The sequence below is a fragment of the Miscanthus floridulus genome, chromosome 6, assembly GCF_019320115.1.
Source record: "Miscanthus floridulus cultivar M001 chromosome 6, ASM1932011v1, whole genome shotgun sequence".
Taxonomy (NCBI): Eukaryota; Viridiplantae; Streptophyta; class Magnoliopsida; order Poales; family Poaceae; genus Miscanthus; species Miscanthus floridulus.
Genome location: NC_089585.1, coordinates 105,728,099 through 105,798,055, shown reverse-complemented (window position 1 = coordinate 105,798,055; position 69,957 = coordinate 105,728,099). Strand labels below are relative to the sequence as shown.

The 69,957-nt window shown below is 47.7% G+C and overlaps 5 protein-coding genes and 2 pseudogenes across 8 annotated transcripts in view; 4 read left to right on the top strand and 3 right to left on the bottom strand.

Moving 5' to 3' along the window:
• Positions 1-3,888, bottom strand: part of LOC136456492 (probable alpha,alpha-trehalose-phosphate synthase [UDP-forming] 7) — a 5,018-nt gene extending 1,130 nt beyond the window's left edge. Inside the window, exons 1-2 of the mRNA XM_066456397.1 lie at positions 1,600-3,888; positions 1-259 (exon numbers count right to left, since the gene is read on the bottom strand). The exon at positions 1-259 is cut by the window's left edge and continues 15 nt beyond it. Of these exons, the coding sequence (XP_066312494.1) occupies positions 1-259; positions 1,600-3,665 (2,325 nt within the window). The 5' untranslated portion in view covers positions 3,666-3,888. The remainder of the gene's footprint in view (positions 260-1,599) is intronic.
• Positions 3,889-4,336: 448 nt separating this feature from the next.
• On the top strand, positions 4,337-7,246 carry LOC136460970 (homeobox-leucine zipper protein ROC8-like; annotated as a pseudogene).
• A 2,612-nt stretch (positions 7,247-9,858) lies between these two features.
• LOC136458924 (putative FBD-associated F-box protein At5g56700) lies at positions 9,859-11,892 on the top strand. Its single transcript, XM_066458829.1, has 3 exons — positions 9,859-11,008; positions 11,100-11,240; positions 11,343-11,892. The coding sequence occupies exons 1-3, from the start codon at positions 9,920-9,922 to the stop codon at positions 11,703-11,705; spliced, it is 1,593 nt and encodes a 530-aa protein (XP_066314926.1). The 5' UTR covers positions 9,859-9,919; the 3' UTR covers positions 11,706-11,892.
• Positions 11,893-16,574: 4,682 nt separating this feature from the next.
• Positions 16,575-28,472, top strand: LOC136456491 (mediator of RNA polymerase II transcription subunit 22a-like). 3 transcript variants are annotated; one of them, XR_010759442.1, is made up of 5 exons: positions 16,575-17,167; positions 17,254-17,319; positions 23,239-23,473; positions 23,999-25,376; positions 28,307-28,472. XR_010759442.1 is itself a non-coding variant. In XM_066456396.1 (4 exons), the coding sequence occupies exons 1-3, from the start codon at positions 17,012-17,014 to the stop codon at positions 23,470-23,472; spliced, it is 456 nt and encodes a 151-aa protein (XP_066312493.1). In that variant the 5' UTR covers positions 16,575-17,011; the 3' UTR covers position 23,473; positions 28,307-28,472. The 3 variants fall into 3 exon arrangements, 2 of the variants coding, with proteins under 2 accessions (XP_066312493.1, XP_066312492.1); XM_066456396.1 differs by lacking the exon at positions 23,999-25,376; XM_066456395.1 differs by lacking the exon at positions 28,307-28,472 and having other exon boundaries at positions 23,999-26,519.
• On the bottom strand, positions 17,784-23,381 carry LOC136456490 (uncharacterized). 2 transcript variants are annotated; one of them, XM_066456394.1, is made up of 4 exons: positions 21,318-23,381; positions 20,689-20,721; positions 19,917-20,306; positions 17,784-18,613 (listed from the first exon to the last, which is right to left on the bottom strand). In XM_066456394.1, the coding sequence occupies exons 1-2, from the start codon at positions 21,629-21,631 to the stop codon at positions 20,712-20,714; spliced, it is 324 nt and encodes a 107-aa protein (XP_066312491.1). In that variant the 5' UTR covers positions 21,632-23,381; the 3' UTR covers positions 17,784-18,613; positions 19,917-20,306; positions 20,689-20,711. The 2 variants fall into 2 exon arrangements, with proteins under 2 accessions (XP_066312491.1, XP_066312489.1); XM_066456392.1 differs by lacking the exon at positions 20,689-20,721.
• An 8,763-nt stretch (positions 28,473-37,235) lies between the features above and the next one.
• On the top strand, positions 37,236-41,611 carry LOC136458923 (uncharacterized; annotated as a pseudogene).
• Positions 41,612-42,574: 963 nt separating this feature from the next.
• On the bottom strand, positions 42,575-43,522 carry LOC136458922 (uncharacterized). Its single transcript, XM_066458828.1, has one exon. It carries the CDS (start codon positions 43,433-43,435, stop codon positions 42,806-42,808), a length of 630 nt encoding a protein of 209 aa, XP_066314925.1. The 5' UTR covers positions 43,436-43,522; the 3' UTR covers positions 42,575-42,805.
• Between the last annotated feature and the right edge of the window lie 26,435 nt (positions 43,523-69,957).

The following is a 69,957-nucleotide window of genomic DNA, read 5'->3' as shown; positions in this document are numbered from 1 at the left end:
TACAATATGCTGGCCACTCTTTACAGAGACTGGCTCATTGGCCAGGACACTTTCCAAATGATCTAGCATTTCTTTCGCTTGTGCAGATCCAAAACCAGGGTCAGCATCTTGGTGATGCCAGACCAAAGCACTCTCTTTGGTTTCAATATATGATCCATCAGTTGCCTCTGTGTACAGTTTCATTACCGGCTCAGCCATATGCATCCATCCAAAATCTGATGTCTGATGCTGTAATTGCCACTGTTCGTCTCTGGTCCACCTGCAGACATAAGCAACTGTTGAGATATGTCCCAAACTTCCTAGGAAATCCCAATGTTTAACATCACTTCAAACTCACAAATATTCAAAAGAATCCTATAAAACCATCAAAGAACACAGAAGTTTAAAAGTTTATCCGACTGTTTACATGCAAGCACTTTCGATATGCAAGTTGCAGAGTTGGAAGTGTTAAGCCATTCACAGCCTATTTTATCACCCAGATGAGAACAATGAATCTGCGCATATTGCCAGTAGCCCAGCTATCAATCAGACCTTTTACTGTGCTGTGTGCTCATTCTTGATTGAGCAATAAACACATATTGACACTAAAATAATCATACCAAATGACAGGACAAGATTTTTCGGTTATATTGAACTATCAAAGTGTTGTGTGGATGCAAAGATAAAGTATTGATGCATGGGGATAAACATTTCATTGATGATCAGCGTATTCATATGTCATGCATAAGTCCAAAGCTGTCAGCCAATAATAATTACAGTCTTTAATACTTACTATCAGTCCTAAACATATAGCTATCCTGAGCAGGTTGCCTTGCTGAAACATTTACATATCTGATGCGTGATTGTCACTAAAAGGCGTGATTGTCACTGCCTTTATAGTTTTTAAAATAGGAATGACGCATCGCCAACATGACAATATCAGAGTAGGTAATGGGGTTGCACTGAATGCATCAAAAGCACGGCAGCTATCAGAATCATACAGATAAAATGCAAAGCATATTTCTTGTCTGCACTGCACTAGAATGCATCAAAAGCACGACAGCTATCGGATACAGATAAAATGCAAAGCACATTTCTTGTCTTTCTAGCACTTTTAGGTATATGTTTTGGTGATGTTTTGGACAAACATGACATGACAACAGGTTCACCAAATCAATGTTGAGCTTGAGCCATCTTAATCAACAACAAAGATAATGAAATCTTTGGTTGGTGATTTTCTGTAATACAGAGTTTACTAAGCATAAACAGATCATGAATGAGCTGTTCATGTAAGAAGCTTTGGCTGATCTTCTAATCAAAAGAATAAGTTAGGATACGGAAATTGTAATAGTGGCATGCTGCAATGGGAGGAAATCTAAAGTTTTGTGACAGATTAATCACAAAAATAGGAAAATCTTCTCTTTACTTTCTTTTGAGAGAGTCAAGTCAGGAAAGCAAGCAACCTCTCAACATGTGACATTAAACTTCAATATAATTTTGCATTCATTTATATTAGCAGCTAAGATGAATATCAGTTGCATTTAAGGCAAAGAGGCAATGAAAGACACTAAAGAACTGCAATAAACTAAATAGTCATGAAAACTATGGAAAGACTTATACCTCATAAAGTAGCCATGTTCAGCAGCAATGCCAAGCTCTGGGCAAGGGTAAAACCATTTTTCAAGGCTATCCCTTCCTCTTCCACTTACAATAAAAACAACATTCTTCTTATCAGCACACAGGGTATTCATCATGTTAACAACAGTTTCACTTGGAGTCTTGTTCATTGTAGTTTGTGGTACTAGGGTTCCATCGTAGTCCAGTAGTATGATCCTGCTCTTTGACCTCTTGTAATCCGCAACAATAGAATCTACAGTAAGCTTTTTGAAATTGCGGTCAAGAGCAACCACTCTAAATCCAAATCCTAGTCCAACACCCCAGCATCTTCTCCTAAAATGGTCCCTACAGCTTCTCTCGAAATCATGAATATAGCTCTTAGACCAATAGGCAACATCATGTGAGCTGACATACCGATAGTGCTTCTCATGTCGCAGTTGCTTCTCATTGTCTGATAAAGCGATGGACTCATTCATTGCCTCTGCTGTTGACTCAAGGTTCCACGGGTTTACCCGAATTGCTGCACTCAATGATGGTGAGCAGCCAATGAATTCTGACACAACTAGCATACTTTTCCCCCGCGGTCTATCATCCACAGAACCATCCAAACCTGGAATTCCCTGCCTACACACAATGTATTCATATGGTGTAAGGTTCATTCCATCCCTGACTGCAGTGACAACGACACACTCTGCAATGGTGTAATAAGCCATCCTCTCAACACTTGACAGTGTCCTATTGACAAGCACGACAGGGCTATATCCAGACCGTCCAAACTGCTCATTGATCCTCCTGCAACTGTCTTCAATCTCAGTCTGTAGCCCCTCCAGGTCTTTCCCGCTGCCGCCTTTTGGGTTTGCAATCTGCACCAACACTGCCCGGCCCTGCCATTTTGGATGTGTCTTCAGCATCTGTTCAAACGCAAGAATCTTCAGATCAATCCCCTTAAAAATGTCCATATCATCCACACCGAGCAAGACAGTCTTCCGATTGAATTGGTTCCGGAGCTCCGCGACCTGCCGCTCCAGATCAGGCTGCTGGAGCAGTGACCGCAGCTGCACCATGTTAATCCCAACAGGCATGATCTTTATCCCCACCGTGCGTCCAAAGTAATCGAGCCCAATGTATCCCCTCTTGGATTGGTACTCGATCCCGAGCATGCGGCTGCAGCAGGACAGGAAATGCCGGGCGTAATCGAAGGTGTGGAACCCAATCAGATCGCAGTTGAGCAGCGATTTGAGGATCTCATCACGGACGGGGAGGGAACGGTAGAGCTCCGACGAAGGGAAGGAGCTGTGCAGGAAGAAGCCGATGCGGAGGCGGTTGAATCGGCGGCGCAGGAAGGACGGGAGGGCTAGGAGGTGGTAGTCGTGGATCCAGACGTAGTCGTCCTCCGGGTTGAGGACCTCGATGACGCGCTGGGAGAAGAGCTTGTTGGCGAGGACGTAGGCCTCCCACTGGGAGCGGTCGAAGCGTCCGCCGTGGTCTGGGGAGAAGGGGAGCATGTAGTGGAAGAGCGGCCAGAGCGTCTGCTTACAGAAGCCGTGGTAGAATCGGTCGCAGAGGTCCTTGGGGAGGAAGGCCGGGACGCAGCGGAACCTGTCGAGGAGCGCCTGCGCGACCTCGTCCTGCTCGACGGCCGGCACGTCGGCGAGGAGGGAGCCGACGTAGAGGACCTCCATGTCTTCGGGGAGGCCGTCGCGGAGGTGGAAGAGGAGCGAGTCCTCATCCCAGGAGAAGCTCCACCCGCGGCCGTCGGGCCCGCGCTCGCCGCGCACGGGGAGCGTGTTGGCGACGACGATGAGGCGGTCGCTGGCGAACGACGACGGCACGTCGGAGGCGACGCTGCCCGCTTGGTCCTCGTCGAGCTCCACGAGCGTCCCGGGCGTCGTCATCGTCCGCTGCATCTGCCTCGCCCGCGGCGGGCGGCCCCCGCCTCCGCCTCCAACTCCAACTCCACCCCCGCCGCCGCCGCCGCCCTCACCCCCGCCGCCGCCGCCTCCGTAGTCGAGGGCGGAGAGGTTGCCATTGGCGAGATCGACCAGATTGGTGTAGGATCGCGAGAACATGGCGGACGACCCGACGAAACGCGCCCCAGATTGATCCCCCGATTCTACTTCTGCCTCGATTGGATTGCTCGATCGATTGGTTTATCGCGACAGAGAACACCGCGCAACGGGGGAAGGGAGGGGGGCGCTACACGCCAAGTCGCCAACACACCATCACCAGGTGCGGTGCGGCGTGGCGTGGGGCGTGGGGCGTGGGGGCGAAAGATTAGCGGCTTTGTGCGCGCCCCGCGTAGGTCGACTACGAGATGTGCATGGGGCACTGGGGTGTGCGTTGGATTTGGAAAGCGGCAGTGGTGCCGCACTGCCGCGGGGATAAGCTCGGCGCCACGCACGCAGACGCCCTACGCCCACCGGGACACGGGACATCCCCGAAGCCAAGCCAGGGGTCGACGACGTGTAGCCGCTGCGACGCAGGAGGACGCACGGCTCTGGCCTGTACCGCTCGCCGCTCAGGCCGCTCGTCACGTTGCTCTCGTCGCTGCTGCTCTGGCAGGGCCGCGGCGCCTGACGAGGACAAAATAAAACTGATGTTGCTGCGGCGCCAGCTGTTGAAGCAGAGCCGCACACGGGGAGCCCAGTGTGCGCCGGTGGGCTACGCCTAGTTGGCACTAGGCGCTGTGCGGCGCTCGGTCGCATCTAGAATGCGGGTACGGGTAGCAGATCGAGGAGCGATGGGGTTTAGGGACTAAAGTTTAGTTCGTGTCATATTGAACGTTCGGATGTTAATTAAGAGGACTAAATATAAGTTAATTAAAAAACTAATTACACAGGAGTAGACTAATTTATGAGATGAATCTATTAAATCTAATTAAGCCATCATTAGCATATATTTACTATAGCACAACATTATCAAATCATGAACTAAATAGGCTTAAAAAATCGTCTCGCAAATTAGTCACAATCTATGTAATTAGTTATTTTTTAATTTATATTTAATACTCCATGCATGTGTTAAACATTCGATGGGACTGGGACTAAAATCTGGACTACGAACCCATGTTTGGCCCTTTTGAGGACGAAATCACCAGCGGAACTGGAAATCCGGTCAGTCCAATCATGTACTCCGTATACTAGTGTAGCACATGTTTTTCTGTGTTAATATGCTATTTTTGCACGATGATCATTTGTTGCTTTTATATATTTGATGATCGCGTATGGCACGCGAGGCATACCGAAGAAGACGTGTTCCAGGAGAACAATGATATAACGGATGACAATTGACAAGAGCCATCTCAGTCAGTGGCACCGCTGGACCGTCCCTTTCCTACCGGTTTGTTAAGACTAGCTGTTGACGCGTGCCCCTACGCGAGTAGTGAATATATGGTTCTTATAACATGTAAAAAAAATGAGATTGATTTGCAAAGGCGGTTAAGACCCTCCATAATGTTGCTGTTGAGTGATGCCTAAAAGAGGAGAGAGAAAATTCTAGCATCACTTTCTCCATTGGATGGTTGTGTTCGACTGGTCATTATAAATCGGCTTATCAGTCATTGTACAGTATTGCTTATAATGCCAGCCGAACATAGCCGCAACCGGTGAAGCCAGTTTTAAGCGATGCCAGCAAAACCGGGAGATCGATAAAATATTGTTGGGAGAATTATTTATTTGGCACTGAAACAAATCAGTGTTTCGTATTTGGCACTCGAAAATTTAAACTTTCTTATCTGGCATCAAGTTGAAATTTTCTTTCGTAAATGGCACTGCCATCCATTTAGGACAGTAACGGTGTCAAGTGACTGGTAAAAAGACATAAATACCCTCATTTGCAGCAGAAATCCACGGTGCCAAATAGGGAAGTTCAAGTATTTTCGTATGGACGATATTGCCGGAGCTCTTGCGCAGCCCCGCGCCAGATTCAGCAGCTCGAAGCGTACGATTCTCTCTTGTTTCGTTTTGTTTCCATTTCTTTTGCTGTTTCTTCATCGTGTCCGGCCGTCGTTGTCGTCGTGATGGTTGACGGAGAGGAATGTAATGGTGCGTGTTCACCGGTGACTGCAGGATGTTCAAGGAGTGCCCGCACCCCGACGAGAACCAGCGCGCCACGCTCAGCCGGGAGCTCGGCCTGGAGCCGCACCAGACCAAGTTCTGGTTCCAGAACCGCCGCACCCAGATGAAGGTAAAGTGTCCCAGTTCCTTTTTTTCTTCTTCCATTCACGAGTTCGCCGTGTTTCATCTCGACCTTCTGTCGGCTTGTTTTCCACATGTTCTTGATGAATGACAACGCTCCTGTGTGCTTGTGCGAGTTGCAGGCGCAGCACGAGCGCGTGGACAACTGCTTCCTCCGCGCGGAGAACGACAAGATCCGGTGCGAGAACATCACCATGCGTGAGGCGCTCAAGAACATCGTCTGCCCCAACTGCGGCGGCCCGCCCGTTGCTGAGGACTACTTCGACGAGCAGAAGCTGCGCGTGGAGAACGCCCGCCTGAAAGAAGAGGTAAATCATGAGTTGACCAACCACGCACTGTTTCTGGCGACGTCCTCGTCGGTCTGTCCGTCCCCGTGTATTTCTGTACTGTACGTCTATCTCTGAATGATGCCTGCCTACCGACCTGCAGTTGGACCGGGTGTCGAGCATGACGTCCAAGTACCTCGGCCGGCCATTCACGCAGATGCCGCCGGTGCCGACCATGTCCGTGTCGTCGCTGGACCTGTCCATGGGCGGGATGCCCGAGCAACAGGGCCCCCTCGGCGGGCCGTCGCTGGACCTGGACCTCCTCAGCGGCTGCTCGTCCGGGATGCCGTACCAGATGCCGGCGCCCATGATGGAAATGGAGCACCCCATGATGGTGGACATGGCGACGCGCGCCATGGACGAGCTCATCCGACTCGCCCAGGCCGGCGACCAAATCTGGGTCAAGGGCATGCCCGGGGACGCCAAGGAGCCTCTTCGCCAAGCCCGGCGGCGCGTTTTGCTCGTCGGACATGAACGTCGAGGGGTCTAGGGACTCGGGCCTCGTGTTCATGAGCGCCGTCGCGCTCGTCGACGTCTTCATGGACACGGTACACTTGCACATTCCTTCCTTTCCCTTCGTCTTCCAGCGCCTCGCGCCCATGGCGATGGCTGATCGATGTCGTTGTTGTTGTTGCAGAACAAGTGGATGGAGTTCTTCCCCGGCATCGTGTCCAAGGCGCAGATCGTTGATGTTCTCGTGAACGGCTTGGGCGGGAGGAGCGACTCCTTGATCATGGTAATGTCGTCGAATCTCTGCATTGGAAACAATGCTGTGCCTTCTCGTCGTGTGAATATGTGATCACTGGAAGGAAAACTAATGGCTAGCGCCGTGTCGTCGCGCAGATGTACGAGGAGCTGCACATCATGACGCCGGTCGTCCCGACTCACGAGCTGAGCTTCCTCCGCTACTGCAAGCAGATCGAGCAAGGGCTATGGGCCGTCGCCGACATCTCCATGGACGGGCAGCGCGACGCCCACAACGGCATGCCGTCCCGCTCCCGTCGCATGCCGTCGGGGTGCCTCATCGCCGACATGTCAAATGGCTACTCCAAGGTGATCGACGCGACGCGAGCAGCTCATGCCCTGTGCAGGCTGTGCTCCACGTGCATGTGCATTGCTGTGTGCTAGTGCTACACTACAATGGTTGGTGCCCCTGCCCTGGCCTGACCTGACACACATTCATGTCATGTGTGCCACAGCGCCGCCACCTCGGGAGAGAGAGGGTGAGGGAGAGAGGAAGGGGAGGCGATGGGAGCAACTGCAAGGGCAGCGGCGGCTGCATGGGCGACGTGGAGGTTGGTAGAGGTGTAGCGGCGTGGGAGTCTTATGTGTACAGGGGTACATCGGACACACGAAAAAAAACTGACATGGTCAAACAGTCAACTAACAGATTGATCTATGAAAATGGACGGCAGTGCCATTTACGAAAGAAAATTTCAACTTGATGTCAGATAAGAAAGTTCATATTTTTGAGTGCCAAATACGAAATACTGATTTATTTCAATGCCAAATAAATAATTCTCTCAATATTGTTTTCTTCGTACCCATTGAGATGAAGACGACAAAACTTGTGCAGTGTTGCAGCCTCTCCCGGTGGCTGGCTGAGTACGGCATCTACTTTTTCATTTACTTTTAACTGGATTGGCGGGTCCCACAAGTGATGCTTGGTATTGTCCACCACTGTAAGCTAACTCGAGTGGTGCTACAATTCATACGTGGAGGCTAGTGATTTCTGGCACCACTGGGACATTGTGGAAGGCCTAAGCAGCCATTTATAAAAAAAAGCATTTAAATAATAAACATTCTTATGATAGTTCTGATCATTGTTAATGTGGGCATGCAAATATAGTGGTTTTAGGACATGTTCAAGCACTAAGATGGTGTCTTGATCTGCTTGTAGTAGCATAAGTAGACATGAGTTTTTTTTAGGCGCTAAAAAAGTTTTGTTTCCGTTCTTGGTCTCTTTGTTTTTGAGGTTACTTCTTTGGCCCAAAATACAACTTTGCTTAGAGCATCTTCAGTAGTACTACCTAAAACGGACTAACTATTTATCTGTTTGAGTAGCCACCCAATTTCATACCTAAAACAGGCTACCCAAACCTATCTTAGTAGAGACTGACAGATTGGTCCCACGTGTCATTCTCTCTCATGTTCTTCTCCCATAGATGAACGAAGCAGGGTGGGAGGTGGCACGTTGGGGCAGGCTCGCAACGTCGGGGATGGCCACCGCGCCGGCAGTCGCGCCACACCGTGCACATGCCACGGCAACCCGTTGCGCCGGTGGCCGCATGTCGTGCCAAGGTAGCTTGCCACACGCTAGAGGTGCCCCGTGGAGGACGATCGGCGGAGGAGGGCCATGTCCAGATCTGGCGGAGAAGGGCTGGCGGCCGCGGCGTCTACCCTGTGGGGCGTCAGACTTCCGTGCGTCAACGTCGAGGCTCCCCAGCGGTGGCATCGGACTCGGGCGAACAGAAGACTCTCGTGGGGAGGAGATAACCAACCAAAAAATAGGTATTCAATTGTGGCCCAACAGAAGTAGGTAGTGGGAAGAGAAATTTATTGGGCCAACAAATTTGAATAGTCTGATAGGTAGCTTGATGGAGTGCATTTTTCATTTTTTTTGACCACAACCCAAATGTCGGATAGGCAGTGTGTTTAAATAGCATGCTTGAGTTGCTCTTACGTGGCCTTTGTTAGATTTGGCCACCAACGATGTTAAGTTAGGCGTGAATTGGCATTTTATCCTTGGGCGGATTCTTACTTATTCTCAGAGGAAGAAGATAAACGAACACTTAGATAGCACCGAGCGATCCTCTACCAATCTCTCGATCTCCACCATTATAACCCCCAATTGGGCATCCCTAACACGAAGATCACTATACTATTGAACGTAGGGCGAATTCTGAACCAGGATAAATCGAGTTGTGTCCCTTCCGTGTTTTGAGTGTCCGAGGCACTGGAGACTCACGCATCGACTTCCGACGAACAACCATGATGCTCGCCGCGATTACGAACCCGCGACACTCGACGTCCCTGGCTCCGATGTATGCTCGGCGGTGGCGAACGAGCAGCCCGACGGTGGCGGCTATGATGTGGCCTCCCTCGCATCCTCGTGGCTCCCTTCTCTGTCGGCGAACGCCCGCGCCTCTCCTCCGCCCCCTCCTCTCATCCTCGACCACAGTCCTCCTCCGCCACCCGATTGTCGCCGCTCGTTTTCCCGATCTAGTGAAGGGGCTAAGGATAAGGGGCTAACTGTAAAGGTATAAGAGAATTAAATATCAAATAGAAGTAAAAATATTTCTTAATTTGTAACTCTAAAAGTAACTACAAGTCGCAACAACTCCTCGCAGCTCCTCCACGATAGTTCCACGAAACGGCCAGCTTTACCACAGCTCACGACCGTTTTTCTCGTAGCTCAGCAGCCTTTCACACAACCACCACTCAGAACAGGGCCTCCTCATCAGGCGAAAATTGGGTGGGCGATGGGTGCATGGAACCACCGATGCGCCCCTAGATAGATTGTCGACGCGTGGCCAGCAAACAAATATCAAGCGAGTTGTGGACTTGTGGTGCTGCACTTAGAGCCGAGAGGCTGACCGAGCCTGCACGTCGCTACGCGTCACGGAGGCTGCACGACGCACGTTGATTTGTTTTCGCTGGCCACGCGTCGACGATCTAGCCAGGGGGCGCACGGTGGTTCGACCCATCACCCACCCCATTTTTTTCCCATCATTCAACTTCTTTCCTTCCGTCTGTACTACGCAGTACGCGAGGAAACCGACTGGCGGCCACGGGCAGACAATGAGAGGTTGGGTGAGCCCTTCCTCTTCCTCCTCGTCGATCTCGTCGCGGCAGGGTCAGATCGTGGCCTGGGATTGGCCGCCGGGTTCGTCGAGCTGCTCGAACCCGCACTCCGACGGCCCGCCGCCTGCGTTAGCCCCGCCTTCGCGGGCCGTGGACAGCGATGAGGAGGAATTCGGCGGCAGTCCACGGGCGGCTAAATGCGCTTGCCTGGAGTCCGGCTGCGGGGATAGGGTTTGCACCGCAGATCGGCCGGCCGGGGACGGCAGGGATCGAATCAGCGATCTCCCAGACGCCGTCCTTCTGTCCGTCCTCTCCTTGCTCCCCCTCCGCGACGCCGGGCGCACGGCAGTTCTCTCGTCGAGATGGCGCGGCCTGTTCGACCAATCCCTCTTGGACTTCAACGCGTGCCAGCCGTTCCCACCGGAGGGAGGCCGCGGCGGCGGCTGGTTCATCCGCGCGATCACCGACATCCTCGCCGCCCGCCCGCGCATCCGCATCCGGAGTTTCCGGTTCGTCATGTACGGGTGGGGGTTCGACGGCCGCCTGGGCGTCGTCGACGGCTGGTTCCGAGCCCTCGCGCGTCACGGCGTGCGGGAAATCGACGTCGACATGTTCTACGCAATCTCCATGCCGACTCTCCCTGGGTCCCTCCTCGAGCTCGCCTCCCTCGAAACCCTCAAAGTGCATTACTGCAGATTTCCGGATGCCTGGCCGGCGCCGGTGCCGGCCCCCGCGCCGCGGCTCCCCGCCCTCAAGATACTCGACCTGTCTAGTGTGAACGTGTCCCAGGACTCCCTGCAGGCCATCCTATCCCACTGCAACTCCCTGGAGTGCGTGAAGCTCAAGAACATCATTGGACTGGACAAGATTTGCCTCCGGTCCAAGAGCCTAGCACGCCTGTACGGTGACTTCGGCGACTTGAAAGAGTTCGTTGTTGAGGACGCCCCAAACCTTGAAGAATTGGTGGGGATTGGTTTGCCGAGCGGCAAGGTGAAGGTGAAGATCGTTTCCGCGCCCAAGCTGCAGGTGCTGGGGTACCTCGGGATCACCGTCCGGCCACTGATCCTCTATGACACCGTGTATGATGTAATGTTTCTTCGACTGCTAGTCGCAGCTCTGATCATTTCGGATCATATGGCTCTGACTTCTGAATCCGATCATTTTCTGCATATTCCAGGGAGGGATCGTAAAGCTCTGCACAATGATGCACAGTGTTAAGACTTTGGCCATCCAGGTGCCCTTCTCCGAGAAGGGATACACCGTCTTTGTTGTTCAATTGCTCAAATGTTTCCCCTGTCTCGAGGTGCTCCGTGTCGAGGTAATACTATAACCTTTATGCTAACTGCTTACCCTCTCTGATGTGTCAAAAAAATTTATGTCTCATTCCTGATTTTGCGTTCACAACGCTTCACCCGTGCAGCCTAATAAGCAGTCCATTTCCCAGCGGCTCAGTGTTGAAGGATGGGACACTGCAAATTCTATTAAGTGCATTGAGCATTCGATCAACAGAGTGGTGTTCGAGTATTTTGGAGGGGAAGACTGCCAGTTGGGATTTTTGACCTTTCTGCTTAGGATGGCCAGAGCTCTGAAGCTTGTCGAACTCTACTGTTGGACAAGCAAAGATTGGGACAGTGACCAGGTTGAGCTAGTGGAGCCTAAACATAGAGCATCTCCGGATGCCGAGATCCATTTTTTGGGAATCTATAAGCCGGCCAGTGACCTTTACCTATGCCACTGCTGCACTCAGCGATGCCAGAAGGAAAACAGAGTTGCTCTGTTATAAGAATTGAAACTTGTGGATAATTTTAAGCGGTAAAATAATATGGGTGCTGGTACTGTCTGGATCTTGCTTTTAATTTCCAGTCAATCAGAGCCAACGCCGACATCTGAGATTAGCACTTTAGTTGTTCCCGAGTTGATGTATGAGTGAGTGTGTGTATGTGCTTACAATTTCAGGTATTGAGTATTGAGTAATGGATTTCTAAATTCATCTAGGCCTGCAAAAGCAATGACTATTTACCTCTGAAGTATGTGGAACTATTTATTTAGTTGAGATAAATGCATGAGGGGACCTGAACTTGTCAAAGAATGTCATTTAGGTCCATAAACTTTGAAAACATTTTTCTAATGGTGCACTGCGTGTCCCTAAACTTGTTAAGATGCATAGTATTGTTTTGTTCTGATGCATAGTATTTCTTTGCCACTAATGATTGGCGTAGTTCATGTTATTAACTGATATTGTTTTGTCCTGTTAGCGATGGTGGATGGTGGATGTTTCATCAGGACTATAGAAATATTATACATATATTTTGTTATAGTGCTTGTTTTGTTTTCAGTTCTTAACAAAACAATGATAAAGACTTATTCAAATTTTGAGGATCTTATACGCGGAGGGAGCTCACTACTATCGGTAGTACAAGTACTGTGATAATCTCTATTGAGTTTTCAGTTTCACAAATCCTGCTTCGAGGGTCAGAGTTGAAACTTGAGTTTAACAAATCTTTAATGGGGAACCAGAACTAATTTTTGAATATGCTAATTTTGTTGTTTGTGTGTTTTGGGGGTGTATTGATGTTTCCAATTCTGTTAGCTATATGACCTGCACTAGCCAAATCAGCCATATATTTCTTCATCCCTGAAACTGTGGGTTGGCGGACCCAGCCGAAAATTTCAGGTAGGGCGGACCGCCAAGTATATCTATCAAATGTCACCGATATTTCGGTTTAACCATGAATATATACCATATTTATATTGCTACATCACATGACAATTCTATTTTAGTCGGTAAATGGACAATTGGTGTTAAACCTGCATTCGTAAAACCAATATTGATAAACTGAGGTGGAGTTTGCACGACGATGGTTTTTGTAGTTGCAATTAGGACTAACACTAACAATAACTTCGAATGTATGGCCCGTTCGTTTGGAGGAATTTTGGAGGAATCTGGAGGAATTTATGAGAGAAAAACACTGTTCCGGATGAAAAAAGAAGCGGATCAAACCGGGTTTAGCATGTTCACGACTAAATTGGCATTCAGCAAAACATTGGGAACAATTGTGGGTTTTCGATCAAAAGCATAAGCCAAGTATAAGCCTGTTCGGCTGGGGCTGAATTACTGCTATCTGGTTTGGCGTGAGAGAAAAATACAGTTCTAACTATAAATTAACGATTATTTACCACCAAGCGAACAGGCTCTATAAGGGAAAAGATAGCTGCGATTTGAGGTACACTGCTTCTTGTCTGCACAATCAGTACCTGCTAAACAAGCCAAACAAAATTAAATATGCTCCACTTACTGTTACAACAAGCTCAATCAGTACCAGCTTTCTTCCTTGCTGCCCTTGCGTTATCATACTCAAATTTGAGCACTTAAACTGCGCACAGCAGCTGCGCCGCGGCGGGCGTGGGAGTGGGGCAGTCGGTGGGGAGCCGCTGCCCGCCGGCGTCGCGCACCATGCAGCCACCCACGTAGGAGAGGAAGGGCCGCAGTGGGATCCTTGCCGAGGGCAGATCCAACGTGGGGGCAGGGGGGGCTCGAGCCCTTGGAGCCCCCACGCAGCCCCCTCTCCATTTTTTCCGCCATGGCCAAGAACTTGGAGTTGCTGGAGGTTGAAGACGACTCTCGTTTCGCGTTTTGAGCCAGTTATAGGCAGTATAAAGGCCGAGTGATGATGGCCCTCCTTTAACATATTGTTGGGCTTTGTGTCTTTTTTCGCTCAACAATTGGACCAACAAGAAAGCCCAATTACTTTTAAAAAAAAAACAAGAAAGCCCAATTTTATAGCCCATCCCCATGACCCATCCGGTGGCCAAGGCCAACCCTATCCATCCGGAATCAGATCCTCACATAGATTGCACTATGTTTGAGGGACATAATTTCCATCCGTCCATTCATCAACTAACCAATGGCAAGGCCATCAAAACAATCAATACACCCACGAGTCCGTCCAGCTATATGTTTACTCAGCCCAAGAAAGCCCAGTTCGCTGAGCTCACTGGCTGAGTAAAAAGGGCGCGAGACCGACGGAAAAGGGCGCGAGGCTAGCAAAAAGGGGGCGAGGTTAACTGAAAAGAGCGCGAGGAAACGAGTCAATCTTAGAGCTTGCCGCAGGAAGGATCTTCTCTGCTCACGTAAGTCTCACGTCAATACTCTGCACTTTAATGTATTTGACATGAATGACTTATGGGATTCATCATAATTGCATCACTATGTTTCTTTGAACTTGAAGCTCTCCTTTTCTCATGGATGAATCGTTTAGTTGAGATTCTATTGCGATGGATGCAAATCAAAGCAAATCTAATACTCCTGTCATGGGAGAACATAGGTGTGTAATAAAATTTCTTGCTTCTTCGTTAGAAAATTTCCAGTCAACTAAAACTATTTGCTTCTTCTTCTTTGTCTATACAGAGAGGGCTTGGCGCCTTGGCATGGAATTTAAAAATTCTGATGAAGCTTGGGCATTTTGGCTTTGCTACAGTGGACAGAAGGGCTTTGAGGTTAGAAAAGGGTATACAAATAAAATGCCATGTGATGGCAAGATTACATCATGTAGATTTGTTTGTGCAAATGAGGGTCATCGGTTGCCAGACAAAATAGATCATTTAACAAAGTGCCCTCGAGCTGAAATTAGAACTGATTGTCAAGTTCACATGAATCTTAAAATGGGCCGGGAAAAAGGAAATTTGAAAGTGAGTGAAGTGATTTTGGAACACAATCACGCAGTACACCTGCCAACAACCTTGCACCTAATGGCGTCACAAAGGAAAATTTCAGATTTACAAACTTTTGAAATTGAAACAGCAGATGATGCAAGAAATGGACCAAAAGCTGCACAACTAAGAGAGAAACATAATTGAAAATCCTAAGATGGATGATATGATTCGGTTCAAACATATGTCACACAAATTTCTCAATTTGGCACATCAAGTAGCTAACTCTCCTGAGTGCACAATGTTAGTGGACAACACACTTGACATCCTTGGTAAGCAAATTGCAGAAAAGTTCAATACAAGTACAAGCACTTTTCAGGATTCATGTACAGTTTCCACAAATGCTAGTCCACCAAATGACTTGTTGATTAGTGCTAGCCTAAAGAAAAAGGATGTCCAAACAAAAAGTTCAAAACGAAAAGAACCTCACAAGGCTAGAAAAAAGAGAGAAAACAAAGCTACATCTCAGTTTGGTGAAGCGGGTAATAATGATGTTGTACATGGCCAAGAGGCAGGCAATTGTGGAGCACAAGCACAAGAGGGATTGTCTTCATTCAGCCTGTTCGCTGGTTGGTTTCTGAGCTGATAAGCCCGGCTGATGCTGCTTTGTTATGAGAGGAAAACACTATTGACTGGCTGATAAGTCTTGGCTGAAACCAACAAGCAAACATGCTGATTGTTTCCTAAACCCTTTAATTCAAGTGGTGCACAAGCACAAGCACATGGTGCATTATGTCCATTTTTCTCTGAAGCTTCAAGTTCAGGTGGTACACAAGTACAGGCAGAAGTTAGCTTCACTCAAATGTTGACGGTAATATGCTCGTATAGCTATTTCATAGATGCTAAGATAATATTTCGTTTTTAAAAGAACTTCTTCATTTAGCTTACAGGACCAATGACCAATGACCAATGACCTTCTATCTGGATTCTGTTGATGTTACTATGAAGTGTTATTAGTATTTTGATGTATTAGAACTGTATGCAACATAGCAGATGTTCTCAGGTGGATATAGTTTATGTTTTCTTTGGCACAAATCAGTTATCTGGTGCTAGATGCTATGCTCCTAGGTGGGCAAAATCAAATTTTTGTTGCCAATTTGCAAGTATCTTGGGAGCCAAAACTCTAGTTCTGTACATATAATTTAGTTTTCTTTTGCTATGTTGCAAATGAGCATTCTAGTACCATTAGTACATATTCCACCATTCAGAGTTCTCAAATCAAAACAATCGTCACAACAGCATGAAGTATCAAATTCACAATAATTATACTCTCAAATTGACAAGATTATCCAATCATCACAAACAAGGTTAAGCCACAATCTCATCTGACATCAGTTACACAGTGACAATTCAACCCTACTACTTATCTACTGCTAGTCTGAACTTTGAAGCTCGGCTTCTCAAGGTACGAGGACAGTTGCGCTGCATGCGGAAGACGGTGCGGGCACGAGCTCAGGATAGGATGGTGGAGGCGGGCGACGGAGGAGAGCACTTTCGACCAGCTTGCTTGCTCCAGTGCCGAGGGAGGCCGCAAGCAGCAATAGCCACCGGCCGGCGGCCATCTTCGCGGGCACTGTAACGGCGGCGAGTGCATGGAGCACTCCGTATCTTTTCCGACTTGTTTTGCGTTTTCTAAGGTGGTGTTTGGATCCAGTGACTAAAATTTAGAAGGTGTGTCGGGAGAATGTTGCATGGGGTGTTCGGATACTAATAAAAAAATAAATTACATAATCCGTCAGCACTCCACGAGACGAATTTTTTAAGCCTAATTAATCCATCATTAGCAAATGTTTACTGTAGCACCACATTATCAAATCATGGCCTAATTAGGCTTAAAAGATTTATCTCACAAATTAGTCATAAACTATGTAATTAATTTTGTAATTAGTCTATATTTAATACTCCATACCTGTGCATTTGATGGGACAACGATTAAAATTTAGGAGGGGTAATCAAACACCACCTAAATGTGGGCTGTGTCCAGTATGTGGGCCGAGGCAAGTATGTGGGCTGAGGCAAGAATCGAATGGCTTCCGTCCTTATTCTGCTGCGCCGTCGGATGCCTAACGAACGTGATCGGGCGTAGGTACGTCTCCTGCTGTACTTCGCAGTATGTTAGACGATCTGGTTCCCGGCCGGACGGCAGCCACCACGCGCCAGGGGCCAGCAGCGTGCATCGCCGCCGCCGCGTGACCGCCCGCGGCCTGCCGCTCGCCGTCGCCGCCCAGTGCCGACTGACGACTTCCGCTGCGGCGCAGCCGACTGCCGTCTCCGCCTGCCGAGGCCCGAGGAGCGGAGGGCCGAGGCAGCCGTCTCCGTCTCCGTTTGGCCCCTGCTTGCTTTCAGCGCTAGCTCCGCCACTGCAGCCAGCCACCCGCGATGAGCAAAGCAGGCGGCGGCCCCGGCTCGGCCACGGGCCCGACGGCCGCGGCGGCCGCGGCCGCGGTGCAGAAGCAGAAGTCGCTGCTGCAGAAGGCGGACGCCGACGTCTCCAGCCTCGTCGACAATTTCTCCTCCCTCATCAACATCGCCCGAGTACGTCCGTGCGCCCTCCTTTCCCCACTCGAATCCGGCAGCCTGAAGCACTCCGGACTAACCCTAGCTCGGAATGCCATGGTTAGGTCAACGATCCGCCAGTGCGCAACTCGCAGGAGGCTTTCCAGATGGAGATGCGCGCCGCCCGCATGGTATGGACCTGCTCGCTGCCCACCAACCGTTAGCGGATTTGATTCTGAAACTGTGTTTAAATCAGGCATCCCTAGTTAGTTAATTTTTTTTCTAGATACATGAGCAAATTTTTGGAGCGAGTACATGTTATATTACACACAAAAAAATGTGTACCGTGGTTTCTAAGCCGTTTTGGCATATAATATTGTGATTGTTCTACTTCTGCAGTCCCCCAAAATTGGGGTTAGAAGAGAGATAAGGGCATCTCCAGCAGTTCCCCTATATTTCACCTCCAATAAAATGATATTGGAGATCCCCCATAATCAATTTCAGGTTTATGGGGAGGAGTGCTTCAGCAGTCCCCCAATAATTCATCCCAATAAGCTCTCTCTTTTTATTTCTCAATAATTCATCACAGTTCACATAATTCAAACTGAAACTGTATGGCAGTAGCAGTGTTCAAATCACAGTGTCATCCCAATAATTCATCACCGTTCAAATCAACAAATTCCAAACTGAAACTCAAAAGGTATGGCAGTAGCAGTGTATTAGCCAAATGACTGTATGGCAGTAGCAGTGCATTGACCAACCGACTTGCAAAAAAATACTGTATGGCAGTAGCAGTGTTCACTTGAGCTAGAGCACATACACCTCAAATTCAAATTCAGACATAACTTATGATCCACTACATAACTATGACATATGGTCCAAATGCACGCACACAGATCATCAAGCACTGCTATTTTCACCCCCACTCCCATTCACTTCCATCCTAGACACTAGAATTTGAGCACGCATTGTTTCAACAAAGGCCTTTTGTGTTTCATCAAACCCACTAATGTCCATGAACATTATCTTGCATTCCTGCTTCATCTTCTTTGTTCCCAGTTTATCCTCTTCAATCTTTACTTTGCGCTCCTCCAAGGCCTTGATCTCCATCCATCTTGATTCCTTGTCTTGCTTCTTCCCAGCCTCCAACTCCTTCCTTGATGTAATCATCTCTTGCACTGCAGTTTGAAACACAGCATGATCTCCTCCCTTCTTTACCCGCTCTTTCTCTTGCTTCCTCCCCGGAGGCCTCTTGTTGGTGGGCATCGCAGATCTTAGAGTCGGACTTGCTGTTTCCTCCTCGTCTTCCTCATTTCCTTGGACAGAGCCTAGAGAGCATGTGCTTGACTTCTTCTTAAGTGGATGGCAGTCATTGTTCCTTTTCACCCACTTCTCATTGTTTTCGAGCAATGACCAACAATGTGCCATCACAAAGGTCTTGTGTTTTGGATCCCTCTGCTTGTACAACTCTTGGCAATACTTGATCTGTCAAATTATACAGTGATGAATGACAATCAGATAGGGGCCATCAACAACAACAACAACAACAACAACAAAGCCTTTAAGTCCCAAACAAGTTGGGGTAGGCTAGAGTTGAAACCCAACAGAAGCAATCAAGGTTCAGGCACGTGAATAGCTGTCTTCCAAGCACTCCTATCTAAGGCTAAGTCTTTGGGTATATTCCATCCTTTCAAGTCTCCTTTTATTGCCTCTACCCAAGTCAACTTCGGTCTTCCTCTGCCTCTCTTCACGTTACTATCCTGACTTAGGATTCCACTACGCACCGGTGCATCTGGAGGTCTCCGTTGCACATGTCCAAACCATCTCAACCGGTGTTGGACAAGCTTTTCTTCAATTGGTGCTACCCCTAATCTCTCACGTATATCATCGTTCCGAACTCGATCCCTTCTTGTATGACCGCAAATCCAACGCAACATACGCATTTCCGTGACACTTAGCTGTTGAATATGTCGTCTTTTCGTAGGCCAACATTCTGCACCATACAACATAGCAGGTCTAATCGCCGTCCTATAAAACTTGCCTTTTAGCTTCTGTGGTACCCTTTTGTCACATAGGACACCAGACGCTTGCCGCCACTTCATCCACCCTGCTTTGATTCTATGGCTAACATCTTCATCAATATCCCCGTCCCTCTGTAGCATTGATCCTAAATATCGAAAGGTATCCTTCCTAGGCACTACTTGACCTTCCAAACTAACATCTTCCTCCTCCCGAGTAGTAGTGCCGAAGTCATATCTCATATACTCAGTTTTAGTTCTACTAAGTCTAAAACCTTTGGACTCCAAGGTCTCCCGCCATAACTCCAGTTTCTGATTCACTCCTGTCCGGCTTTCATCAACTAGCACTACATCGTCCGCGAAAAGCATACACCAAGGGATGTCCCCTTGTATGTCCCTTGTGACCTCATCCATCACTAAAGCAAACAAATAAGGGCTCAAAGCTGACCCTTGATGTAGTCCTATCTTAATCGGGAAGTCATCCAACAAATTCACTTATGCATAAGAAAATAGCTAGATGCTCAAAAAATAGATGTTTCCGATCTTTCACAGTACCAGCAAATTAAATAACCCACTTCTGAAATTCCAAACGAATCAACTCAATATTCAGATCAGTGATTGTAGTTACTCTTGTTTATTTGATGGCTAGCAGCTAGTTGAATTAAATAATCTCAGCAAACACTAGTATGCAATCAGACTCTGATATATCCAAAGGAAATCACAGCAGCCCAAGAGAATTATTCCAGCAAATTTGGTGATAATTTACTTACCCGATCCTGAATTGTCGCTCCACTTGGTGGGGCACGATCAATCTCCTCGACACAACCTACCCATCGGTTGCAACACTCTTGAATTGAACTCCAACGGCGCGCAAGTGAACCGAGGGAGCGGCTGGAGGGGGTCTTGACATTACGGTGAAAGTGATCATAAATGCGATTCCAATATGTGTTGCTACTTTGATCAGTCCCAATGATTGGATCAAGGCTCATACCCTCCCATGCAATGACCAAGGCCTCATCCTCCTGCGGGAGTAGTTTGCCCATTTTTTCTTTTTAAGGGGATTAATCTCAATGGGATCTTCGTTTAAACTTTCAAATGATATTGGGACAGACATGTAATCTATATCAATGGTATCGATCATATCAACGGAGGACTGATCACTGCATAAGGCACAGAAGCATAAAATAAATTTCAGTACTGTATTGTAGATATCTCCAAATTTTAGTACTGTATGCTGACAAAAATTTGTGCCTGAACCGTGACTAGGGGCTCATGTTGGGTTTCAACTCTAGCCTACCCCAACTTGCTTGGGACTAAAAGGCTTTGTTGTTGTTGTTGTATGCTGACAAAAAATTATCTGCTATCTGAAAGCTCCAACAAAAAAATTATCTGCTATCTGAAAGTTCCAACAAAAAATTATCTGCTATCTGAAAGCTCCAACATGTAAATTTCAGTATTGTATTGTAGATATCTCCAAATAAAACTCTGTTATCTGCTACCTGAAAGCACCAACATGTATTCTGAACAAGAACATTCATTTACCTTCAAGAAAGCGCCGGCAAAAATTACCTTCTCCTTTGATAGCAAAAGATCAAGAATAGTCAGTACTCTCATGCATAGTGCCTACTACCTGCTACACGGATAGCCTGGCAGGGCAGCAGCTTTCATTTTTCTTTATTAACTTTTATTTTGTTATCAGATCACAGGGAGCACAACATCTAATTTGGAAACTGATAGTAGCCATTATATTTCTCTGAAGCAGATTATCATTACAAGTAACTTAATATTTACATTCAGCAAAGGTCTCAAGAGACCTCAGTTGCTTGCAGCTGCGATTCAGTATGCCCATATATTTTCTGTTGAGGTAGTAGTCACAACTTTACATCCAGATTCTAATTCTTTTAACCAAACACAAGCTAATAGATCTTTGCTTTACAGCCTACCTAAATTGGTTCAACTCCAGCTGAAGAACTATACAGCACAGTTGAAGTCTACCTGAATCTAAGCATACCTACTTTTCAAACAACACAGCTAAATAGTTTTGACTACAAATTACAGATAGGCACGCACAAGCAAACAGATTGCTCCATATATGAACAAGAACAAGATAGCGACCAAAATATTTCAATTTCGTTAACAAAATTAAAGGGGGAGAAAGGTCAAAGCTTTACCTTGCACCGAACAGGTCCACGCCGACCTCCTCCATGGACATATCCACACCGTGGTTGAAGACGGTGGCTGCCGGCAGCAGGTCATGCAGAGGTGGAGCATTCTTGGCTGCTGGGGAGGCGGTCACCTTCCTCTTGCGGTTCCCATCCTTCTGCGCCACACCTGGGACCGTGTGCTGCCCTTGCCGATGCCGCCGCATCTCCTGCTGCGAGGGTGGAGGAGGGGGCCTCTGCGGCGCTCGAGGGGCCGGTGTGGCGGCGTTGGGATGAGGGCCGGTGGCGGCGTTGGGACGAGGGCCAGTGGCGGCGGAATCCATCGGGGGAGCACCGGATTTGGGGGTGGCTGCGACGGTTGTCGTTGGGGACGTTGAGTGGGAGGCGGCGGAGGCCAATGGGGACCTCAGGGCGGCAGCCGGAGAGGAGGAGCTCGACGTGGCCGCCGGGGAGCGAGGCAGCAGAGGGAATCGAAGATAGCGCAGGGCCCGCGGCGGGACGCCAAGCGACGTGCTCGCGCCACTCGCTCCAAAAGAACGGGGTATTGGGGGCAGGGTGCTCTCCCCTTTCTTTGAGGGGCCAGGAGACGATTTTTGAGGGACTGAGAAATTTTTTTTCTCATTGGGGATGATAATGGGAAACTGCTAGAGCACCTCAAATCTCTAAAACAACAAAACTTTCTCATTGGGGATAAAAAAGGGGGACTGCTGGAGATGCTCTAAGTAAACTGCATGGTCTGATTTTTCTTATAAAAGCAACAGATTATTGCTTTCTCGTTTGTCTGGATATATTGCTTTCGCTGTACTTCTGTGATTCTGCTGGGGCATGGGAAGCTAGAAGTCTGCACATTTGTTCCAAGCATACTATACTATAAAAGCAGCGCATGAGGTTCTTCCAGGTTTTAAGTTCTGACAGGTTCAACTTGGCTCCAATCTAGTTAATGTACTTGACAAGGAGGAGTTGGGTTCAGCCAGCTGTCCTTTGTGTCATTGTCATCAGTTTATATCATGCACAGCATAGAAGCTGTTGGGTGATGCAATCTTATTATAGCTTGACTGCTTGAGATAGCCAGGCTGTAGAATCATAGAGGATATGCTTCCTCCGATCAGTGAAATATTAGTCCTTCTAGGTTTGTCCTAAGTCAAACTCTTTTACCTTTGACCATTGATATCTAAAGTTTTGTATAGATTGACAACACAAGATTCACATTACTAGATGCTTTATAAAAACTAAAGAATATTTTTATGATATATATAACTCTCTTATATTCAATTTAAGGTAATATATCTGTATAAATATTGCTACTCAAAATTAAAAAAAGTCTCCGATCAGTGGAAGTAATATGCTAAGATAGATGTCTGTCTGTAATATTACATTGGATACTCCTACTCCATGGTGATATGATATGCAAATGTGATACTGCTACAGGTGTGACCTGCCATGGGGTTGTGGTATCGCCCAAATGAAAATGAAGGAGCTAGATTAATGAGGATATTATTGAAACAGGGACCAGTTGGGTAGAAGCAAGATATGTATAACTGGAGAAGTGTAGATGTACATAGCACTATCTCAGAAAGATAAACCTGGGTTGGGGCATGAGAACCTGGATTTCATTTAAAGTCATGCATTTAGAGCCGATGTTCCATGATAGACATAGCTTATTGACATGACAATAAGAGAAGTTTACCTTAGAACTGACCCTACTTAGGTCACTATAGACAAAGTGGTCATGGAAGACAGGTGAATAACCATTTCCCCCCTTCCATATGCTATAGAGGAAAGTGATGTTTTGCTTAATTGTCTTTGACATACGCAGACAGTTATTTACCTAAAGCAGAATCTAGAATATGATGAAAATGGCAAGAAGAATCATGTATCAACTCTTGAGCTTTAAATTTCTGATATTCCCTTGTGTCTTTATTCTGTTTAGGTACATTCAGCAGACTCTCTGTTGAAATTAGTGTCGGAACTTAAGAGGACAGCCATCTTTTCTGGGCTTGCTTCATTGAACGAGAATGTGGATAGGAGGATAGAAGTGCTGGGTCAGCAAGCTGAGGGAACTGAGAGAATGCTGGAGAGGATTGGGCAGGAGGCAGCAGCAAGCCTCAAGGAGCTAGAGGCACATTACTACTCATCTGTTGTGCGGTCACCATCCTATGATTGAGGTTAATCTTATCATTCCAGGATAAAACTGCTCGTCTTTCTAATATGCAGTCATTTCACATATGGTTTAACAGCGATTGTTTGTTTGATCATTGGAGTATCACTAAGTTGTAGCAGTGTTAATGTTCGATGGAATGATTTAACCTTAGTGCTAGCTGTATCTTGCTTTACATATAATACTAGAAAACTGGCGCAGCTTTGCTGCGCCCCTGCTGAACTAAACAAGCCTGCGGATGTCTCTAGCTGTACAAAATGTCCACTGATCTCATTTTTGAGTCCGGATACAAGGTTAGAGTAATTTCTAGCGCGAGGGATCGTTCTTTTGTCCGTAGTGATTGTTACATAAATTCTGAATGCCAGAACTCCAATGAATACTGAATTAGAAATGTCAAAGGCGCTAGAGCCCCAATAATGAATACTGAATTAGAAATGTCAGAGGCAAATGATAGGTTTTAAATGATGTTGTACATTATGAGTTATTCTACAAATTCTATATATATATATTTTATTTCATCTCGTCACTGCAGTGTATGCAATGGGATTTGCAGATCAAGGAACAGCAACTGTTAATTACCTAATTACCAATATTAAGTGAGGTATCTCGTCATTACAAATTTGAGCAATTTATTAGAACAAAAGAAGTAGCGTATACAGGTGATGGCTTACATGAATCTCTGTAATATAAATCATACCAAATTCTCAATTTAAGTATATTTATTGAACACAAAACTATCTTATCTTGGGCAAAAATGATGGTATGATGTTGTGTTTAAGCATTAACCAAGGCAGTGACATTTACCAATGTAAATGAAATGTAATGTGTAACATATCAGGGATTGGCCGATTAGACCATAATGGTAGCTTCTTGTTAAGAGGACCCCATACTTGCTGCTGATGCTTCAAATCTGATTATAACGTTGACAGCTCGAGATCAATACGACAATACCCACTTTTGTAGATGGTGGGTATATGCTACAAACCAGATTGGCAACGAGTGATTCTTGATTGAACTTAGATCTTCGAACTGGATTGCTCACGTCATGAAATGGATTGGATGGGAGTGGATTCGATGGATCTTATAGCCAGCAGTCTTCGCTAGGGTTAGAGGATGCGGACATGCGGTGGCCTTGGCTATGGTTGCAGGTGGCGGCGGACATTGTGCTCTTGCTGAAGAGGTTTGTTTGCTTGAGAAACTGCACTTGAGGAAAGCTCACATCAGAGAGAACTGAGTGACCAAAAATATAAAATAAGAATTATTTCCTACGTTACCCCGATACGCCAAGGAAGGGACGTATCCCGTATCGGATACGTATCCGATACCGATACGGCATGGATACGCGTTGGATACGTATCAGCGAAGTATCCGTAAAAAAATAAATCAACTATAATTCGGATACTCTTCTCAGATACGTTAGGCTCGTCCGATACGTCAGTCCAATACGGCCCAACCCACCTGACCACTCGGCCACTCCCCACGCCTGCTGCCTTTCTTCTCCCGTAACCCTACACAGCCGCCACAACACGTCCAGTCATCCACACGCAAGAGCCCCTGCTCTCGTGCGCCGCCTCCCGTGCAAGAGATGCGCTGCAGCTCGCCGGTGGTCGGCAACGAGCCCCCGCCGCATCCTGCACACGCCCCCCCACCCCCCCTCCCCTCGCGTCGCATCCTGCGCACGAGCGCCGCCTCCCGCGCAGGAGATCTCGCCGGCCGTCGGCGACAAGCCTCCGCCCCCTCTGTGCCATCAATCGACCTCTCGTCCTCCAGGTCGTCACGCCAGAGAGCACTGCGCTGGGAGCTCCCACCAGTCCACTAAGGACACGGCTAGCTCCCGCAATGCAGGGGAGAGATGCAGGGAAGAGGACGATTCAGCACTCAACAGCAAAGCCTTCCGCCGACCTCCATCAGTACACCCTTTTTCATTCTTGATGTACTCTACTTCTGCACTTGTTGCTTTGCTTTGTTCCTGACTTACTGTTTTAGATAGACTTGGTAATTGCACATTCATCTAGTATAGTTTGGACTTGGATCTCCTGACCTAAAAAGTGATCTGGTGATGTATCATATATGATTGTATGCACTAACTTATAATTAGTGATTACTCAAATTTTACACTTCCACAATTTTAATTTGCATTATTATTTACTTTATTAAAAATAGTAAAACGTATCCGCGTATCGTGTTTTTTGAGAAATTGCCGTATCCGCGTATCCGTATCCTTCCGATACCGATACGCGTATCCGTATCCGTGCTGCATAGATTATTTCAATGCTTTGGTTACAATGCACAGTTAAGTTATACTCATGAACTGGGTATAGTTATATTATACTCAGGAGTAGCTTGCAGTATTAAAAATGACCAGTCCAGAGAACTCAGTTATAATTCAAAAACACTTGTAGTAAAATTTATGCAAATTTGATCCTACTTGAGACAAGTTCAATTTGCGCATATTTTTAGAATTTTAGAATTGTACTAACTTGGAGATGCAAAAGCTGTCTGCTTCTTGAGGAAAAATTGACTAAGGATGGTTCAAAGAAATTGAGCATGAAAGTTTTCTGTCTTAGCACTTAAATACTAACTAATGAATGTGCATTTTCCATCATCTGATTAGACTTGTGACTATGGAAAACACTTGGGAATAGAAAACAATCCGCTGTGCTTGGAATCTATAGAGTGAATTTAAGTATGATATTAAAAAGGGCGTGCCCAGTGCAGAGAGCTCCCGCTCTGTGCGGGGTCTGGGGAAGGGTGTTAGTGGCAAGCTTTACCCTTGCCTGTGCAATGCGAGGAGACTGCGACTCGAACCCGGGACCTTCCGGTCACAGGCGGTAAGACTCTATCGCTTGCACCAGGCCCGCCCTTCAATTTAAGGATGATATTGAGTAAGATTTTATAGAAAAGCATACGTAATACTAAGGCAATTTCTTCCCCCAAGTCATATGTTTATATAATCACTCCCTGAAGTTGCATGTTCCATGATAGCTTGCTAGTTTGTCTGTTAGATTGGTTTACTGAAAATTTAATTTTTGGGACTGAGTCATACATATTGAAAGTGAGTTTCCTTGGCACTGAACACGGTTTCTCTCTTGCTCTCACCTAGTTGCCCTTCCTGCTTTGTCTCAACGAAAACCTTTTTTTATGGAAAAGGACCATTGGAGACAATCAGACAAGTAAGAGCATTCATCTTCCTTCCTCTGGAAATCAATTCTTCAATCTATAGGATGCCTCCTTTAATTTACACATTGGCACTCATCATCGAATAATCAAACCAATCAAATGGAGAAGGTGAGTTACCTGAGGTCCATGTAGATATCATGGAAAGGATTGTGGAGCGTACCGTGTTAGGTGGGGTTGGACCTCTTGTCAAACACCTTGCAGGCAGCACAGCTGGCCCGGTAGCACAGCGGCGCGGCTGCACCGGCCGGGAAGACGCAGCGGTCAGCATGGTCGGCGAGATAGCCGGAGGCACCGCCATGAATCAAACCTTCAGTGATGTCTGCATGCGCGTCACCGGCGTCCAGGGACTACCGGACCAGTCATGTCCCCGGAGAGCGTCGTCGCGTCGGCGTTGGTGGGATGGCCCTGCCGCGGATTGCCGCGATAGAGGGACTCTGGATGAAGACGCCACGGCCTGCGGGGGTCGGTGGCGCGTAAGCAGACCCCGGGCGTTATACACATTCATCTGCTCGGGGCTGGCAGCAGGCAGTAGGCGGCGGCTCTAGAGGTCGAGGTGGAGCGGGAGGAGATGACGAGGGCCTCGTTGCATGAGTGGTGGAGCTCGAGTGCGAGGCGCCGGAGAGGGCTCGCGCCGCCGTCTCGGAAGAGGTGCCAGCGGTGAGGCTAGTGCTGGGAACGGATGAGATGCAAGGTGCTCGTCCTAGTGGATCTGAGACCATTCGCAATAGGGTTCGTGTCTTACGGGGTAGAGACCCGTGTCGGACGGACCAGATCGTGAGAACGCCTGATCTAACGGTTAACAGGTTATTGGATGACGTGGCTCAATTGCGTGCCCAAGCTTGAATTATGCATAATTCATAAGGTTATATATCTTTTTGATTATTTATCTAGTATAATTTTTTTATTTATGTGTTAATGATTTAAGGATAAATAGTTCACAAAGGAGGATAGAATCATAGGAAATGAATTTTCTAATTCAGATTAGAAGGAAAAAAAGAATGAATGTAAGTGTTATGGTATGGTTTTGAATACTCTAATAAAGGAAGGAGGGAGGCTGGAGAGAAAAACTTTTGGATATGTTCATTGCAAATATATCAACAATAGAATCAATTTAATTCTGAATTGCAATAAGCGAGTGGGGTATCTCAAATAGAGATGAGCTGCTAGACTATGTCAAATAATGTTTTAAAAAAATAAGAGATGGATGAAATTATACGAGGAATCCTGGTTTCAAAACAAAGGAAAATGGGGATACACGAAACTGGTATATGCTACACTCGACTGTACCTAATAAAAGTACATGAAATGAATCTTCTGTCATGGCATTTACACGGGAAGTATAAATGCTAGAGGACCTTGGATAATGGACTTGCTGATGGCTATCAAATTGATTGTCTTGACCCATAAACTTTGACTGGGTCTTGACTGATGAAGACTGAAACAGATTTCTTTTGCTTTATTGACTCCATACAATTGAATTTGCTACAGAAACTCGTCTACTGAAATAATGGAAAAAATTGTACCAATGCAACAAGAATTTCTTATAATCTGTTTTAATCTTTAGATGTTGACCATTTTTTTTTATAATATTGAATATTGCCTACTGACATTATTTGTAGAAGTTGGATATTAGTTAATTTGCTGTTCTTCATGGTTGCAGGGCTATCTCAGGTTATCAGTTGATAGGCTGGCACAATAGCAATGCCTGCTGTATCTTTTGTATAAATCACTTTAATTTATTAATTTTACAACAACTGTAATCATTTCTGAAGGCTATTGTATTATTTTGACTATACTAACCCACAGATGTAGTCATTGCTCTCTTTTTTCCTTCACCATTCTCACCATACATTAGTACCTGATGCTTATGAGGTGGATAAGATTCTTAAGTTTGCACCGGTACTTAATGTGTGCTAATAAGGTAGTTGAGTCTATCTCATTAGTTTGATAAGGATAGCTAGGGCTCGATAGAGAGGTCGAGCCAAAGGAAAGGAACGTCTTAGATTATCTGAACAACTAGGATGAGCTAGGCTAGGAAAAAGGATATCTCTTGTTTCGAGAAGTTTCAACTGACTATGTTTTGATGCACGGTTGCAAGTGGCTAGGCTCCTTCGGGAGATTTTCTAAGGCAAGCTGAACTTGATTATGGGATAGGATTGGGTCTTACGAGGAACTATCAAAAAGTTTTAACAAGGTTGGGTTTTGGGTCGTTACAATTCCAAATGGTGAAGGAATTTTCATGCAGATGCAGTTTTGTTTTATGACAGTATTGGCGTGTGATTATTTCTGTTTAGACTTTTGTTTCCCTCTGCTAAGGAGATTGGAATGTCGTTTTTTCCTGATAGCATTTTTTCCCTCCGAACACGTCAAAGGGTTTCCTTTTAGCTCTAGCAACCTTCCGTCTATATTCATACTGTTAAAAGGTTTGATGAATAGGATTTCTGTAGAACTTCCCGTGCCAATGAGTATATTGTGTAAAGTGTACCCTTCTACATTTGCATTGGTCTGTGGGTAATCCCAAACCTTCAAGTCTTCTTCATTGAAGGTTATTGGTGCCATGGACCATGTTAGTCTGTTCAATGGGAGCTGGGGCGCTATGTCTAGTATCCTTTGTTGGTAGTCTTTGTGGACACGTTTGTTTCCGTGGTTTTGATTCAACCCTTCGGTGATTGTGAATATTTGACTGAGAGATTAAGAGAAGGTAGAATGCTGTTAACTTCAATAACATGCAAAGCATTAATGGGTTGGTTTTCTTGTTTTGGAATATTCTGCTGCTATATTTAAGTGGTTGACTAGTGTACTGTTTTTTTTAAGAATTTGAATCCTCTCGAAATGTGCCCTACGTTTTCTCCGCATGTGGTACCTGCCATGTCCTCTTTCCACCTCGGCCTCCACGCCTCCTTCTTGTTCTTGGCTTTGCTCTTCACTTCATCAGGTTGGGACTCCGGGGTTTGCTCGAGGTTGTTTATAGTACGATGGGCGTAAGCTTTGAATTTTTTTGATTTCCTAGCTACCGGAAAGACTCAGGGCCCGTTTGTTTCGAGCCCGGAACGGCCTGGAACTGTTCCTAGCCTACAACTATTCGATACTTTGCACTGGTCTGAAAATGATCCTGGCCGGGAACGCCTAACCGAACTCAGTGTCGTTTGTTTAACTAGCGAAGGTGTGATCGCGCTTCGCATCTCCAGTCTCCTACGATGGTTGGCGTCTGACTTTGAATACTCAGTCATAACTTCAAATAATTTATTTAGAGCCTGTTTGGTTTCAAATAAGCCACCTACTTATAAGTTAAAAAGTAAAATAAGTGACTGATTTTGTTAAATACCACCAACTTATAAGTCATCACTGCTTATAAGAAATAAGCTGGTTCACCCATGCTTAAAACTTATAAGCCACCCTTTTCCACATGGGGCCCACACCTTTCACTTAACAGGCATGAGCTTTTAAGTCATCTACAACTAAACAGGCATGACTTATAAGTCATTGGTTTTCAGTCACCTGACTTAATAAGTCACCTGACTTATGGAAACCAAACAGGGCCTTACTACTCCCTCAATTCCATTTTATTTGGCGCAAGTTAGAATGACACGATCTCCTATGTTATACTTTGACCATTCATTTGCTTAATATTATATTATTTATGCTTATAAACTTATAATCATTGATAGTATAATTCCTTACAAATCTAATCTAATTATATAAAGTTTGTACTATAATAATTAAAAATTATTAGCCTAATTATAATAGTTAAAAATTATTAGTCTAATTATTAGTCTAAGTTTTTAAAGTTTGAATCTTGATACGCGTGTACGCCAAATAAAATGGAACGGATATAGTAATGCTTGTGGATTCCTTGCGAAGTGTGAGGCGCTCTATCCTACGCCAAGCCCTTGGACTGCTGTGGCGACATGTGTTACATGAGAAGCCTCAGCTTTAGTTTGAATGAATCAGAAGTACGAAAGAGGCACATCGCCCCGCTAGATGCAATTGATTAGGTCTTTGGTGGTTTTTGCATTCGGGGTGGAAACCTTGGAAAGTCACCAGTAATTCTCATTTGATTTGGTCCTATAGATAGATGGACCGTGGTTTGAGTGCAGTGTATCAGACTATCAGTCGTGAGCAATACCATCAGTTATTAGTATGAATAGTTTTGTGGGTGCAACAACGTTGTCCCCTACGGATACAACGGTTGTCTTGTAATTGGCGATGAACTTGTGAGGCTTGGTTTGCCCGTCTAATCCTGGTACTTTGGGTTTGTAATTTGTGAGCCAAGACTGTTTCTTGTAAATGTTTTGCGAGAGGAGAGTTCTTGTCAAACACTAACATGTCCCTCAAGTGTGCTTGAATTTAGTGTGGAGGTAAATTCTCCACTTAGAGGGTAGTCTAATCCCTTTCTAAGGTTAAGGTGTCTTCGCCTCGTTGCCTCCGCAGCCTGTTTCCATACTCCTGGTGAAGTCCCTTTTTGCGAAGTTATCCTATAAAATCATCTATTAAAAAACAAATTTATAGCCAAAAATAAGCGGTTGGGTTTCAGGCTGAGCTGTCTTATATACAATCCAGTCCCAAACGAAATGTAAATCTTAATTTTGAAGAATATTTTAAGTTTAACTATATTTATAAAAAAATAATACAACATTTATATCTCCAAACTCCCAACAGTAATATACAATCCAGTCCCAAACCAAATGTAAATCTTATTTTTTGATGAATCAATTAATTTTAAATTTAACTAGATTTATAAAAGTAATATAACATTTATATCTCCAAATAAATTTAAAATATATATTTCATGTTAAGTATCATAATTCATAAACATTAGTTATATTTTGTACATTTAATTAGATATGAGATTAATTAACTCATCGAGAAATGAGATTTATAATCACTCGGGAGCAGAACAATAAGGTTAGTTTGCATGTAGTGGCATCATCATCATTGTAAGTGCAATTAAGCCTTAATGTGAGTTTTGGTGATAATGACCACACAATTAGGAAACTAATGAGATTTATCGAGATGACAAGCAGGTAAAATCAAAAGGAGGATAACACATACGATGGTGGGGCTCCCAATTACTAAAGGATGCGGCATCCGACTCAAAGGCGCTTTTAATTCATTTTACTTTGAAATTGAGTTTAGGAAAAATCGTACTACAAAGGGGATCAATGCGCAAGCTTAAACGTCCAACTAAGTGCTAATTCTTCCACCAAATATCCTCAAATACCCAGCCATGACAGCATGCCTTTTATCTTCTGATTCCGGGCTGTCAGGACAGAGCGGCAATGCTGCTCTCTGGGCAACACTGCCACGCAGGCAGCACTGCCGCGCAAGGAGCGGCACTGCCGCGACTTGTTTTGTGACCATTGGAGAAGGGGGTATTTCCTTCACCCTCCTTCTCCTTCAACGGTAACCCTTCGACCATTTGTACCAGATAGACTCCAGAGCAGCACTCTTCCTCTCTCCCACTTTATTGGAGCACCTCAAGCTTCTCTCATCGATTCTCTTCCGATTCCTTGAGAGATTGAGCCTCAAACTGAGGAAGAAAGCTCTTCAACATGTTCTTCATCGCCTAAAGCACTTAGTTCGCGTTCAAGCCGGCGGTTTGCATTTGTTACGTTTGGAGTTTGCTCCTAGCCAACTAGCGCGTCGCCCGTGGAGCTTGCCAACTTGTGTGGCAGCCCCGGGAGGTTTGTAACCACCCCAAGCAACTAGTGAAATCACCCTTATCTCAAGAGTTCATTCTCTTGGCTTGAGAACGAGGATAGGGTTCCGTGAAACCCAAGCCTTGGTGGCTTCTTCAACAACGTGGACTTAGGTAAGCCTTAGTGTCGAGCTAAACAACGAGATAAATCGGTATCTCACTTATTTTCTTGTGATTTGCATTGTCATATTTGTGTTTGTGGTGATATTAGGGTTTGATCTCGATCTATTTGCTCGTGCATTTTCGACTTGAATCAAGTGGTAGAATAGGATCTATACTAGCTTGATCTGATTTTCATTGGACAAATTTTGAACTATCCTTTTGGGTGTCAGCCGGAGCAGCACTGCCGCACCTTGTTTTAACATTTGTTTGAGCTGAAATTTTAGAGGCCTATTCACTCCACCTCTAGGCCAGGCAGATCCTAAAATCATCACCATTTCATGATACAGTACTAGTTGAAGCACCTAGCCATGAAGCCATGCTGGTTGGTGGGTGGCGGTGCCATGAAGTAACAATTCCGGAAAAAATGATTTGCAGATCATGGATCCGTTCGAGCAAAGGGTTGATGCTTACAGTCTAGTACTCCAAGTAGTGCGCTAGCAGGCTAGCACAAGGTTCCCTAATCATCGGTTATCCAAGTACTGATTGTCTATGGACTGTTCACCAGTTTTTTTATAGAAAAAATTTTGTACATGCTATTGGCATAAGCCTAAATCCCTTATCCGCTACCTAAAACATGGTTCTCATATTGTCATTAGTGTTAGACTATAATCCCTTCTATACCAAAGTAATTGTCTAAATAAGTACTGTACTCCTTTTGTCCCATAATAAACACATGTATGGGATCAAGGGAGGCAACTTAATGAAGCTGTCAAATTACACTACTATCCCTATGACTGTGTTTTTCTATGACTTTTTTTTTATATTTTGATTGCTCTCATGGTCAAGGTGATCTATAGGGTTGCTGACCTTATATTTACCTTTATTTAGGATAAATTTTGAATCGTAGAAGTTCATTTATTTTAGGACGGGGAACTATATGAATATCTAGATGTCAGTATTGTTTCTACTAGTCATCCTTAAATCATTGACGACTTTTCGCTGTTTGAAGGAGGAAACTGCATTCTGAACTTTGAACTGGGTTGATTTGAGCTGAGCCGATGGAAGTTTACGAAAATAGTCTTGGTCTTAGAGCAACTCCAGCAGAGGCACCAAAATCAGGGCTCTGCTCTTGATTTGAGTGCTCCCCTACCTTTATTGGCTCAATTTTTTTACTTCTGCTCTAGCAGAGCCTCCAAATCTGAGCCGCCAAATTCATTCCAGAGACACTGACAAATAGGGCCCGCTCGTCATCCTCGACGTTCTGCCATCTGAGCTATCTTCTATGGGAGCCAGTCGTGACCAGAGGAGCCATGCGCCCAGAGAGCCCGCCGTCGTCCCGGCCGTGGGGGAGAGGAGTTGCGTGGCGCGGAGCCCGCCGCTCATCCCGGGCGTGGAGAGAGACTCGCGTGCCGCGGGCGGGAGGGAGTGGAGGAGTCGTGTGCCGCGGGCGGGAGGGAGCGGAGGAGTCGCCGAGAAGGCCAAATCCCGTCTACCTCCACGCGCCGGAGAAGTCCAAGCGCCGGAGGAGCCACGCGCGGGAGGGAGTCCACGTGCCCATTGGCGGATCCAGGGGGGGGCTGGGGGGGCTGCAGCCCCCCCCGGGAGAGTGATTTTGCCTTGATATTACTGTAGAAAAAACGTGATTTCATTGTTAATCTTCGACATTTGTTCTAAATCTCTATTGATTAGCCCCCCCTGAGGTGCTCATCCTGGCTCCGCCACTGCACGTGCCGGAGGGCGAGGGTTGACCAGCGTGAGGGCAGGGGCCGGGGCAAGCGCCGTCGCGCCGGTGACGAGCGAGGGAGCCAAGGCGAGCGGAGGCTGGATGGAGTAGGTCCTACCGGCGGAGGCGGACGACGGGGAAGGACGCGCCACCGAGCTCGTAGAGAAGCGGATCTTGGCGTGACGAAAACAGACGGAAACTGTCGGATGAGGGCGAGCCCCAGGGATATGGTATAGAGGGTGGATTTGGATATCCACTCAAATTTCAAATTTCGGGGCTCGAGTAGAGGTGCTGGAGCACATTTTTTCGATGTGAGCCCTCATCTCTTATTATCAAACTGGGAGAGTTTGGCTACCTCTCAAACCATCCATGTCACCCCGATTAATTCAGCCATTGGATTCTTAGATCAACGGTCCTGGTTGCTCCCACCATCTTCTACAGTGCCCGTCTTGGAATATCTGCTCCCACCGTTTCCGCTACCTCCCGAAGCCTCCTGCCGTACCGTCTCCCTCGACCTCTCCGTGACGCTCAACGCCCCTCTTCCAGCCCTTCCTCTCTCCCTCCCGACGCGGCGACGCCCTCCTCCTCCTCCCCTCGTGTCGCCGCATGCCGGGCGGGTCAACGCTGCCGCCTCACCGCGCGAGCCCCTGCCGGAACTGCAGCGCGATGCCGCGGCGGTGGCCGGCCCTCCACGCGGCCGCCGCCACTCTCCTCCTCCTCCTCCTCCTCCTCCAACACCACCACCACCACGCCGCTTCCTCCTCGCGACGCAAGGCAGTGGGTCGCGTGGCCTAGGGTTTGGCCCCTCCGTTGTCGGTCGTCCCCATGGCCACGTGGGCAGCTAGCTGAGGCCCTGACGCGACAGCTGGCTCTGGCGGCGGAGGGACCTCCGTGCTGGCCGTCGATGACGCCGGGGTGGTCATGTCAGCAAACTCGGCGGTGGATCTAAAGCGGCTGCTCGCGGGGTCCCTCCCAGCGGCGGATCTGAAGCTGGAGCACGGCGTGCACCTCGCGCTGGCAACAGAGGCGGTGGATCTACGCCGAGTAGGCGAATCTAGCGCGAGGCCTCCCCGTCTCCACTGGATCCGGCTGCATGGGCTCCACCGATGGCCGACAAGGTAGGAAAGGAGATAAAAGGGTTTTTTTGCTCAGCCCCCTTCCCGCGCTGCCTGAATTTGCTCAGCCCTCAAATAGAACCTTGTCCTATTTACATGGATAATGATCTCTGTTAGTTTCACATGTCTAAATTTAATCCTAGACTGATCCTATTATGTGCCTTTAATTATATGCCGCCACCAGTAATAGGTGTTTCCAAAGCCTGTGCTTTTAGCGCTAGCTTCTCATATAAGAGCTGGTGCCGGGCTGAACTTCTTGTGTGTTCATATATGGATCATGTGTTGCATAGGTGAGCTCTATCTCTCATAGGTGTGTTCATATGTGGATCATGTGATTTTATGAAAAGATAAGCGGTAGATCAACTCGCCAGATAGCATTGTGGCACCATCAAGAATTATCTCTATATTTTTTTTGGAGTACCACTAAGCTAATATTAGTTGCTATGCCGTTTGTATGTATATAAGTTGCAGCAGCAATGTAGTGCCTCATGGTTTGCTTTGCTTTGTAATAATAGCTTCTAAAAAGCGATTAGCTTAGCGATATAGGCTTATGCCTTGCTGCCTATGGTGCCTTTTAGCAAAATGATCACTTTATCGATTTAGGCATGCATCTTGCTGCCTATATTTTATAGGAAATAACTGCTTCTTTGTACGCCTAATCTGGCTGGCCAGCATTAGATGCAACCAAAAAAAGATGTTTGGCTCAATATAGATCCATGATGAGAGTCCTTGCTATAGGCTCATGTCATTTGCAGTGATTGTGTGTTGACGCTGGTTGAGTCATTATCGAGGTACACTTTGTCAAGCTATATTCTTTCCTGTTTTTTAGTGCACTGGCATTTATATTGTCTTTTGTTGTTCAAAATGTAAACATTCGTTTTCTCTTTACGACAATTCTATTCATAAGATCGGTATGTGATGCCTCTGTTTGTCTCATGCAGTTAATTGTCTTAGGTAAACTCACATAATTTAGGAGAGGAGTTCTCTAGCTTTCAGAAAATCTGCCAGTTGATGTTGATGCTCGGAATAATCTTTTTGAGGTAATGCTATATCATTCTTTACATTAGTACACATAAGATTTCGAGAGTCAAATCAGCTCTGCTTTTTCATTGTTTTTTGGATATTTAGTGTGACATGGAATTGTCATTTCCCCTGAGCAATTTTTTCTGTGTGTAGCTTGCAGAGAGTGAAGCTTATTGGTTGATCACGGACGCTGTCAAAAAACATTTAGTTGGTTCTTTTTTTCCTTCCACATTTTTATGTACCTTTATTTTGTTTTTTATTCAATATGTTCCAAATATTCGCTTGACTTCACTTATCTGGAAGCTAACTTCATTTGCAGGTTCCAAGGCTCAAGACCTATTATGACTATGCCAAAAAGAGGTTGAGTGTTGCAGAGAAAATGGGTTTGATCCCCTCCAGTCCCACACAGGTATGCAAATTTTTACAGCAATTTTGTCAAATTACATGATTACTATTCATGATGAAGATTAGACATGCCCATGAGTTCTAACCTAATCTGTATAACCTTCAATTTTATATGCCAGACCTATGCGCGTGATTTGCTAGCGCGCGCGATGGCGTGCGTGATGGACTAGTATTTAGTTATAGGGCTTAGTCTGCTAAGATGCTGTGAGAGTACTAAAATCGGGCTTCTCGAGAAGTAATAATTTTAAGTTTAATTAAGTGTATAAGAAAGTAATAATATTTGTATGAGTACAGTAACTGCGACCGCAGATTCCCAGATGCACGTCCCGATCGGATCGAGCTGAGGGCACAGAGAAAGCACAAGGAAACATTTGCTCGCCGAAGCCGCAAACTGCAACAATGGCCTGGGGCCCTGGGCTGGCCAGGAGGCTTCTGGGATTGGCCGCTGGGCACGCTTGGGTGCAACTGCGAGAACAGATTATGCTGCCTGTGACTGACTGTGAGGAGGGTGTCGGCAACACGGCGTCGGTGAGACGGTGTGGACCCTGCTCGGCTGCTCCTGCCGATGTGGCGATGCAGACCGCCGGCATTGTTGGCCTGTGGCCCAGCCAGCGTCCGCATCACGGAGTCGCTTCGACTGTCCCTCTGACTACCATCCACTCCCCTGCCACTGCCAGCGGCACAGGCGTCCGCTGCGGACACGAGTGTCAGAGCGAGGAAAAGGTTGTTGTCACCTGCAAGCGCAGGCTCTTCTCCCCACGCCTCCTCCTCCCCTCCTTCCTCCGCCACTCCTCCCCACGCAGGCTCCCGTGCCCGCCTCCTACTGCCCTGCTGCCGCCGCCGCACCCAGCCACCGATGGGGCCGCCCCGGGCGTCGTCGAGCGCCTCATGAGCCTGGAGTCTTGGCCTGCCACCGCCGCGCCGCCCAGACCGTAGAAGCAGAGGAAGGTGGAGCGCGTCGCGCCCGGGCGGCGCCGCCGACTCGGCGGTCGTGCTGGTGCTGCCTACAACCCGGAGCCGTCGCCCTCCTGCGCCCGCGCACGCACCGACGGCGAGGAGCCACCCAGGGCCGACATGCCAGCTCGGAGCCCGAGGCGGACCCAGCTCGTGCACATGGCCACGCCCAAGTTGCTGGACCCGGGCGCGCGCGCAGGCACCAGACTGGTGTTAGGATCTATGGATCGTACTAGGGATAGATCCGAGGGGCTACTGGCTTTTGAATAGCATCACTGAACCTAGAACGCCTACTAGAGCATGTAGAACGAGAGACAGAGAGGGAAGGGAGAAGGTGCCGAACCTAACACCGCAGAGGGGGAAGGTTCAGCGGACGCCATCGGGTTCGTTGGTGATGTCTGCGCATGGGCAGCGACAGTCGATGAAGAGGGCGATGAAGACGTCGTCGTCGATGGAGCGGGCGGCTCGACTGGTGGCTTCTTGTCACTGGCTGCACCCCTCTCTGATCGGATTAGGGTTTAAATGTCGGTGGGGGGCTCGGCTCAGGTCAACCTCGTGATAAGAGCCACCGGCCCCCACCTCTTTTTATAGCGCAGGGTGACAGGGACCCTCTAGCCATGGTGGGCTGGGCGCCCCCGATCAGGGCACGGATCAAAGGCCCAACTGGACCGTTGGGTCCAGTTAGGTTAGAGATCAATCTAACAACTGGCACTCGCGTACGCTTGCTCTTCCCCGCAGCACCGCAAGGATGGCCACGCCGGCGCCTTGCTTCACAACTCGTCGGGAATGGCCGACAACTTCCTGTCTCGCTCTGACAGCTTGCCCTTGGAGCATTCCGCACGGCTACAGGTACAACCTTCTGGTCTTCCTGCGGAGATAGATTGTGACACCGCTGCTGTCTCACGTAGACACGACCATTGTTCCACTGGCAATGCCGATGCAGCGATCAGTACCAGCACGGTAGTGTTGCCTATAATGGATTTTAGTGATGAAAACAGGACCAAACGGGGCTCTGATATGGAAGCCAAGCACAAGGAGAGTAGAGTAAGAAATGAGGTAATGCGCACTTGTGCCAGGGTTAGATCGAACGGTGCTGTCGTTCAAACTGGAGATGAGAGGTTGTTGCGCAAACGGGCAACACCTACTCGGCCGGAGGTTTCTAGGATTACAGAGTCTGGGGGCTTGGCTGATTCGACGTGCCTAGTTGGACGCGCTCGTGAATTGGTGTCTGCTGCTAGGAAGGTTGCACACGGTGGTTTTGGTCCAAGAAGAGAGTTCGTGGGATCGATCACTGGACAAGGGAGCATGACCCGCAGGGATTTGAACAGCCAAAATGAATTACCATCCACAAGTAGGATTTCAAGCAATGGATCTGCGCTTAAAAGGGATCAGGGAGGAAGGTGGGGAATGATAGAGCAATCAGTCACAGGGAGGACAGAAATGCAGTTGCATTTACTTCTAGATCATCTACAAAGCCAATGGCCAGAGCTTCGTCGCGGAGCAATCTATCGAAGAGTGGATCCCCAAGTAGACTAGCACCTGATACAACTCAAGGACACGGGTGCCGGCTCCTGAAAAAAGATATATGGAAGCTTCACCATCTGTTATGTCTACTTCTGAGAAAGGTGAATTTAGCAGGCTGCTGAAAGCAAAAATCAATGAGCTTGTCATGTCGGACAGGATTGAGTGTACACCAGATGATTCACCTTCAGGAAAATTGGCCGTACCTTTGCTGCAAAAGCTGATTTCTGCCCTTACAAATGACATGAACACTTCAATCTCCCTATGTAGCAACTACTCTGGTGTGTCAGCACCCTTAAGTTGCAATGGAAATGTTGACTCCATCAATCCAGAGCATTGTATATTCTCCAATGCTCAATCACCCATATTTCAGAAATGCTATCAGGTCAGTTTAGAGGCCAGGACCCTTCTTTACTGTTAGTCTGTTACCACTCATTATTTCAGAACTTCTGATTTGTTGTTTCTGTAGTAAATGCTGCTATGGTCGATCATGATGATTCACAACTGTCTTTTTATTCATGTCATTTTCTTTTTCCAATTTGGTTAGTAAATACATGGTGTAGTTTTAGTGCTTGTAGTGTTACATGAACCAACTTGTATGGCGGTTACTATTGCTGAAAAAACATGTACTGTATGACATTCATATGTGGTAAGGTACTAAGGTTATCAGTGCATGCATCTACTTATACAGTTTGTTAACCGATGTTCTATATGCATTTTTATACATTGAAGATTTTTGGTCCCACACAAAAGATTATATCGAAATATTTCTTATGGCGTTAAATCTGTCATCATTATGAACCATTCTTTAATGAACCTTATACAATTGTCAGATGCATTGGAAATTGTTGTGCAAATGAACGGTTGATCTGCCATCCACATCCTTTTCTCTCTTTTATAGAACTTACAATATTTCATGTTTTCTTTAACAACAAAGTTGTTTTTTTAGAGCACTGTTGAACTTTTTTTAATTAACCATTTACCAAACTGGTAGCTTCCAGAACAATTTTGTACAAGGTCGACGAACTAACTACTATACTCTTTGGTAACTGTTTGGACCTCCTCTTTCATTCTATTCTATGTACAGGCTGAACAAGATGTTGATTCTTCTGCTACATCATTAAACAATGAACCTAAGCAGCCAAGTCCAACGTCAGTCCTTGAAGCATCCTTCTCAAATGATACTTCTTTAGGAAGTCCAGTTGAAAAGAATGGTAAATATTTCTATTACCTTGACTTTTTTCTATAGGTGCTTGTATTATTTGTTTGTCAGCGCTTGGAGTTATCAAACATATTACTGAAATGTCAAATAAAAACAAAATTCTGTCTAGCTGAAAACTGACAAGTGTAGCATGTCTTGGATAATGTACTACCAAATTCAGTGGCATGTTTGTCAGAGGTCAGCCATTAAGAAAATTAATGCTGAACTGGGCCAGGTCGAGATGCTTGGTTATTGTCAGTGAGATTATTAATTGTTTTACAATTCGACTTTTCTAGCAAAAAAAAAGTGCTTGTAATTGGCTGCTCTGATTAGAGTTGATAGTGTTTAGTCCAGACTTATTATGAGTGGTACAATGGAATGGGCCTGTAAATTTTGGGCAGGTACTGTATATGTTTTGTTCATGTTATTTTGGTAGCAGTAGCACTTGTGATGTGTTAATGAACTCTTCTTCTTTCAGAAGGAAAAGACTTGATTGTGTCAATTGAGAACAAGATGGAAGATCTCTTTAATTTGGAGTCTGACATTGTCGATTTAGCGATGTCAGTTGACACAAGGAAAACTGATGCTGAAGAAACACTCCACGGCAATGACAAGTTACCATGTTTACAGAATTTTCTTTCACATGATTTCAATATCTTAGAATCCAGGCTCTGCAGCATTGAAGAAGCTATTTCAAATGCTGAACTTCTTTTGGGCAGTAGCACAACATCAGGTCTTCCACTCCATCCTTTCATTGTTGAAATGCTGGAAAATACTATGGATATGTTTAGTGGAAGAGAGTATTCAAATTTTACTGAAGATAAGAAGTATCAACATACCAACTTCCTGTTTGACTGCATTATAGAATCACTGGATTCAAAATTCTGCAACTTTGGCAAATGTGGATACAAGGCTTGGCTGAAGCTGCCGCTCAGTTTGAGCAAAGATCTGATGAAGCGCCAGGTATTTGAAGATATCACCAACTGGAGGGAGTCAAGTGGGACTGCTCTTAGACCAGTTTCTGAAAAAGAAGTGGACCAAGTGACTGACAGGTGGGATGCAAGCCAGGTTGAAGCATTTGATATAAGCATTGCAATCGAGAACGACATTCTTGAGGCGCTTGTTGGTGAGTTCGCAGTTGACCTGTGGTGGTATTGACTGCTCTATGTGAGTTATTGAAATGTTTGGACTTCTGCTCGCATGATTATGGATAAATAAGATATTGCGGATATGTTTTTTTTTTCTCTGTTCGCTTATCTTATAATCCGTCTTTTTTAGCTTGGTTTTTCAGCTAGAACAATGTTTTTCTCTCACAACAAATCAGCCGGAACAGTGTTTTGACTTATTTTTTCAGCGAAGCGAACGGGGCCGGTAAATTTTGTACAGAGTCATGTAAGGTTAAAGGGCCTCCCGGTTGTTTTAGCCTTTGTATGTTCTAATGGAAACGTGCTAAAGCTTAAAAGTGTCTCCTAATCTTTGTGGCCTTTTCGTTGCTCTACTTTTTACCCAACTGATGACATTGTACGACAGGGTACATTTTGTTGTGTGACACGAAAAAGGCACCTTTTGCTGGACCTAGTGCTAAGCATGAATTGGAAGACCGTTACTTTGCCCATGTTAGTACATGTTCTGCTCTAGGATCCCACTCTGAATCTCGATGCAACCAAGATAATTCAAAATTCGCATGTTCAACCTTTTTGGCATGGTGATTGCAAATGAAATAGTACTAGTTTACCACTAATTGAATCGGAAATGTTATTTTTAATATATTTTCCTGTACTTGTACAGCTTGTCAACTGTCTGGTCGAGTGGAGGATAACTTGGCAGTAAACAGGCAAGAATTAGAGAACAAATCAGCGCCAGTTCTCGAAGCAGTACTCTGTCAAAAAGACATTCCTCGATTAGCTTAATTTATTTAGGATACGAGACAGCTGACCGTCAATTGTTCTTCGACTTGTTATCCCTGCATTATATAATATGCCGATCATTTTCCATGATTTGCTCTGGTACCTACTCTGGTCGGTGGCCGCTCCTTTCCAAATTCCAATTCCGAATTAAAGAATCCATGAACACGAATTTGAATCCGAAATTACCATCTGTGCCAATAGAAACAGGTACTAGCACGCATTGATTTGTAATAATTGTACAAACTCAAAACACTACAAAAACGAACATTGCAACATACCAAGGATGGATTATATATAGGTGACGAATACTAAAAGTAAGACTACAGCAGGGGAGACGAATGTCTCACCAGAGACTCGGACAACAGAACTACCCCATGATAAAAAACAACGGTAACACGAACGATGCAAATGCAAGACACGAAGAGATTAACCGAACTGCAGCTAAGATAGCAGCGACAATCAACTGATTCTACCCGATCGACAGTAGCAACGGACGAAACGAGAAGGCGTCTAGAGCCGGCGCTGGACCAGAGACCGCTGCCTCTGCAGCCTCATCTCCTCGTAGAACCGCTGGATGAAGCGCTCCGCGCGGCCGTCCACCTCCTCGTCCCCTTCCTCCCCGTAGTCCACCACCTCCTCCTCCTCGTCGTTGTAGGCGTAGGCATCGTCGTCCCGCCCCCACTCCAGAGCCGGGGCGAGCACCAGCTGGTCCCTGTCCCCGCGCCCTTGGGCGTCGCCCCGACGAGCCAGGCCGTCCAGCACGGCGACGTCGAGGTCGTCGGCGCCGCAGAAGAGGGAGGCGAGGATGATCCTTGCCCTGCTCCGGCGCTTCTTGGCGGCGGCCCTCCGCCAGGCCGTGACGCCGGGGGGCGGCGGGCCCGGGAGGAGCGGGGAGCGGGAGGGCGAGAACTGGTACTCGCCCACGTAGGCGTAGTTGTAGTGGCGGAACGGCTTGTAGTTGTAGCAGCGGCGCCTGGTGGCGGCGGACGCGCGCTTCTTGAAGAGGAGAAGGCCCAGCTTGGCCTTGGAGATCGGTGTCAGCGGCAGCGCCAGGATAGTCGCCATCGCCCTCCTCAGGATGGGCTTCGACGAGCCGGAGCCGGGGTTGGGGTTGGAGTTGGAGGAGGAGGATCTCGGCATGGCCGGCGACGGCGACGGATAGATAGATAGCTGGGCGGCAGTTTCCCTCTCTTTCTCACATTCAAATGGGCGGCCAAGTGAGGCGGATCGAGTTGGTTGCTGCGAGAGTGCGAGTGGTGATGTGGGGGGTTTTATGGTGGGTGGTGGGGCTTGGGGTGCAGTGGCAGCGGCACGGCTCCTGTGCAGCCGCTGCCCTGCCCCTGCCGCTGGCTGGATCGTGCGTACAAGAAAGCTGTAGTACGTAGCAGGCAGAGTAATGTATCGTGGTGGTGCGCCTTTAGACTCCCTTTTCGGTTTTATATCAGCTCGTTAATGGCTACCGGGATCGGGGTTAATTCGCATTCAAATGATGTTTTTGTTGGATCCGGATATGATATTTATATATGAACCACGATCTGTATATTGATGGGCTACGTGTTTGTGCTACCAGTATAGAATTTCACTAGTAGGATCCTACTGTTTTGTTGGGGTCCATCGGTCGGATTGCGAGTGCTCTGATCTAGCCAACGAACGCGAGGAATCTGTTTCCCCGGTACAGTATCTACAGCAGGTTCGTTTGGCCGTGGCTTGTCGTAAACGATCGTAAATTTTCAGCCGGAACGGTATTTTTCTCTCACACAAATCAGCTCGTAGTACTTCTTCACGAACCAACAACGATACGAACCAGCCAACCGCTGCTAGCACCTAGCTACTCGTTTGGGCATTGCATTGGCGTACCGGGTGCAGGCGATCGCGATCTCGTAGCATCGCCGCATTCATATTTTTAGCGAAGCAGAAGCACTGGTGATCCTACTCGCACCGCGGTAGCGTAACTGCTCTGCTTTCCAATCGCCACGGCGTACGCGTTCCTAGCAAATAGCCTCGTCGCGTCAAGCGGTTTTCAACTCTCTGCCCGCGTAGCCCTTTCCGCCGACCCTTGGACGGACCACTGGTCCGTCATTAGCACACGGCCAAAACATTTGATCCACATACGGTGGAGTACGTAGCCGGAGCAAGTGTGGCAGCAGTAGGAACCGACAAACAAATCGTCGTGGCGGCGGGCGCGGGCCTGGCCCCGGTAGCCGAGCAAATCACACCAATGGCGACCGACTGGTCGGTCATTGGAGCAGGGCAGGGGCGCGGGCGCTGTGCCGCGCCAGGCGCCACGCCGCGGCCCGCGCGCTCGACTGAGGGGGTGTTTGTATGCCTCCTAAACTTCGTTGTGCCAACACATGCTTGGAGTATTAAATCTAGATTAATTATAAAATTAATTATATAATTTATGATTAATTTGTAAGATGAATCTTTTAAGTCTAATTAGTTTATGATTTGATAATATTGTGCGACAGTAAATATATGCTAATGACGGATTAATTAAGCTTAATAAATTTGTCTCGTGAAGCTGGTACACCCCGTCTTTAATGTTTCGCAATTGAAGAAAAGGGTGGGGGAAGATGTACAAGTCCTATCTGACATGCCGATTGTGGAGAAAGATGGAGAATAACTAGTGCAATCTAAAGCTATTTTAGAGAGGAAAATGAAACAGAAAAGAAATAAGTATATAGTGAAAAAATCGATGTATACAGATGAATCGGGTTTCACAGATATGGTTATTCAGGTGTACCGATATGAGGCGGGTTCTTTTACTCCATAAACTTTTAAAGTGGATCTTTTCTATAATTTTTTTTATTAATATCTAAACATCTCATACGACGTCTTCACGTAACACCACCTGAATTTTAGCCATCACCCGCTGACTTGACTTGCCGTGGTGGACGAGTTCGCAGCTGGAAAGCGCTCGCCGAGGGCGGTGGTTTTGTCGGATCAGTGGCGACTGGCGAGCCCGAGCCGTGCGTGCCGTGCTCTGCCTCTGAGCTGGCGGGCGGGGTCCCTTTTCGCGCTTCAAACCGAGCTAGCCGTTGCCTCCCTTTCTGTTTCCGTTTCCGAGTCTGAGCTAGCCACCCACGTTGGCGTCGCATCCTCTCAACTCGAGAGGCCTGCAAGCCTGCAACGCGAGTCGGCGGCGCACGCAGCCTCCGCAGTCCGCACAGGGACTCGGCGCGTGAGCGGATGGGTGGTGCGTCACTGCTTTTGCTTCCACAGTTTTTCCACCCTTCCCAAATTCCCAGCCGGTCGGTCGGAGTCTGACGCTAGTTATTCTACAGCCTGTTCGTTAGGCTGGTTCGTATTGTTGTAGTTTGTGAAGAAGTACGGCTGATGGATCTGTGCGAGAGAAAAATACTGTTATAGCTAGAAATTTACGATCGTTTACGATAAGCCACAGTCAAACGAACATGCTGCTAGATCATAGTACTTGACCAGATTTCCCATCAGTTTGGTAGATTCGGCATTCATTTCGTTTCGTGGCCCACGAGTTGGTTGGACTTCAGATTAAGCTATTCACCGTTTCACAGTACTTGCTATTTTTGAATTCATCTTTTTTCCCCCAAATAACTTAACATTCTCACATTCTAAAGCATCAGGTTGTTTTAACATATGTATTTGGCTCCGGTAGCAATTTTTCACCGTTGAAAAACTTTTAGCAAGAAAGTTTTCGCATTTTGCAAAACAAAACTCTAGGTTGTTTTTACTATTCCTCAGATAGGTTCAAAGATTTACTCACCTTATAAGAACTTAGACTTGTTCTAGCATTTGCAACCTACAAAAACATTCAACTTAAGATGTCTAAATTATCATGCTCAAAACTTAAGAAGTATCAGGTTGTATAACAAACTTTTGTAAAGTATCACAGAGCAATTATTCATCATCTCCAAATAATTTATCATCGTTTATTAGAGCAGAGTTTCTTTTAAGATAAATTTCAAGGCAATTCTCTCTACATCCTATGATCATGGATATTGGCACTGTAAAAACAAACATGAATGTAAAGAGAGGGTTTAGGATTTATCACGCCTGAGTGGGGAGAGACATCTCTCCCAAGCTTTCCTTTTGCATAGGTTGGAACATCTTCTGGCGGCTCTTTGATTCTTTCTTTATTGGCTAACTACTACTACTACTAGAATGATGCATAAATGACTTACTTTTATTTATTACTACTAGATAATTTATTTATTATTATTATTACTAAATATTTTATATATTTTTTGTTTTGTTTTTAGTTTATTTTATTTAAATGCAAACTCTATCCTATCATGCATAGCTACTATAGAACTTTATTTATTAACATAGAGTACCTAAATGCAACTAACTAATCATGCAATGTAAAGCAAATTTATTGGAGAATTTAAATGAGATGCAACTACTGAAATGCAATAAAATGTGCGGGGGATAGAAAAACTTACCTTTTTGACGGGCTCAAGGTCATTCTTCCTCGAACGGGGGTGTTTCCTCTTGTTCCACCTTAGAGGCCTTATCAGGGTCAGGGGATGACGATGTTGAAGACGGATCTTTCTTTTTACGCCATCTCTTTTTATTCTTCTTCTTCTTGACAGGCTTCTCTGGTTCTTCAATCGACTTTGGTTTCTTTATCTTGATTCTTTTCGTCGGATGCTTCTCCTTTTCCTGTTTCACATCAAAGAGGAATTGTCCAGAGGCAAAAGTAAATATTTCTTTTCTTCCAGCAAAGTGGAATTGGATTTTCTCAGAAGCCATATATATGCAAGCATTTGCGGTATTAAGGAAAGGACGACCAAGGATTAAAGGTGTATCCTTGTCGTTGCCCATATCTAAGATCATAAAATCTGTAGGAACATAAGCACTCCTTACTTTAACTAATAAGTCGGTGGCTACTCCCTCGAGATAACGGGTAGATTGATTGGCTAGCTGTAGGTAAACTAAGGTTGGAGCTAAGGTAGTGTAAAACAATTCTATCATAAGTTTTCTTAGACATAATGTTAACACTAGACCCTATATCACAAATGGCATTATGAAAAGTGTGGAGTCCTATGGAGTAAGTAATGACAGGGTTCTTAGGATCACCTTTCTTAATAGGAAATCCCCAACAATTTACAGAAGGTTGGCTGTCTCCATGGTTGTCAGGTACCACGAGAAAGGGTCCCCTAAGAAATAATCGAAAAAATCGCTTAGACACCGTCTGTCGACAAAATATCGTCGGTAGTCCACCGAGGGGTATCCCGCGATGGTAGATTGATCGGCAGAGGAGCGTGTAATCAAGAACAAGAAGGTAACAGAGACACACGAGTTATACAGGTTCAGGCCGTCAGTATGACGTAATACCTTACTCCTGTGGTCTGTTGGTTTGTATTAGCTATTGTATGATTTGCCGTGATTTTGTAGGAGGTCCCTGCCCGCCTTATATAGTCTAGGGGGCAAGGTTACAAGACAGTTAGATCTAAGAGATAACCGGAAAGTAATAACGGATTACAAGAAACACGGGATCGTGCATATCCTATCAGACTATGTGACATCTTCCGGATATCCTTCCCATGCCTTGCGGGAGGCGCCGAGCCAAATCGTGCCCCGCAAGGCTCCTTCTCGTGGGCTGGACCGCCCCTAGAGGCGTAGCCCATGTGGCCTGCCGTGGGTATCTGGGGTCATACCCCCCACAGCTAGTCCCCGAGCCTTGTACCTGTTGAGCAATGCCGTATTGAACTTTCCCGAGCAGGTGCGAACAAAAACCGAGCTATCCAGATCATGGTCCGACCACCATAACGAATCGTCGATCAGTTGTGAGCAGTTGCCGAGCAACGTGCACCATCACCGATCAGTGTGTTCCGAGCACGGCTTGTCATAAGGGTGTAAGGAGCTCAATTTCAGAATTGAAAATTCCCGCGTGGTAAAATGAAGTGTGCCCACTTAGAGTCCGACCACGAGGTTAAAGAAACCTTGGTTTAACTTTTAGAGGCTCGGAGTCTTTCGGAAAAAACAAACACATTCGCCATGAGGTGAAGTGTGCCCACTTAGTCCCCGAGTCTGACAGTAGGTGACGTAGTCAGGTGGTGCCAGGCTTAGAAAATATTGAACCAGCCGAGCAGGTTACCAGTCCCCGAGCGTAGCCTCAAGATGAAAAACAAACACATTCACCGCAAGGTGAAGTATGCCCACTTAGTCCCCGAGCCTGATAGTAGGTGACGTAGTCACGTGGTGCCAGGTTCAGAAAAAAGTAATCCATCCGAGCAAGTAGCCAGTCCCCGTGTGTCGGGCGTAGATATCGGATAAATCAAACCATGGAGAAAAAATCAGAGTAATGGCTGTGCAGCATCGGGTGCTGAGCCTCATTAAATTGCGAAGAAATTGGTGAATATTTGGCGGCGATAAATGAGCGACGTGGGCTACTGTTGCGTGATAGCCCAACTTGCGGCCCATTAAACCACTTTGGTGGAGTCGAAATAGCGCTAATGGCAAGAACGGTTTCCCAAAAACCCTCAGGCGCAATGAAAACTAGAGGAAGTGCTTTATAACTGCGCCACCACATACATCGCCTCCTACCTCACTCAGTTTGCCTTTCTTCCTTCCTTCGCAAACCCTACGCTCCATATTCCGCACCATCGCGAGCACTCGCCTCCAACCCAGTTCCAATCCGGAGAAAATGGCACCGAAAAAAGGAGCCGCAAAGCCGAAGAAAGTGGCCATCGGAGCCAGCCACGACAAGGAGTGGGTGCCATCGAAGACGTCGGCGGCAGATCTCGATAGGATGGTGGCGGCGGGAGTTCTCCCAGACCGCCTCACTGTTGGATGGCGGCCGGCTAGTGGTGAGCCCTTCCTGACACCACATACTGATGAGGCTGTAGTATTTGAAGATTATTTCTGGCGAGGATTAGGGTTTCCTATCCACCCCTTTTTGAGGGATCTTATGGAGTTTTGGGCGATTAGCCTCTGTAATCTGCATCCCAACACCATTCTGCATGTGTCTATCTTTATCCATTTCTACAAGGCATTTCTCGGTGTTCTTCCGCACTTCAACCTCTTCAGGCACCTGTTCTGTCTGAAGAAGAAGGGGGGCAGCGGTTCCAAGGTGGTCGGCGGCGTGTACCTACAACTCAAGGATGGGATGACCAGCGAATATATCAGCGTACCGCTAAATACCTCCCTTAAAGGTTGGAATGCCAGATGGTTCTATATCAAACAAAGTCACCCAATGATTTGATGCCACGTCCACCACATCCCGGTTAATCATAGTAACTGGTTGGAAAGACCCAACAATGCTGACATGGAACAGGTAATGGAATTGCTGGACTTGATTAAGGGCGTGGAGCTTAGGGGTGAACTAGTGGCAGTTAGCTTCATAGTGCGGTGCGTTCAGCCCTGCAAAGAGAGGGCCCACCCGGTATTTGACTATAAAGGTGACAATGACGGTACCTGGGAAAACACAGACCGTCTGACGAAGAAAGAAGTAATAGACCGTGCCATGGACCTATTTACTTCCAATGTCTCATTCAGTTGGCCAAAAGGAACAAAGGCTTTCAACTATACCAATCCCCCTCCTCAAGTAACCCTTTCACCTTGCATTTTTTAGGCATCAATTTCTGAGCAAAGAACTGACTTACTTATGTAAAGATCCATTCGCAGGACAGGGCAATATACTTTTCAAATGTTCCGAGAGCGGATTGGTTGAAAGGAGTGGACATTCGACGGCCGCTACAGTCCGAAGAGGAGGAGCAGAGCACCTTGTCAGATAGTCCATCCCAAGCATCGGAGAAGATCCATGACAAAAGATCGGCAGTAGACGAGCCGGTCCCAAAGAGGAGGAAAACCGCAAGCTCTCATGCACACAAACCAGGCGGCATCTCTCTTGGTGAAGACCGAACAGTTCGACCATGAAGAACCGCTATGCTGGAGTGGTCAGACGATGACGAGGACCAGTTAGTGCTTCCGCCGAGCACGAAGGAGGCATCGGCGGATGCTAAAGCTCTCAAGCAGCAAGCAAGGGAAAGCTATGTTCGGGCAACGACAGAAATCCTGGCAACGCAAACTACCAGAGTCCCCGAGCAACAAGAGGGGATAACCATAGAAACACGCACGGAAGGTGGGGCCCCCGGGCTCCGAGAAGAGCAGCAGCCCGCTGCAGAGGCGCAGGAGTCCTCCCATCAAGCTGACCAGACAGCCGTGCCTGGGGGATCAGGCAGGCATCGCCGATTTAAGAAAATCAACCGGAAGACCAAACCATAAGTATATTTGCCTTAGAGTAATAGTATTGTTGTTTCTCTTGGTTACTGACAAGCCGACATTACGCAGAGCAACACCGAGGCCCGTGACCTCAGAAGAAAAAATGACAACTGCTCCCGTCCGGGAGTCCCCGAGTGCTCGACGAACAGAGGATGGGCCAGCCACTACTGCCAGCATTCCTGGCGATGGTGAATCGTTAGCGCACACGACAGGTGCATTGGCGACCGCAACGGAGGCTATGATTGAAAAGGTCGGTACTTTGGAAGCGGAAACTGTAGCTGTCGTTGATGCACCGGAGGCTGAGGATGCAACTCCGTCGGTGGCCGAGGAGCAACTTTCACCACCCGCAACGATGCTAGGAATGGTCGGAGTAGCTGTCCGACCACGGAGTCCCCCAGTGGTGCCTCAATTAATGGCGGAGGAGGACGAGGTTGTGGAGATCGAGCGTGCCGCGCCCAAGCCCCAGTCCATACGGATTCTCCAAAAACACGGGGAAGAGGTGGTAGTTGTCGAGGAAGAAGACACCACTAGGGAAATAAAGAGGTTAAAATCCGCCGTTGCTGGTGTTATGACTCAGATCGAGGTGAGTACCACACCTAAAACACTGATATATGTGGTTAGAAACCATGACTTATCTCTAGCATTGTTCATCCACAGGGGATAGCTCGAACAGCCGAGCAGTGGCATCAACTGATGAAGAGGATGGAGCTCCTTGCCGAGGAAAACAAGAAACTCCGAGAGGCGTTAAATCTTTCGGAGCAGAATATTAGGAGGGCCTAGCGCGAGCGGGACCTTGCAGAGTCTAACTCACTAGACCTTGAACATCAGAAGGGGGTTCTCTCCGAACGATTATCGGCTGCATCCGAGCAGCTGCAAAAGAAGTCCGAGCGACTGGCGATTATATCCGAGGAGCTAAAAAATATGTCCGAGCAATTGGGCAAGAAAACCGAAGAACTCAAAAATAAATCCGAGCAACTCGATCGGAAGTGCCAGCAGTTCGAGGATGTATCCAAGCAAAAATCTGGTATGCCTTACTACATAATGTGCTTTGTAGTAATTTGCCAATCCACTGTTATGATAACTGTTGTGCTTGCAGAGCAAGACACAGAACTCAGCCAGCTTCGCCAGACCGTCGAGCAAATTCGATAAGAGAAAGCGAAAGAGTCAGAGCGAGTAGCCAAACTGGCCAAAGAGCTGAAAGGTAGATACCCCCTGATCAGAAGTAATGTTGTAGTACTTTTTTGGTCTGACGAACCATTCTAATTATTGTAGATTACCGCCATAAAACCAAGGCACAGTTCAATGTGCTGGTATAGGAAGCCAAGGTCCAGAAAGTCAACTTCAACACTATATCCAACGCAATAGCACTAGTACTCGACTACGTCGATATTGAACTGGCACCTTGTCCTGACAGCAGGCAGCACGGGCTAGATACCATCATTCAGAGATGCAAGGCAGCGTGGGAGAATTTCAAAAATTTCAACCGTGACACCGTTTTGACCGCCGCTACTCATGCCCTTACAGTGGTTCGGTCCCACTATCCATCTATTGACATCCAGTCGATAGGTGGTGGGTTCGCAGACGGGCTGAGCGACGTGCAAACCCAACAACTGGAGGATGATGTTGAAGATGCAGCCAAAATGCTTGTCGGTGATATAGACCAGTTTGGTGAAACAGAAGCTGGTGGTGAATCTTAATGAACTGCTCAGATACTGTCGCCTGTACTACTTACTTTATTTAGCGATGAAGAGTCATTTGTATTAATAACCCGATGCCGTTATGCACAATATAAGTAGTGTCTGATCAGTTAGTTTCCACTAAACCTGATGCTTTAGCTAGCCCGTAATTCACAGAGTACGTAGCCCGTGTGCATGTTGGGAAAACAAGCGTTAGCATAGGACCGTCACCTACCGCCCGATACGCAGAGCACGGAGACCGTAGCACGTGTGGTGGGATGGTAGAGCCTTGGTTTCCTCCATAATTGTCAAAACAAAACTCATGCCGCCCAGCGGCCGATTTGAGTAACTTGCTGAGAAAAATAGTTAAAGTGGTGTCCGAGCAGTTAGTCTATGCCTGAAATCTAGGCCTTGATTAGCCCATAGTCTATAACGTCGAGCGCAGAGACCCTGACACGTGTAGGATGAACAAGCATGACCAAGGAACTACAGCCGACCAACCGACACGCAGAGCGCGTAGCCCCTTAGCGCGTGTAGGAAGTAATCGGAGACTGGGTCTTCCCCATAGAAAATAGAAAAGAAAAAACGTGTGTTGCTCGGCGAGCTATGTTACAAAATTTGGAGTGCAAAAATCATCGTCATTTTTAGGAGGAAAGGCTTATGTGATTCGGAGAAAACATAATAGGCGATTTTTGGAGAAAACATGTTCGTCGAATTTTTGGAGTTATCGTGTTCGGCGATTTGGAGTTATCGTGCTCGGTGATTTGGAGAAATCGTGTTTGGCGTTTTGGAGTTAACGTGTTCGGTGATTTGGAGAAATCATGCTCGGCGATTTGGAGAAATCGTGTTTGGCGTTTTGGAGTTAACGTGTTCGGCGATTTGGAGAAATCGTGTTCGGCGATTTGGAGAGATCGTGCTCGGCGATTTGGAGAGATCGTGCTCGGCGATTTGGAGAGATCGTGCTCGGTTGGGCGTACTTGGCGAGCTTATTGGAGGTCGTCACGGAGTGGCGTATAGCCCGCTAACGGTAAGTGAAGCTTATGATGGAGGAAAAAATGGAGAAAAATTATGGAGACCAGAACTTTATTAATATTAAAGTAAAGAATACATATCTATGTTATTTTAGGGGTAGAAACGTATAAGGTGCTCTATGTGCCAGGAGTTGGGAACATCGAGTCCATCTAAGTCGCATAAGCGATAAGACCCTGGTCGAGTAACACCTTTTACGACGTAAGGGCCCTCCCAGGGTGAAGACAGCTTGTGAAGACCTTCGGTTTTTTGTTTCCGACATAAGACGAGGTCACCGATCGTGAACGAACGACCTTTGACGTTACGGTTGTAATACCTCCGCAGACCTTCGAGGTACTTGGATGTGCGAACGCAAGTAATTAGACGTTCTTCCTCAGCCCAATTAATGTCTTCTGTCCGAATAGCTACGGCTTGCTCTTCATCATAGTTTTCTACTCTGGGTGCTCGGAATGCAATATCCACTGGAAGTATGGCCTCTGAGCCATAGACCATAAAATATGGAGATACGCCGGTACTGCGACTAGCTTGAGTGCGCAGTCCCCAGACCATAGCTGGTAGTTCTTTGAGCCATCTGCCCAGATGCTTTTCTTCTTTCTGATAGAGCCTTTTTTGAGGGCGTCGAGGATCATACCATTGGCCCGTTCGACCTGGCCGTTAGCTCTAGGATGAGCAACGGAAACGTATTTAACAGAGATGCACCGGTCTTCACAGAAGTCCCAAAAATGATGGCCGGTAAAAGTTGTCCCGAGGTCGGTGATGATGCTGTTCAGGAGACCAAATTTGTGTATGATGTGTTCAAAGAGCTCGACTGCTTTCTTAGCAGTAGCTGCGACAAGTGGTTTGTACTCAATCCACTTGGAGAACTTATCAATGGCGACGTACACATACCGGAAACCTCCTGGCACTGGTTTGAAAGGTTCGATCATATCCAGTCCCTAGTATGAGAATGGCCAGGAAGCTAGGATGGTCTGTAGTTCCTGTGCCGGTACATATATTTGCTTGGCAAAAAACTAACAACCCTCACATCGTCGAACGAGATTTTCCGCATCGGAGATGGCCGTGGGCCAGTAAAAACCTGCTCGGAAAGCTTTGCCGACCAGTGTTCTCAAAGCCGCATGATTGCCATAGGAACTAGAGTGAATTTCGAAGAGTAGCTTCACACCGTCGTCTTGGATGATACACTTCTACAATATCCCTTCCTTGGCACTTTTCCTCATCAGGCTGCCGTCTACCAACATGTAGTGCTTACTTCGGCGAATTAGTCATTTGGTTTCGATTTTGTCGGCGGGTACTTCACCGTTGGAGAGGTATTTGATGAACTGTTCCCTCCAATTGGCGACCTGCGAAGGTATCGTGAGTGCCAACTGCTCGGCAGGGGGTACTTCTACAACTTCCTTATCTTCTTTAATGGATGGTGTCAAGAGGTCCTGAACGAAAACCCCCGGTGGAACCGCGGTGCGAGAAGATCCTATCTTTGATAGCTGGTCGGCTAGTTGGTTTTGATCCCATACCACGTGGTGGTACTCGATGCCGTAGAATTTCCCTTCAAGCTTCCTGATTTCGGCACAGTATGCGTCCATTTTCTCACTGGAACAGGACCAATCTTTATTGAGCTGATTGATAACCAGCGCGGAATCCCCGTATACCATGAGGCGTTTGACACCGAGCTTGACGGCTATACGAAGGCCGTGGAGACATGCTTCGTATTCTGCGGCATTGTTGGAGACCAAAAAATGTATGCGAAGAACATATCGGAGTTTATCCTTTGTCGGTGTGATGAACATAATGCCCGTATCGGCACCATTGATATTAAGGGTGCCGTCGAAGTACATGACCCAGTGCTTGGGGCAAGTGGCGGCGATGGGTTCTTGGATTTTGGTCCACTCAGCAATGAAATCGGCAAGCGCCTGTGACTTGACAGTTGGTATGCTTCTGAAGTCAATGGAGTAGGTGCCGAGCTCAACAGCCTACTTGATGATACGACCATTGGCCTCTTTATTGTGGAGAATATCCCCTAGAGGGAACTCAGTGACCACGGTGATCTTGTAGTATTCGAAGTAATTTCGAAGTTTGCGTGAGGTGATCAAAATTGCATATAACAGCTTTTGCACCTGAGGATAACAAGTTTTGGGCTCATTAAGTACCTCACTGATGAAATAGATCAGACGTTGTACCTTGTAGGCATGTCCAGTTTCCTCGCGTTCGACGACAATAGCCGTACTGACAACTCGAGAAGTGGCGGCGATGTAAACCAGCAAAGTTTCATCTGGTCGTGGCGCTGTCATGATTGGAGGTTTTGTTAAAAACAACTTGAGCTGCTCAAAAGCTGTGTCTGCCTCCTCTGACCAAGAAAAAAGCTCGGAGGCCTTGAGGAGCTTGAAGAAAGGTAGCCCTTTTTCACCGAGGCGTGAGATAAATTGGCTTAACGTAGCCATGCAGCCTGTAAGCTTCTGTATATCCTTGACACACGTCGGCCATTTCTTGTTGGTGATGGCGGAGACCTTATCAGGGTTTGGTTCAATGCCCCGAGCGCTGATGATGTAGCCTAGCAGGATACCGGATGGAACTCCAAAGATGCACTTTGAAGGGTTTAGCTTCCATCGGTATTTGCTCAAGTTTGTGAAAGTTTCTTCAAGGTTGGCGATGAGGTTGTCGGCGGTTTTAGTCTTGACGACCATGTCGTCGATGTAGGCCTCGACATTATGGCCGATCTATTGGTTGAGGCACGTCTGGATAGCCCTTTGGTAGGTCGCTCCAGTGTTCTTTAGTCCGAAGGACATAGTGGTGTAGCAGTATGCACCGAAAGGCGTAATGAAAGACGTTTTGACCTGGTCTTCCTTCTTGAGGGAGATCTGATGGTAGCCAGAGTAACAGTCAAGAAATGAGAGCAATTCATAGCCAGCAGTGGAGTCTACAACCTCGTCTATCTGAGGTAGGCCGAAGGGGTCTTTAGGGCAGTGTTTGTTAAGATCAGTATAGTCAACACACATTCTCCATTCTTTATTCTTTTTCTTAACAAGAACAGGATTAGCTAACCAATCTGGATGATACACTTCTTTTATAAATCCGGTAGCTAAGAGCCGTTTTATTTCTACCCTAATAGCCTCCTTTTTGTCCAGCGCGAATCGGCGAAGTTTTTGCTTGATCGGTTTAGCGGTCGGCGAGACATTCAAGGAGTGCTCGATCTTCTCCCGTGGTACCCCCGACATGTTTACAGGTTTCCAAGCAAACACATCAGCGTTGGCACGTATGAAGGAGACGAGCGTGCTTTCCTATTTGGGGTCAAGGTGAGCCCTGATTTTCACTGTCTTGGAAGGTTCGTCGAGACCGAGGCCGATCTCCTTGACTTCCTTGGACTTGGCGGAGGCACGAGGAGGTTCTGGGATCTCCATGTCATCAGCAAACAACATCTTGGCTTTGGCGATCACGCTAGCCATCTAGATGGAGAGGTCGGTGGCTTTGGTGAGGGCGAGACTTTCTGTCTCGCAGGCATAGGCGACGGAGAGGTTGGCCCGCAAAGACAGGACCCCTGCGGGCGAAGGCATCTTTAACACCAAATACACGTAGTGCGGAACAGCCATGAACTTGGCCAGAGCCGGTCACCCTAGTATGGCATGATAGGCGGTGTCAAAGTCTATGACATAGAAGTTGATATGCTCCACTCGGTAGTTGGTTGCTGTGCCAAACTGTACTGGTAGGGTAATCTCCCCAAGCGGTCTGGATGCCCTGCCAGGTACCATGCCCTAGAAGGAGGAGTCTGAAGGCATGAGATCTGTTGGCCCAAGGCCGAGCTCCCTTAGGGCCCTGGTGTAGAGTAGATTCAAAGCGCTCCCACCGTCGATGAGGACTTTTCTGAAGAGCACCTTCTGGACAGTTGCATCAAGGACGAGGGGAAAATGCCCTATGTAGGGTATGTCCGCCCACTAGTCAGCCCTACTGAAGGTGATGGAGACTTCGGACCATGGGCGATAGCTAGGGTTGGTGGTAGTTTCTTCTGAAGCGACGGCGAGCACTCGTCGGGCAGCGAGGTTCCGTTCCCTTCTGCTCTCGTTGGAGGCAAAACCCCCAAAGATGGTGGCAACCACCTTGTCATGGTCCTAGAAGGCATTATTATTATTATTATCCCCAGGAGGTCGGCGTCCTCCGTTCCCACCATTGTCGTCATTGTACTTTTTCTCCTGGAACTCCTTAGCCAAACCAAGGCAGTCCTTCATCTTGTGTTTGACATTCTTGTACAGGGGCACGGTCCGTCAAGGATCTTCTTGTACTGCTCATCATAGTTACGCTTTGCGTGCAGCTCACTGACGTTGGCAACAAAGTGATCTGGTCAGCGGTGGCAATTCTGACCAGGTTTGTATCCATCTGGCCGATCTTGTCCGCTGTCCTAATGGAAACTATGGTCATCATAGCGGTGACCGTTGTGCTATCAGTCATTGTTGCGGTCGTCGTGGCGGTGATCGTTGTGCTGTCGGTCGTCGTTGCGGTCGTCGTGGTAGCGAGGCGGGCGATTAGTGCCCGTATCTTCATTAAAACGCACCTCCGCTTCCTCGGCGTCAGCGTACTGGTTGGTAGTTGTGATCATCTCACCGATGCCGGTAGGTGGCTTCCTATTGAACTTAGAATGGAGTTCTTAGTGATGAAGTCCTCAGACGAAGGCGGTGATGACTTTGGCTTCCATGATGTTGGGAATAGAATTCCTCATCTCGGAGAAGCGTTTGATGTAGCTACGGAGTAGTTCGGACGGCTTTTGGGTGATGCAGTTGAGATCATGCTTGGTACCCAGGCGCCTGCATGTGGGCATGCAGTTGTCGGTGAAAACTCTCTTTAGATCTTCCCAAGATCTGATGGAGTCTGGGGCAAGGCTTGTAAACCAGCTCATGGCGGCTGGTGTGAGCATGACAGGGAGATAATTTGCAATGACGTTGGTGTCTCCTCTGGTGGCGCGGACGGCAGTGGCGTAAGCCTACAGCCACTGAGTTGGATTCATCCTCCCTTCATAGGGCTCGACCCTAGTGATTTTGAAACCACGGGGCCATTGGAGCGTTCGGAGCACCCTGGTGAACGCTGGGGGCCTTCTGGGCTGTCGGGGCCGACATCGGCAGTATTGTCGGTGACGATCGGCTCTAGAGCTGAGTCTAGGTTGCCGTACTCTTGCTCGTACTCCTAGCGACGTCGTACTTCATCTTCATGACGCCCAAAACATCGTTGATCGATACACCGTCATGCATCCCGAAGGTTACTGAGGTGCACTCGGGCGTCCTGTTCGACCTCTTGGTCGTGCTAATGATGATGCTCGGTGTGGTGGCCTCCAACTCCCCCTTGGGGAGGTAGTGACTGGTCAGCGAAGCGGCTTTGACTAGGGTGGCGATTAGATCTCAGATCGGCTGATCGGCGGATCACACTTGTGGAGCGTGAAGGTCTCTGAACTTCTCGAATCTCATTAACTTGATAGTGCGCCGCTTTAAGCATAGCGGCGACCTTGGCGAGCTCGGGCATCTACGGGAGGTGAGCAAGTTCATTGGTGGCCACGGCTAGATTGGCGCTCGGAGCCTTGAAAATGTTGTGGTCATCAATGCGGAGGAATTCTTCGTTGAGGTTGCGATGGAGGGGCCTTCCTTGTGAATCGAACTAGTTATCACGAGCGGCCTCGGCCATCGCAATGGCACGTTCATTATCATGTCGTTGTGCACGATTGGCATTCCTGTTTTCATGGGTGGCGCATTCCTCATCTGTTTCACCGTTCTGAGGGGGGCTGTCGATACTGACGTTGAAGATTGCGCCACCCCAGAAAGGTAGGAGAGGAGGTTGCTTGGTGAAGGTCTTGGCGAGGGGATCAGTGGAGCCTTGAGACTCGGAGTCCAGATTTTCCTCAAGGATAGTTTGGAGGGATGCTCCGGGACCCCGGCTGGCGTGCAGCATGTTGACAGTTGGTGGAAGCTGGTCGGCGAGCCGGTCGGCGAATTTGCCCCTCAGGGCATCCTGATACGTAGCGACGGTGTTGGTGAGCCCGAAGGGCAGGGCGGCGAGCCCTGAGGTTTCCTGAGCACTAAACACCAACAGATCGGGATCGGAAGGTGGTCGATGCTGAACAAGGGTGTCCAGGGCCGACACAGCAATGGAGAGGCAATCGATGAGTTTCAGGCCGACCCGGTCGATAGACTCGATCAGATCGTCATTGTTGATGTGCCTCCTCCAATAGCAAGGAAGCGAGCAGTGAGTGGCTAATGAAGTCAACCCCGGAAGTGGCTCCAAGATTGGATCTGTAGTCACAGGTGCGAGGGTGGTCGGCGCAGAACAGATCTACACCGGCTCGAGAAGCTCTCCAACTCTGTTGGCGTTGATGACCCATGTGATGGATCCGACCATGAAGATCTGGCCGGGCTGCGGGAGGAACGAAGAGCCTACGGAAAAAGCCATCTTGTTCGACAAGGAAACAGCACGCACACCCCTACCTAGCGTGCTAACTGTCGATAGAATATCGTCAGCAGTCCACCGAGGGGTATCCCACGATGGTAGATTGATGGGTAGAGGAGCGTATAATCAAGAACAAGAAGGCAACAGAGACACACGAGTTATACAGGTTCAGGCTATCAGTATGACGTAATACCTTACTCCTGTGGTCTGTTGGTTTATATTAGCAATCGTATGATTTGTCATGATTTTGTAGGGGGTCCCTACCCGCCTTATATAGTCCGGGGGCAAGGTTACAAGATGGTTAGATCTGAGAGATAACCGGAAAGTAATAACAGATTACAAGAAACACAGGATCGTGCATATCCTATCAGACTACGTGACATCTTCTGGATATCCTTCCCATGCCTTGCGGGAGGCACCGAGCAGAATCGTGCCCCACAAGGCTCCTTCTTGTGGGCTGGACCACCCCTAGAGGCGTAGCCCATGTGGCCTACCGTGGGTATCCGGGGTCATACCCCCCACACCGTCAAAACCAAAGCCAAGGGACAGCTATTGGCCAAACCCTGGCCATGTCCGAAGCCACCCACTCTATGCCTCGCTAGAGGCCTCGCACGGAACGCCTCGGCCGGCCTACTGAATCTCCGCCTCGCTAGAGGCCTCGCACAGAGGGCCTCGGATGGCCTACCAGTTTTCCATCTTGCTCGAGGCCTCATGCGAAAGGCCTTGGCTGAGGAACCAATTCTCCGTCTCGCCCGAGGTCCTACGCATACAGCCTCGGATGAGACACCGATTCTCTGCCTCGCTTAAGGCCGACTCGGCAAAACAACCCCGTTGCTTCCGCCTCGACCAACTTCCTAGACAAGACGCCACGTCCGACCAGCGCGTTTGACTGCTCCCACGATATTAGCCGAACGACGGCTCGACACAGCGGCGTGGCCGACTGGACGCCAGTCACATCGAAGCCATGCCGCCCAAGATAGGATAGGACAGGGGTTACCAACCACTGTGCTCGGTACTGTGCCCATGACCAGCGCCTGTGCTGCACTATGCTACCTACCCCCTGCTCCAGAAACTATGCGGTGTGTGGAGTCTAAGTCTAGGTTACTATAGCCTCAGAATCAGTGTATAGAACCAACTCCTCCCTCCACGCCTCGGCAGTCTACTTTGGGGTCTTAGCAACCTTGGGATGCACGCCTACCGAGCCCCCTACAACGGCTTGGCCTCGACACCAGCTGGGCCTTGGCTCCTCACACAGTCAACGCACAGCAACCAACATGTCACTCGCCAGGCCCTGTGTCTAGCAATCACTGGAGCTCCCATGTCGTAAAGTTTGAATGTGACCGGCATGTTGCTCTAGCACTTCAAGGGTAGGACCACTCTATCAACCATACCGCCATAGTAATATGCTACAGGGCTCGGACATGCCGCCTCTGTTCGTACGATGCCGCATAGCTAACACATGTATCACCCCTATCCCCCCTTCAACTATAAAAGGGAGGGATTTGGGCTGTTTCTGGAGATGACGATGAGGGAGAGGCTGACGGATTCATGAGGTAGACGAACACACACTCGACATTCTATAACACGCACGCTTCTCCACCGCCTTAGACAAAGATCTCAAGTCATCCACACTGCTCCACGCAGAGACCTAGAACTAGCTCCCTCTCTCACCCTGCTTGTAACCCCCTACTACGAGCATTTCGGTGCAAGGAATACAAGATCGATCTCTTAGACTGGACGTAGGGCATCCATTGCCCAAACCAGTATAAACCTTGTGTCTCTTTGCATCACCATCCAGGATTAGGGGCATGCAGTATGTTTTTACTAGTTGGTTGAGGGCCCGCCGGTCCAAAACACCAACAGTTGTCACACCAAGTAGGGGCGCTTTGTGTCAGCTTCATCTCCCTAACAAGTTCCGGATGGTAGATCCTGTATGACCACTACGTCTCAGCATGGTGATCTGGTTTGGGAGCCTAGAGTTCATGTCTCTAGGATGTGAGTACGATATGGCACTTCTCACACCCTGAGCCCCATCGACTGATGATGATGTCATGCACCCATAGCCCAGGCTCAGGCGGCGCCTAGGCGGCCGCTCTTGTCGCGCTCGCCAGGCACGACATGAGCGGGGCCACCCCGACACCACATGAACTCAGTGTGACACGTCGCTCTCCACCAGTATCTGTCAACGAAATATGGTCGATAGTCTACCTAGGGGTATGCCCAAGGTAGTAGATTGTCGGCAGACAGATGCGCAAGCCACAAACAAGATGGTGATGCAAGACAGACACGAGGTTTTATCCAGGTTCGGCCGCCGAGAAGGCGTAATACCTACGTCCTGCATCTGATTTGTATTGCTGTATGTCAGTGAGAGATGTTTTTCAGAGGGATCCCCTACCCACCTTATATAGTCCGGGGGGCAGGGTTACAGATCTGAAAACTAATCCTAGTTAGTTATAATTGCCATATGTGGCCGGATAAGGATTCCTATTCTAACCGACCAGGATCCTACTTGATCGCCAAATCTGCCTTGACTCCTTGTGCGGGACTCCGATCAGGTTAGCTGGGCCGCACATCATCTTTCGGGTGGACCGGACCCATCGATCCGGGCCGGCCCAAGCTTAGCCATAAGGGTATAGGGGTTAATACCCCCATAGCTAGTCCCCGAGCACCATGTATTATGCTACGACATGCCATTTTAACCTTCTCCGACAAGTAAGGCTTGAGTTCTTGACATTTCTGACCACCATCATCGCCGAAGAAGTAAGTTGTCCAAAGAATGTATGGTGCTCTTAAGAAAAAAGAAAAAGATTTCTGTCCTGAGAAGTGTGTCCACTTGTATTTCTAGAAAGAAATATAAGTGGTCTTGAAGCATAGCGTCCTTGAACGTCAGAGGCGTAGGGGTCAAAAAAACCAACACATTCACCGCAAGGTAAAGTGTGCCCACTTAGTCCCCGAGCCTGGTAGTAGGTGATGTAGGCACGTGGTGCCAGGGTCTAAAAAGAATTTCCACCAAAGTTAAGAATCCAATCGTTGTACAGGTGATATGAGATGCACCGGTAGGTGCATCGTACCGACGTAGTCCCTGAGCTTGCTGGAAGGTGAGGTATGAGCCTTGTAGCAAGGTCTAAATAAATGTCTCTCAATTGTATGTGAGTACAAATCACATGTAGCCGAGGAGAACCATTCTCCGTGCAATGGTCGGGACAGTCCCCGAGCACATCAGTTGTCGGAGTAGTCCCCGAGCACGGCGGTGGTCGGAGCAATCCCCGAGCATGGTAGTGGTATTGACAGTCCACGAGCACGGCCATGGTCTGGGCAGTCCCCAAGCATGGCCCTGGTCTAGGCAGTCCCCGAGCATTGTAGTAGTCTGATCCATCCTTGAGAACAAGACATGTAGCAAAAATACAAACGCCACTTGTATATTATTTGGTGTATTTATTGATCTCCTTTCTCTGCCAAGTCCAGTCTGGCATGTTTGGTCAAAAAAGTAGACAGGTATAGTACGTCACTCTGTCTTCTTGCTCTTTTCTGGCAAACAGTCGATTGACACCTGCATGGAGGTGCGTCAGTGTGGGCCCTCCTACACTATCAACGAAGAGGCGCGTACACTGGTAACGAAGGGGCACGTTTATTGGCATAGATCTCGAGGTTGTGTGAACAACCGTCTGTGGCGCGTGCGCATGTCTCCCAATAATCTCGGGTGGACAAAACGATGGAGCTCTTTGCTATTTATAATGTAGATCTGGTAAGTTACTCATACCATTCCCCATTGTCATTCGCCGCCGCAACCTTCTTCTTCCTCTTGCCGAACCCTATTCCCCCAAAAATCATCACCAATCCCCCCTCCACCGCATCCACTCCCTTAACAAGGGTAGATTAATGGCGAAGAGAGATGCCCAGAAGAAAGGCGGAGTCATGGCGAAGGAGTGGTGGAAGTCAAGGAGCAATGAGCAGACCATTGAAGACCTCGTCGCCATGGGAGTGCTTCACAACAAGGCGCTCGTGGGATGGCATGCGCCGGAAGGAGAAAGCTTCCCCAACCCACCACCAGGTGAGATTGTGGTGTTCGAGGATTTCTTCAAATGGGGTTTTGGGGTTCTAGTGCACCCTTTCCTTCAGGGTCTCTGCTTGTATTATGAGATTGGGATTTGCAATCTGCATCCCAACTCAATTCTTCTTGTCTCCACCTTCATCTATCTCTACGAGGCCTATGGTGGCTTCCAGCCCTATTTCGACCTCTTTCGCCACCTATTCTATTTGCAGAAGAAAGGGAGCGGTGGCTCGAAGATAGCTGGAGGCGTCTACCTGAATCTGCGCGATGGTATGAAAGCCTAATACTTGCACTACCCCTAGAACACCTCACTGGATGAGTGGTACAAGAAGTGGTTCTACATCCATGAAGAGCCAAACACAATCATCCAGAGAAGAAAAATAGCTGGTCAGAGATGCCCGTGGGGAAGGCTAGATGGCCCAAGTGTGGTCGGGTAACTTCATCAGCCGAAGGATCCAACCTTGCCAGAAGAGGGTACATCCTAGCTTCGAGTACCAGGAGAGCACAGATCCAACGAGGACCAGGAAAGAGGCGCTTGACAAGATAGAAGTCAAGGCCAGGATTGGGGAGCTATTCAACCTGGCCGATCCCAATTATGTTAGGTTAAACGACATCAAGCATGCCTTCAAGCTGGCCCGACCTCCCCCAAAGGTAAATGATGCCTCCTTGTAACTATAGAATCATGTTGTAACAAGAAATTGACTGTTGTCCCTATTATGTGTCTCAGAGTAATGGTCATGACCGGGCAGCAGTGTTTGTGTCTCCGCCCCCCGGTGTGGATTGGCCGCAAGTTGCCAGCCCAGCCGCCCAGACTAGCACCAGGACCGACGACGTCCACTGGGCGGCACTCGAGGCTGTGGAGGATGCATCGACCAAAGCTGCTGGCAAGCGTTCGGCTGTCAACAAACGACGCCAAGCCATCTTCCCCCTTTCGGACGATGAAGCAGAGGATGCGGACATCTTCCGGCTCATCCCTCGAAAGAGGAGGAGACAAATGGGGTCGATGGAGCAGGGTGGCTCCTCTGTGCCAGCAGTGATCACATCATCGACCACTGCAACACAGACGACAAGCGAGGGAAGTGTCGAGCATCAAACCCCGACTCCTGTACCGGTGGTGGAAAGAGGTCTGGTGGAACCTGCCGAGCACGCAGAGCAGGGGTGGTCGAAGAGATGCTCCTTCGCCACATCATTCCGCGCTTTGAAGCTATAAGTATCTATAACTTTGATGTAAGCTTATAATTTGTATTGAATACTATTATCTTCTAAACTTTTCTCTGATATATTAGGTCGGTGTCCACCGAAAATCCCGACCAGCTAGCCGGGTGCAGCATGACTTCGCTAGCAATGGCGGGAAAAACTACCCAGCAGCCAGCCATGGAGGAACCTGTAGAAGGAACTCCGCCGGGACCTCAGCAGGTGGACGACCAGACATCAGTCCCCGAGTGGCTGGTCAAGAAGACAGCCGAGCAGAGTACAAGTGCTCCGAGCACAAACCCTGCTAAGGTGGATCAAGCCGAGGAGCAGCAGCCGGAGGTGGCACAGAGCACTCTTGCCGATGCAACGGCTTATGGGAAAGCCATGGTGGTCGCGGAGACTACAGACTCCAGACCAGTGCCGCCCCCTGAACAGGAGGCTAAAGAGGATGAAGTAGAAGAGGTCCTAGGCCGTCCCCAAGATAAGCGACAACATGTATATGTGTCGCACTGGCGGAACGACGAATGGGTTATGCACAAAGAAATCCCAGAGGTCGAAGAGACCCTAAGAGTCGAACAGGCAGCAAAGCGTCTGGTGACAGAAGTCCAGGTATGTTTGGCTTGACCACTTGACCCTGTTATGTAGTCAATCTAACTGACTTAGCTTATTTATATGTAGGACTTGATGAAGACCGTGAAGTACCGAAAGAGGTGCTTTGACCAGATTGAGGGAATCATGGCGAATAATATAGAACTGGTGGCTGAGGTGGAACACTTGCGCCGCCAACTTGAAGCCACCGACCAGAAGAGGGCAGAGCTAGAGGCACAAAACTAGAACCTAGTCAGCCAGCTTAATAACAAAGAGCGGGAAAGAATAAGTAAGTTGTCACTTTATCACAGCAGGTGTGTAACATGTATTGTTGTGTTGTTGGTAGTGACAGCTATAATGCAGGCTTAGAAGCTGAAGTAACCCACCTCCAAGAGGGGAATAGCCGTATGACTGTAGAGTGTGGTCGTCTGAAGGAGGACAATGAGAAACTGGCACGCAGCCAGTCTCAACTCTAGGACCACACCACCAAAATGAAGGAGGAACTGAAAAGTAAGTATTCTAGACCACCTTTCTCATTCTGTTGCCTGCCTTGTCTTGTCGTGCCATAACATTTTGATGTCTTGTATGGTGTTCAGTTTTAAAAGTCAATGCCAAGAGGCATCTGGAGGCCATGATCAAAGAGCATGATGGCTGGAAAGCACGATGCCTCAAGGCCACCGAGGAGCGGGACACGTGGAAGAACCGGTGCCAAGAAGTGGCAACTGGCATTGTCCCCATCCTTGACCTTATCGACTCGGCGCTCATAGAGGAAGAGCCAAGGACGCCCCAGCTCGGACTGGTCGAGAGATGTAGACAAGCGTGGGGATGGTTCCAAGAGTTCGTGAAGGAGGCGGGTGAGTACACGGGTGCCCATGTACTAAGCATGGTATGTGCTCACTACCCCCTGATCGATCTCAAGCGCCTAGAGGCTGGGTACCCAAAGGAGGTAGACCCAGACAAGGCGGAGGAGCTTCAGACGGCCCAGCTGGACTTGTCGTCAAAGATAATTGGCGACATTAACCTATGTGGAGGTGGGACAGCACCTGTATAGGGTACGCCATTAATGAGTTAGCTAGAAATGCCATCAGTTGCAAGCCAACCAATGAATCCTGTGGTCTTGACTAGCCAGGCATCAGCGGGGCCATCCCCTTTAGCTTGACTAGCACAAGAGTCCCCGAGACTCGAGTAGGATGTCAGAATTGGCGAGCAGTAAGTGCCACGCGCCCTGACCAGCCAATGTAATAGGCTTAGAGCTGTAGAAGGAGGACATAGTTGTGTTATTGTAAACTTGAGCCTCTTCAGGCAAGCTTGTAATAACATAACTGTATATCATTATAAGCTTGTTTGCTTTGTATAAAACGTATTTAAGCTTGAAACTTTATGTTGGTGTAACTAAGTGAGAACATGTTAATGTTCTATTTAGTTGTACCATTTTGCTCGACACATCATCCTGAAAAGTTTGTGCGGCCCTAGCTTGCCATGTGGTCGGAGTGTGAGGTACGGTGACCTATGCACACGTAGACGTGGACAAGTCAAACCAAGAGGGACCTGCCGCTCACCCATAACGTAGAGAGCGGATCCCATGCACGTGTTGGGAGGAACCGGAGACAGGGCCTGCTCCGAAAACCATAGAAGGAGTGGTGGTTGGCTTTTACTGGCTAGTTAGAATAACCATAAAATTTGAAGTGACACATTAGAGTGGTCGGAGGAATCATAATTGCTTTATTGAAGTAAATCGAAAGTACAAGAGGAGTACATATCTCAGTAGTTAAGCATAGAAACGTCTAAGCTTGTAGATGTGCCATGAGTTTGGTACGTCCGTACCGTCCAGGTGAGCTAACCTATAAGACATTGGTCGTGTGACTTCCTTGATCATGAAGGGTCCCTCCCATGGGGTTGCGAGTTTGTGGACACCAGCCTAGTTCATCTTCCACTTCAGGACTAAGTCCCCGACCATGAAGAACCGCTCTTTAACGTTCTTGTTGTAGTACCTGCGCAAAACAGCAAGGTATTTGGCCATACGTACACAAGAATCGAGCCTTTTCTCTTCTGCGCTGTTCACTTCTAGCTCCCGTACTTCATTGACCTTGCCTTCGTTGAAGTTCTCTACCCGTGCTGATCGGAAAGCTATATCTGGTGGGAGGACTGCCTCAGCGCCGTAAATCATAAAGTATGGTGAGATGCCGGTGTTATGACTAGGCTGCATTCTGAGGCCCCAGACCACAGCTGGTAACTCTTTGAGCCATCTTCCGGGAGCTTTATCGTTTTCTCTATACATCCTCTTCTTCAATGCGTCCAAAATCATGCCATTTGCCCGCTCGACTTGTCCATTAGCTCTAGGGTGTGCCACCGAGATGTATTTTACTACTATGCTCCTTTCATCGCAGAAGTCCCAAAAAGCGTTCCCGGTGAACTGAGTACCCAGATCGGTGATGATGCTATTGGGTATGCTGAAACAGTGGATGACCTAGTCGAGGAACATGATAGCCTTCTCTAAAGATGCCTGTACGAGAGGCATGTATTCTATCCACTTAGAAAATTTGTCGATCAGCACAAAGACGCATGTAAATTTCCCAGGAGCTGGCTTGAAGGGCCCGATCATATCTAGTCCCCAGCATGCGAAGGGCTAGGAGGCTGGTATTGTCTGGATCTCATGTGCTGGTACGTGGATTCCCTTGGCGAAGAACCAACAACCCTCACAGTGGCGGACTAGCTTCTCTATGTCGGCTACTACTAACGGCCAATAGAACCCTGCTCGGAAAGCCTTGCCGACCAATGTTCTTGGGGCCGCGTGGTTGTCATAGGAGCCAGAGTGGATTTGGTCCAGGAGGTGTTCACCTTCTTCCTGGGTTATACACTTCATCAAGATTTCTTCCTTTGTTTCTTGCACCATAACTTGCCATCGACGTGTCAGGCGCTCGTTTTCTGTCCGATCAGTATAACCGCTGCCATCTGTTAAGTACTTGTTGAAAGGTATTCTCCAGTCAGGCTCATGAGTGGTCAGAGGCGGCTCGATGGTGCTCGACGCCGGAACCATAGCCACCAATTGCTGGTCTAGAGGCTTGCCTACCATGGAATCTTCCTCTTCGATGGAAGGTGTGAGCAGGTCTTGGACGAATACGCCATGTGGGATTTTGGCTCAGGATGATCCTAACTTTGACAGTGCATTCGCTGCTTGATTCTTGTCCCGGACCACGTGTATATACTCGATGCCATAGAACCTGCCTCCCAGCTTTCTAATCAATTTGCAGTATGCGTCCATCTTCTCGCTGGTTGTGTCCCAGTCCTTGTTGAGTTGGTTGATGACCAGAGCCGAGTCTCCGTAGACATAGAGACGTTTAACACCAAGCTCAACCGCAATGCGTAAACCATGCAGTCATGCTTCATATTCGGCGGCGTTATTAGATGCCGGGAAATAAATCCTGAGGACGTACCGGAGCTGCTCCTTGGATGGTGACACGAAAAGAACTCCTGCTCCCGCACCGTCAATGTTGAGAGAGCCGTCGAAGTACATCGTCCAATATTCGTTGGATCTTGGAGAGGCAGGTATGCTTAAGTCTGTCCACTCGATGATGAAATCGACAAGTGCCTGAGACTTTATTGTAGTACGGCTTGCAAATTCCAAGGAGAAAGGGCATAGCTCCATTGCCCATTTGACGATGCGCTCGTTCGCATCCTTATTGCGAATGATGTCCCCCAAAGGGTACTCGGTCATGACCACCACACGATATCCGTCGAAGTAATGTCTCAACTTTCAGGATGTTATCAGTATGGCGTAGAGCAGTTTCTAAATCTGTGGGTACCTGGTCTTGGATTCGTTGAGTACTTCACTGATGAAATAAATTGGCCGCTGTACCTTATAGGCATGGCCCGGCTCGTTGCGCTCGACCACCATGGTAGTGGAGACCACCCGATTGGTTTCCGCAATGTAAAGTAGGAGAGTTTCGTCTTCTCTGGGAGCAGTGAGGACTGGAGGTGATGTAAGGTATTGTTTTAGCTGCGTGAAGGCAATGTCTGCTTCCTCCGACCACTCAAACTTCTCAGATGCTTTGAGCAGTTTGAAAAATGGTAGTCCTTTTTCTCCTAATCTTGATATGAAGTGGCTGAGAGCAGCCATGCATCCAGTAAGCTTCTGGACATCCTTCACCTTTTTGGGGGGCTTCATGTCTAAGACAGCTTTGACTTTCTTCGGATTAGGGCATATGCCGTCGTAACTGACGACGTTGCCTAGCAGTATGCCAGAAGGAACACCAAAGATGCACTTCTTTGGGTTTAACTTCTATTGGAATGTATTGAGGGCTACGAAGGTGTGTTTTAGGTTGTCAACAAGGGTATATGCTTCCTTGGTTTTGACAACTACATCATCCACATAGGCCTCTACAAGGTCGTCTTTTATCTCATCTGTGAGGTAGGCCTGAATGGCGCGTTGGTATGTTGCCCTAGCGTTCTTGGGCCCGAACGACATAGTCGTGTAGCAGTAGGCGGCGAAAGGCGTGATGAAAGAC

Coding starts and splice junctions, on each gene's coding strand:
- LOC136456490 (XM_066456392.1), bottom strand. CDS start 21,631: ATGGATTCCGCCGCCACTGGCCCTCGTCCCAACGCCGCCACCGGCCCT. Junction 20,307..21,317: donor GTGGACCTGTTCGGTGCAAG/GTAAAGCTTTGA, acceptor TGCCTTATGCAG/TGATCAGTCCTCCGTTGATA.
- LOC136458922 (XM_066458828.1), bottom strand. CDS start 43,435: ATGCCGAGATCCTCCTCCTCCAACTCCAACCCCAACCCCGGCTCCGGC.
- LOC136458924 (XM_066458829.1), top strand. CDS start 9,920: ATGAGAGGTTGGGTGAGCCCTTCCTCTTCCTCCTCGTCGATCTCGTCG. Junction 11,009..11,099: donor TCTATGACACCGTGTATGAT/GTAATGTTTCTT, acceptor TGCATATTCCAG/GGAGGGATCGTAAAGCTCTG. Junction 11,241..11,342: donor TCGAGGTGCTCCGTGTCGAG/GTAATACTATAA, acceptor TCACCCGTGCAG/CCTAATAAGCAGTCCATTTC.
- LOC136456491 (XM_066456396.1), top strand. CDS start 17,012: ATGAGCAAAGCAGGCGGCGGCCCCGGCTCGGCCACGGGCCCGACGGCC. Junction 17,168..17,253: donor CCCTCATCAACATCGCCCGA/GTACGTCCGTGC, acceptor TGCCATGGTTAG/GTCAACGATCCGCCAGTGCG. Junction 17,320..23,238: donor AGATGCGCGCCGCCCGCATG/GTATGGACCTGC, acceptor TATTCTGTTTAG/GTACATTCAGCAGACTCTCT.